The 72,089-nt window shown below is 38.5% G+C and overlaps 2 protein-coding genes across 2 annotated transcripts; one reads left to right on the plus strand and one right to left on the minus strand.

Annotated features, from left to right (window-relative positions):
• Positions 1 to 12,147: 12,147 nt before the first annotated feature.
• RDH10 (retinol dehydrogenase 10) lies at positions 12,148 to 48,724 on the minus strand. Its single transcript, XM_020971020.2, has 6 exons — positions 47,528 to 48,724; positions 45,584 to 45,819; positions 17,542 to 17,640; positions 15,564 to 15,709; positions 13,628 to 13,759; positions 12,148 to 13,509 (listed from the first exon to the last, which is right to left on the minus strand). The coding sequence occupies exons 1-6, from the start codon at positions 47,814 to 47,816 to the stop codon at positions 13,386 to 13,388; spliced, it is 1,026 nt and encodes a 341-aa protein (XP_020826679.1). The 5' UTR covers positions 47,817 to 48,724; the 3' UTR covers positions 12,148 to 13,385.
• Positions 48,725 to 49,678: 954 nt separating this feature from the next.
• On the plus strand, positions 49,679 to 53,909 carry RPL7 (ribosomal protein L7). Its single transcript, XM_020971021.2, has 7 exons — positions 49,679 to 49,783; positions 51,457 to 51,562; positions 51,826 to 51,992; positions 52,230 to 52,367; positions 52,462 to 52,571; positions 52,909 to 53,119; positions 53,850 to 53,909. Exons 1-6 carry the CDS (start codon positions 49,770 to 49,772, stop codon positions 53,115 to 53,117), a joined length of 744 nt encoding a protein of 247 aa, XP_020826680.1. The 5' UTR covers positions 49,679 to 49,769; the 3' UTR covers positions 53,118 to 53,119; positions 53,850 to 53,909.
• Positions 53,910 to 72,089: the final 18,180 nt, after the last annotated feature.

Raw genomic sequence — 72,089 nt, forward strand, 5'->3', positions numbered from 1 at the left:
CTCAATGTATTGTCTCTCTCATTGAAATTTGAACTTCCTGAGAGCAAGGACTTTCTGTTTTTGTATTTGTATCCCCAGGGCATAGCAGAGTACCTGGAATATAGTAAGCCCTTAATAAATGCTTTTTCATTCATTCATTTACTTTATCCATTCATTTGGAACAATTTGTGCAGTAACAATATTGTAAAGAAAAACAACTTTGAAAGTCTTAAGAGTTCTGAACATGACCAATGACCATTAACCAATGACAAAGCATAATTCTAGAGGATTCATGGTGAAACATATTTCCCACTTCCTGATAGAGAAATAATGGACTCTGAATACAGATAGAGACATATATTTTTTAGGCGTGGCTAACGTGGGAATTTGTTGCTTAACTATACATGTTTATGGCAGGAATTTTTGGTTTGCTTTTTTTGGTTTTTTAATGCAGGATAGGAAAGGTGAGAAAGAGAGAGAGAGAGAGAGAGAGAGAGAGAGAGAGAGAGACAGACAGACAGAGACAGAGACAGAGACAGAGACAGAGAAGAATCTATTTAGTTTTCAAGCTTTAACAAGCTTTTAGAAAAGGGTGTTTACTAAGGTGATGTAATAAGAACAATTGGTACAACACCTTTCATCTGCCTATCCTCCAACATTTGTGACACATTCTCTTTCAGATATATACAGAGACCCAGGGATAAGGGAGTCAAGCTGAGAGAACACATATGTCTATGGGGAAACTCACAGTTCCTGATTGCTGGAAGTCCTTTTCTCCTATTCATGAGGTGCTCAAGAAGTTTCTCCTTAGGTCTTGTATATTCTAATTACTAAGCTTCTTGTAGGGCTATGAGTCCAATCTGTTCTTGGCTCTTGTAGACCCTAAAGCCAGGTGGTCTCAAGATGCTATTTAGGACACCAATGGCAGCTGCTGGCTGTGTGGTATGCTAGGACATTAATGGGAAGAGAGGAAAGCCCAATATCCTCTGGACACTTCAAAGCTGGCAAGGTTATAAAAGATGGTGATGGTGGGGAGAGGGTAGAGACCTGGCCAAGGCCTCTCCTTCTTTTTAGGTGGTTCCTTTTTAGGAGTGTCCTGGAAAGCCACATGCTCTGATTTTAGGAGTTTCATCTCTTTTTGACTCCTTTGATGATTTATAAATGATCCCCATGGCATGGCCAAGTTACCTCTGCATACAAGCTTAGCTGAACACAAATACAATTCTTGTGCAATGTCAAAGACCATTTAGCATGTAATCCAAAGTCTATTCTGATTTAATTAAGGCATTTCTCATCTAGCTAAATTATCAAAGCTAAAATGGGTGAGGTGGTTTTGAGGCCACCCTTACATATTATTAAAATCACTGAAAAATAAACCAAACTTTTAAATTATCAAAGAGTCAAACACAGATCACCGGGGCACCAGAATGAAGATTTCCTTTCAGTTGACTTAACACTAACAATTACTTTGTTAGACAAGCCATTCCACTAATTCAGAACCTACTTACATATTATCATATAGCCTACCTATCTCTATCTTACTGACAAAAATAGCATAAGAGACCTGGTCAAATACCTTGTTAAAACCTAGGTGAATTATATCTACAGCAGTCCCCAGAATTACGAGTCTAGTAATCCTTTCAAAAATGCCCAACTAAAGAGCATGCATTTCATTCTAGAGGTGTTAGGGAGACATTGATGGGGAGTCTTAACAGGGTAATAACATGGTCAGATTGGTGCATTAGGAAATCTTTTTTGGTAAATGTGTCAAGAAGGATGAGGCAGCTAGGTGGCGCAGTGGCTAGAGCACCGGCCCTAAAGTCAGGAGGACCTGAATTCAAATGTGACCTCAGACCAAACACTTGACACTTACTAGCTGTGTGACCCTGGGCAAGTCACTTAACCCAATTGCCTGAAAAAAAAATAATAATAATTAAGAAGGATGACTTAGAGAAAAGAGAGACTAAATGGACAGAGACTATTTAAGAGGTTAATCCAATAGTCTGGATAAGAAGTGATGAAAGTGAGAGAGTGGATATTAGAGCCCTTCTCCCCCCCCTTCTTTTTTTTAAAATCCAGATTTGCGATTTCATTGATGTAAGGAACTTTGAGTGTAGATCCTCATACCAATGGAGATTGGTACCTGCTCTGTAATTTATAATCCTAGAGAGTTGCTGGGGCACTTCAGGGTTAAGTGACTTGCTCAGAGTCACACAACTAGTATGTGTCAAGGGGTGGAGTCATCCTGACTCTGAGAACTGCTCTCTTTCCACTGTGCTCTCATAAATGATATTGTTGAGGTAAAATCAATAGGTCCTGGAAATTAAGTGGATTGGGGAAAGGGAAAGGGGAGTGAGAGAAATAGGAAAGAGAGGGGCACAGCTAGTGGTGCAGTGGATAGAGTACCAGCCCTGAAGTCAGGAGGACTTTAGTTCAATTCTGGCCTCAGACCAAACACTTGACACTTAACTGGCTGTGTGACCCTGGGCAAGTCACTTAACCCCAACTGCCTTAAAAAAAAAAAGAAATAGGAAAGAGTTAAAGGTAATTGAGGTTTTGAGTATGGGTTCCAAGAATAATGGTGGTGGCCTCAGAAGACATAAAGAAGATGGGAGAATGGGACAGGGTTGTGGTAGAAGGTAGAAGATGATGAATTCAGTTTGGGGGCATGTTGAGCTTGAGATGCTACTGAAACATCCTGATGGTGATATGGGAGCAGGAAGTTGATACAGGCCTGTAAATCAAGAGGAAGAGTAATGTTGGGTATAGATTTGGGAATCATCTATATAGAAGTGATCATTGAACTCATGGGAATGGATGAGACAACCAAGGTAGTGAGTAGAAAGCTGAGAGTCTAGGGCAGAAGCTTTGGGGATACTTCCTGACTTCTAGTCAAGTCTTGCATGTCCAACAGCCTATTGGACATCTGGAACTGGATGTCTCATAAACATCTTAAACTCAACAGATCCAAAATTGAACTCATCTTTCCTCTCAAACCCTCTCTTCTTCCTAACCTCCCTTTCACCAGTCAACTGTACCACCATCCTCCCAGGCTTGTAACTCAGGTGTCAACTTTACCTCCTCACTTTTTTATCACCCTCCCTACTGGCCCCCCACTTCTGCTCATCCCAATCAGTTGCCAAATTCTATCAACTCTCCCTTCACAACAGCTCTTGTATATGTCCCCTTCTTTTCTTTGACACTGCTGCCGTCCCGGTGCTGGCTCTCATCAATGCACACTTTCTGGTTGCTCTCTGTCTTGTCTCCTCCTATTCTAGTCCACTCTCAACATAGCTGTCAATTCTAAAGTACAGGTCTGACCATGTCACCACCCCTACTTCCACCTAATAAACTCTAGTGGCTCTCTATTACCTCCAGCAAAAATTTAATCCTCTTTTTATATTTGATCCTGAAGGGCTTTTAAAGTCCTTCATAACCTGACTCCTTCCTGTCTTCTTACACTTTATTCCCCTCCACATAGGCTGTGATCCAGTAACACTGGCTTTCTTGATAACCCTTGAACAAGTTACTCCATCTCCCAGCTCTGGGCATTTGTACTGACTCTCTCTGGTACCTAATTTCCCTGGATTCCGTCAAGTTTTAGCTAAAATCCTACCTTCTGCAAGAAGCCTTTTCCAATACTCCTTAATCTTAGTGCCTTTTATCTGTTGAAACTTATCTCCAATTTACCCTCTATGCAGCTGGTTTGTAATAGTTGTTTGCGTGTTGTCTACCCTATCAGACTATGTGTTCCTTGAGAGCAAGGCCTGTTTTTGCCTTTCTTTGTATTCCTACCACTTAGCACAGTACCTGCCACACAAGATGCTTAATAAATGCTTGTTGACTTGACTGAAATTCACATTTATGATATGGGTTCATAGTAAACCAGTGAAGGATTCCAAAATGTAGTAGCTAGAAGAAGAAGCAGGAGTGTCACAGAAACCAAGGAAAGAAAAAATATCCAAGAAGAGTGTTGAATGCTGCAAAAAAGATGAGGTTGTGGAGGATGAGGACTAAAATTAGATTTAGCAATAGAGAGGCCATTGGTAACCTTTGAGAAAGGAGTTTCAGGCCAATGGTGGGTTTGGAGGTTGGGTTGCCAGGGGTGTAGGAAGTAGAGGCATTAAATATAGATTACTTTTTTCCTATCAGTTTAACAGTGAAAAGGAGAGAAATATAGGATGTGATAATTTGAGAAGAAGGCATGATCAAGGGAAGAGAACAGGGGATGGTTATTGAGGGGGAGAATTAGGGAGGTGTTAAGGATGGGGGAGAGCTGAGCATGTTTATAATCAACAGGAGACAAGCTGGTAGGTAGGGATGGATTGTAAGTAGAGAGAATGATTGATGGGACAAATTCTTGAAAGAGATGGGAGGAGACAGGATCGAGGACAAGAGGAGGGGTCCACCCTGGCTACTAGTGAAGAACCATTTTGTCCTCTGAGACTAAACAATGGGTAAGTGTATAGAGAGGCTTTGAGGTTTAGAGGAGAAAAGATAACAGAGGTTGAAATGCCTCAGTCTCAATAGAATAAGAATCCAGGTCATAAGGATTTTTTTGGCGGGGGTGGGGAGAGGGATCTCGTAGGTATCGTTGAGATAGAAAAGTAGGTTTGGAAAATCTGTTGTTATGAGTGTGATTGGGGGTCAATTAGAGATGAACTAAAGAATTTCTGTGTAGCAGTGAGATTAGATAACATAAATTTGTAATGGACCCAACCCCTTCTATACAGACATCCTTCCTTCCAGATGTTTCTCCTAGATAAGTTTCACTAGCATATGGAAAGATACTATTTCATCTTTTAAAAATTTTTTAAATTCCCTTTCTCTTTTCCTCCTCATCAGATCCTCCTGGGACTGGTTTGATAAGAGATGGGATTAAAGAAGGAGTACTGACCATAAAAGCCCAACCAAGACAAGGCACAGTTACAAAATAGTCAAAATAGCCACACATGAAACTCCCTAACCATTCCTCACTCCCCAGCCCCCAAACCCAAAAGAAGAATGTATGCATAACAACCAAGCAGATTTCCTGCTTGCTTTCACACCTTGGGTGGTCAACCTGGCCATCACTTTGGGCCCTTGAAGGAGGAGTGAAATAGCTAGAGCTAAAGGCCATCACCCAAAGTGTTAGAGCTTTGTGTTTTTCCCTAGCCCAGTCTTACTCTCTCTTTTCTCTTTAGTTGACACTCTCCTCACAGGAATTACTAAACAAAGTTATGATTTCGACTCATCTTCTTAGAAGCTTTTGTTCTTCCTAAATAATTAGAAATCCAGTTCCTATCATTTTATTTTTTAAAAAATGATCCTATATTAAATATCACCTTCATTTCTAAATATATCTTTCCTTTCCCCACCTCCCCAGAAAGCCATCGTCTTTAAGAAAGAATAAGAAAAGGGGGAAAGCAAAATGGACACATAAACAGAATGGGTAAGTGTAGTAATGTCCTACATCGCAGTCCCCTACCTCTCAAAAGAAGGGAGGGAGTTGCATTTCTTTTTTGGCACCAAGCTTTGTCATTACAATTACACAGCATTTAGGGGGTATATGTGGATGTGTGTGTATGCACATGTATGCACATTTATGTGTTACATTGGTGTAGTCATAGTGTGCATTGTTCATCATTGGTTCTCCTTGATTTACTTCGTATCAATTCATGGAAGTCTCAATTCTTAAGGCATAGTGACATTTCGTTACATCATGTACCACAATTTGTCTAGTCATTCCTCAATCTGTTGGCATCTACTCTCTTTCCAGGTTCTGTCTTTGATCTCCTAAGGGGATATATGCCAGCAGTGTGATCTCTGAGTCAATGGGCATCTTAAGCCCTTTCTTAACATGGTTTCAGATTTCTTTCCAGTGTGATTGGCCCATGATTTTAAATGTCTCTGGCAGCAAGATGTGGCAGATGGGGCCCTGAATTTGGAGTTAGGAAGACTTGAGTTTAAATTCCATTTCAGACATCTACTGAGTTGTGTGATACCAGACAAGTCAATTAACCTGAGTTCCTAGTCTATAAAATGGGAATAATAATAGTACCTACTTTATAGGGTTGTTATGAGGATCACGTGAGGTAATATATGTAAAGTGCTTTGGAAATCTTAAACTACAATTAGATAGATTCAAGACTGGTTGGATTACTGGACTCAAGGAATAGGTATTAATGGTTCAATGTCAACATGGCAAGAGGATTCCAATGGAGTAGCCCAGGGATCTGTGTTAGGGCCTGTGCTGCTTAACATTTTGATCAATGACTTAGATAAAGACATAGCTGGTATGTTCATCAGATTTGCAGATGACACCAAGCTGGGAGGGATAGCTAATGCAGTGGATGACAGTCAAGATCCCAAAGGATCTTAACAGGCTAGAGCATTGGGCTGAATCTAATAAAATCCACTAGGGAGAAATAAGTCTTCCCCTGGGGAACAACAACAACAACAACAACAACAAGTCAGCATCACAAATAGAGGATGGAGGAGGCGTGGACATACAGCAGTTGTTCTGAAAAAGCTCTGGGGAGTTTTAAGGGACCACAGCAGTGGGAGGTAGTAGCCAAAAAAGTGAATTTGATCTGGGGCTACAGTAAGAAAGGAATAGCTTGCAAGAATAGGTAGGTGATGGGCCCTTTGTACTGAGATCTCCTAGAGTATTGTACTCCAGATGAAGGTAACGAGGATAGTGAAAAGCCCCACGTCCATGTGACATGAGGATTGCTGGAAGGATCTGGACATGCTTAGCATGGAGAAGACTCAGAGGGAACATAGCAGCTGTCTTCAGATATTTGAAGGGTTGTCATGTGGAGAAGACATTAGGCTTTTTCTATTTGACCCAGAGGGAAGAACTAGGAGCCATGGGTAGAAGTTGCCAAGAAGTATATTTAAGCTTGATTTCAGGAAAAGCCTGCAAACCATTCGAGCTGACAAAAAATGTGATGTGTTGCCTCTCCCGGTGGTGGGTTCCGCTTCCTTGTGGATCTTCAAGCAGAGGCTGGACAGCCATTTGCCAGCTATGTTATAGTGAGGATTCCTTTCATGTTTGGGTAACATGAGATTGCCATTGAGATCTCTTCTAACTCAAACACAGCAATTCCATGAAGTGGTATATTGATGTCAGTTATAACGGTAATGGTGATAGTGATATCATAACATGCTACTTAAGCCCATTTAAGCCAAAATCTAGAGGCAGGCACAAGTTTCTAAAACCTAAGCCCAAAAGAAGGAAACTGAGTCTCACAGAACTTTTGCTACCTATGTGACTCTACTCAAGTCACTTCACCACTATGGGCCTGTTTCCTTCTCTGTGAAAAGGAAAGGATGTGGCTTCATGACCTCCAAGATCCCTTGCAACTCTAAATCTATGATTTTATGACTGTGGATACATTAAGCCAAATTGTTCAGCTCTTCTTCAACACATTCATATTCAACATTGCATCTTTAGCAGGTAAGAAGAGGAAATGGTTCTTTAGCCTTTCAGATTGCTGTGAGAATTATCTTCAGGGACAAACCCCAGGCCATGCCTGAGCAGGAAGTTGTAGCAGCTGGAGGAGCTGTGGTTAGGGAATCTCCCCATGGGGCTTAGCTTTTTGCTCCATCTTGTTCCTTCAGTGACAGCAGTATTCATTTCTTTACTTTCCGGCCAGTTTCTTTGCTTCCCGACTCCCTCACTCCTCCGGGCCCTGTACTTTAGGAATGCTGAGGGCAGCAGATTGTGTTAGGGGGTCCCTTGTGAGAGAATCATTTTGGGTCCAGTTCCAAAAATTTCACAGACAGCTCAGTTTCCTGAGGTAGGTCCCAGGAAAACTGACAACACCTCCCTATTGTTGAAGCTAGGAAAAAAGATACCAAAAATAAAATGTAGCATCTGGAAAAAAGAGAACTCGTTTTATAAGAAAGAGAGCTGGGGAAATGGAGATTTTCCTTCTAAAAGGATAAGCTTTTCTGATCAAACCATGTTCTCAGGTACTCCAAATCTCAAATGCTCTCCAAATCAGAGACAAGATTTTTTTTTTCATTTAAAACAACTCCAATACTTGTTTCCTGAACTTGTATAGGTAGGTAGTATGGATGAATTTGGTTTTGTCGACCTAATCAACTCATTGATTGGTTGTTCTGAGGACTGGGAGAAAACTTCTTATTTATGCATTTGCTGGAGCAGCCTATTGGGGAATGCTCTACTCCAAGGTAAAAGGACAGTTGTTTTTGCACTTTAAAAAAAAAAAATTTTGTTTTTGCATTCTAAATTTGCCCCATTTAAGGAGAGAATGTATAAAAAGGAACCTAGGTAGAAAATATCAAAAGGCCTCCAAGAACCCCTTTAATGAAATACAGGAAGAGCCCCAAACCCCAAGTGACATTAGAATACTGGGGATAATAGCTAGCATTTATATAGTGTTTTATAAATATGATATCATTTTATCTTCACAACAACCATAGTGTGTAGGCATTATTAATATTCCTATTTTACATATGAGGAAACCAAAGCAGGGAGAGGTTAAATGGTTTGCCCAGGGTCACACAGCTAATAAGTGTCTGAAGTTGGATTTGAACTGAAGTCTTCCTGACTTTAACACAATACTCTATCCACTGTATCGCCTAGTCCAAAAGACACCTAGCTGGAGATTTAGGAGAGTTTCTTGTCTCAGGTAAAGCAGAGGCAAACCATTTTTTCTACTTATAAAGTGATCTTATTATCAAGTGATATGCAAAAGGCAGTGAGGTGCAGTAGATAGAGCTGGTCTTGAAATCAAGAAGACTTGGTTCAAGTCACATCCTGCCTGCATGACTTTGGGGAAGTTATTTAACCTTTTACTGCTTTAAGTCTCTAAGACCTGCCGAATAGTTGGAGGTCCCTATATCAATGAAATCAAGGATTTAGTTCAAAAAGAAAAAAAAAATGAAAAGGTATCATCATCTGGATGAAAGTCACCAGTGACATTGTGTATTTTCATGTTCAGAACCAAAGACCCTGTTTTCCTAGCTAGCCAGGCCTAGATTCCACAAAAGAAACAAACAAAAAAACCTGCTGGGTTAGTGTGAAGGAAAGGGAGGCAAGGTATGTGTGAATGGTGGTGAAGTGGGTAGGGCTAACTCGGCTCTGATTATTCCTCTCCCTCTTGACCACTGAGAGCTCGAAGTGAACAGTAGGTAGACCAATCTGAATGGCCAGAAAGTAGGAAATGTGCATGAATGTTATGCAAGAACAGTATCATATCAATGTGTTTTTAATTACCCGAGAGTCTGGGCTAAAGAGGCTTTACTGCTCTTGATAGTCAATTTCCTTCTTCATATCTGCCTTACTCACCAGCCAGCTGCCTTTAGCTGAGAATAGGAAGTTTTTACTATGCTCATAACTAAAAGCCTTGGAACTCTTGGAGGGTTACAATGTACTCAAGAACTCACAGTGGAAACTATTATGTTGTGAGCATAATTCTGAAAACGGGCAGCATTTTGTATTTTTCATCTAAGGAGACAGTTCTGAATATTTAAGTGTTTTGAACCAATTAAATCAAACCTAAAGTAGCTATCATAATATACGAAATTCAAGCCCAAGGTTCACAACATGGTCCAGGCTGATGGATACTTCCCACTCTGCCTCAAAGCTACATGCTGTTTGGTGAGGTATCAGGGGAGCAAAATGGATATAAATTTCATCACAGGAAATTTGTCCCTGGGCAGCTCCTGGCAAGTTAATTTTTAGTGATTTAACAAGTAACCAGATAGGAAATTGTATTTTAAAAGACTGATAGTGGCAGGTCCTCTGTCACATCACTTAGAGTACAAAAGTGGTCCATTAAGCTGAACCTATATTCATTTGGTGACATTTGAAAAGCATTTTCCTAAACCCGAGAGTTCTCACAAGTCTTCATGTTTAAACAAGGTATGCTTCAGAGAATCAGCCAACCCCCCTCTCCCAAAACAAACAAACAAAAAGAAACAACAAAGATGTCCAGGTTCTGCTAGTGAAGAAATTGTCCTTGTTATTTTTCAACAATTGAATAGATTCTGTACCTAGAAACCTAACATTGGTGTTGTGGCTCATATGTGTCATCTACCAGCATTACTGACCCTAGTTGCAATCCCCATTCCTTTGGGCCTAGAGGCCAGTTGGGGAAAATACTGCTAGCATTCAATCTGAGAATGGATCAGGCCCAGGAAAAGCAGAAGTAGCTTGTTCCTTAAATTTGGTCTCACTTTGGGGTGTGGAGGTAGGGTTGGGGGCCCAATTCTGAGTTGTGTCACTCATGGGAAAAGAAGTAGAACTGAGTCTGACCCCCAAGTTTTTCCAGTTCACAGCAGACTTGGTCTTACTGACCTCTCTTTCAAAGGCAGGGCCTCCGACATGGGAAAAAACCCCCATGATTGTATTAGTGCCTTTACTGAGATTATTGGATATCCCTATTACCTGGGAATTTTGACTTTCATCATTTCACTTGATCAAAAAAATGATGCAAATTAACTGACTCATTTTAGGAGATAGCTTCACAATTCTAAACTGGTCCAAGAGATGTGATTGACTCAACTATGCACTCATTTATTGTGTAGGGCCAGGAACATGGAATTGATGTAGTGTTTATATTTAACGAGAGAAAAAGGTGACTCAGCAAAGGAAGCATCTTAAGTTTCATTTAAAATATTAGAAAAAAATACTAAGATAATGGAAAAGAAAACACAAAGTCAGTGAATCTAAATTAGAAGTAACTTTAACACAGGGGGACATGATCAGGAACAAGTATGGCTGAGAGATGGAAACCAGAAAAGAATTGTGTGTGATGCAGCATTATCTTTAAAGCCTGCTATTGAGATAACTATGTAGTATAGAACATGAACTGTTATGGATGACAGAGCAGAGAACCAAAGAACCTCAAGCTAGAGAGGGAACTTACAGACTTCCTCATTCAGTCTAGATCTAATATGTTGACAACCATACTTTCTATCAGACTCAACTTTGATTGTTTAGTTCAAAATTCTATAATGGAGTAAAGGGGAAGGGACAGAAAACACCTACTTGCCAGGTACTGCACTAAATGATTTACAAATATTATCTTACTTGATCCTCATAATCATCCTGCCAGATAGGTGCTATTATTATTCCCATCTTACAGTTGAGGAAACTGGCAGAGAGGGGTTATGTGACTTGCCCAGAGTCACATAGCCCACAAGCGTTTGAGGCTAGATTTGAACTCTGGTCTTCCAGACTCCAGGTCCACAGGTCCCTGTGCCACCTAGCTGCCTCTTAACAGCTAGAGGTAACTAAAAGGATACAGAGAAGTGTGGGGTGGTTTGGGGGAGAAAGAGGATGAACTAGAAAAATGATTAAATAGTGTGGCATGTAAGAAAACAAAATCTAAAAGGAAACATTAAGCAAACTGGGATTATTCAAGCTTAGAGAAGGTAAAGCTGAGGTTGATAACCTTGAATAGCAAGGATGGTGACCAGCAAAGAAATAAAGGAAAGCTGGAGAAATACCGCTTAAATCATGGGGAAGGAATTGTGTTGAATATAAAGAACTTCTTTACTTTGAAGCTTGTTACATCTTAGAGTGTGCTGTAGAATGTTTTTCTTTGGATGATTAAAAAAAGGCAGATTTTAATGTCTTGGATGACTTTCAAATGACAATAAATGACTTTTTAAGGTACAACCACTCAACTCTATGATCCCACTTTTTCACTGCTTGTTTAAATCTGTGATTTAAATTTATACCAAGGATGCAAATACCTTTGATGACACTGCTTATGTGTAATCATTTAAATAAAGATATATATAGCACATGTATCTTACAGACATAAATCTATATTGCTAATATAGATCTTAAAGATATACATACAGAGGTTATCTGGTAGGGCCTCTCTGATCCTGGTATTGGGGAAGGCTTCACCACAGCCCTGGGTGAAGGATTAACATATGTTCCATTGAGCTGATCTGTAGCATAAATGAATCTATGGAACAAGAGTGCTGTTTGGTGGAGTTTTACTCTTTTTTTTCCTAACTCCTATTTTTCTACATTCAGTATGAAATATTTAAAAAGACTCAAGTAGAGTGGACATTAACAAATGTATTTAGCAAAATCATCTCACCTAAATATTTTTAAAAGCCTAAGATAGAACTTAGTGTGCAAAACAGACAGTGTTTCCCAACAGCATAGCCAATCACAGACAGGCAGACAGTCAGTTATCTGGAAGTTAGTTCTTTCAATTTAATCAGTCTTTTACAAAACTTCCTGATCATTTAATAAAAGATGGCTTTCTTTAATAGCCATAGACATTGGTCACTATTTAAACGAGACATCCTAAAAAAGTAATCACAGAATAGTTTATAGTAATTTACAAATGAATGGTACACATTTAGATACAGAGGTAGAAGTTCACTTTTACAATGTTTCACTAATACACAGATACCAAATTCAAGGCACAAAATAGTTTGCTTTACAAAAAAATACTGTAAAAATGTCATCTGCTGTTCTACAATTTGAATAAACTTCTGAAAGACTCTTTACACCCTTTCACACTCCATAGAGTAAGTTTTTTTCCTTACTAATCATAGTTGGCACAAAAATGGAAATTTTATATAAACTGTTCTTTGATGAGCTGCTATGTACTTTAGGCATGAATCCAGGTAAAGAAATATAAATACAGCAACTTCCTGGGGGAAGGACACTTTATGCAGCAAAATTCCTAGGTAGAAAAATGTAAAGTTTTCCTAAACATCTAGGTCTCCAGAGTGATGGATAGATAACTAACAAAGCTTTTCAAATATAAAATCTGGAATTAGGCTTAGAAAATTTATTGTAACTTTTAATAGAAGAGACCTGTTCAGCTTTCTACCATAACACTCAAGAACATTATTTTAGCTTTGAATAGGTGGAGATTTAAAAATTGCTTTTTGCAAACAGTTGAAGATACATGCATATATGAAAACAGCCCAACCACCATCTTTGCAAATCGGAGCTAATGTGTACAAGTAAGGAGAATAGCACTGCCATCATTCTTTTAAGTTGCAAAAAGTTGGCTGAAAGGAGTTCTCAACTGCATGAATTTATAAGTCCTGGAGAAATTTTGAAGAAAAACACACCTGAAATACACCAAAGTTACTATCTCTAGACTTCTTCTTCATTTTCAACAACAACGATAGTCTGAAGATAGCTCACAGTGCATTTCTATAAAAAATGTTACTGGTTTTAATGTCCTCATTAAAGGACACTGTTGGCAGTTACTTAAGTTCATCTTCGCCTATCACATTTTCCAAGTACTCTAGTCAGTTAATTTACAAAATCTATTTAAAAAAAGTTTGATTTGTAAAAGTTCGCACAGGCTTAGGATCCAGAAAATGTCAGGATAGATGCTGATGTGCATTGCCTTGAAACATTTTGATCGTCTTCAGCTCCAAATGACAATCTGGACAAAACATTCTTAGATTCCATTTTTAGCTTCATTATTGTTTGTAGCTTGCTTTCTTTGCGCAATGAAGGGGTACATGCACTTGTCTGCTCCTAGGAACCGATACATGCAGACGACTGCTTCAAAAGGTAGGATGCTGAAAAGGAAAGAAGATTCCATCATTTTAAAAACAGAACCTTAGTTTCAGAAAACATCTGGAGTAGACGACATCCAGGTTGACAATGTTGCACACAACGAGATTCTTAAAAGGTTACCTCTTCATGAAAGTTACAATGTACATGAGGCGAGGGGTGCAGATCATGGGCTGGTCTGTGAGGATGGCCTTCATGGCCTGTTTCACACAATAATCTGGCTTTAAAGGTGGCAGAAAAGGCTCAATTTCTTTCCTGGAAATGGAATATTTTAAAAAAAATAAAATCATAACAAAAGCCAAGTGTGTCTGTTTTCTAGTAAAGTACAACATAGTCAAATCTGACAAAAACCATAAAGCTAAAAAACATTCCTTCAAATCATTTTTGTAGCCCCCTCCAGAGGAGGTCAAGGCTAAGGTTGAGGTTGTACTTAGGTGAGGTATAAACACTAAACGAGGAGGTGATTTTTGTTGTTGGAGCAATGGCAGAGCTTGGGTATCGTGAGAAATAAACCTTCCTTTAAATTACCAAAGAACAAATGCTAAAATATTTTCTTAAGTAATCTGAGAACATTTACTCAGTTAATGTTAATTAGTCCATTCCTCTTATTTTAATAAAAAAAAAACAAAACAAAAAAATGGGAAGTGACTTGCCCAAAGGCATACCAATGGCCAGAGGCAGAGCTGGAAGTGGAGCTCAGGCTCCTTGGCTCCTCTTCCAGGGCTCTCCCCACTAGCTTGCTGTACTATTTTTTTTTAAGTTATCATCCATTTCCCTATCAGATCCATGGCTGATGAAATAAAGTTAAAGTTTGGGGTGGTGTGTGCCTACAGATGTTTGAGTCTGTATATCATCTTTGGAGAAACTGTTACTTTGAAGTCACTATTTGTTCCTTTCTCTGTTAATGTGGATAACTGAAAAGTGACTATGCTAATTAAATCCCCACTTGTCACCATGCTCAGTGCTGCAGAGACCTTCTCAAAATCCACCACGTCAGCTGAGTACTTAGACTAAAACAAAAACAAAATTGAAAAAAAGAAAACAAGATTTAATGAGGAGTCAGGCTATTTATATCCTACTCTGTTCTGACTCATTTTTAAGAATGGGACAAATCATTTAATTGTGTCCCATTTGCAAATGTGGCAATAGTCTTCCACCTACCTGCTTTGCTGGAATGTTGGAGTTAAAAAGCAACATGTTAAGAACAAGCTCTGACCAAGCTCGACAAGTTAAGTTGTCTTTCTTTGTTCAAACTCATTTAAACAACATTCTCAAAGCCTCTCATTCATCTTCTTATGGACGGGCTGTAGGATCAGTCCTTAGCTCAAGTTAGAGAGAGCCACTCCAGGCTCTTTCCACGTGGGACATTCTGGATCTGCTCACTTGGGAAGAGGAGCACCTTCTCTCACCTTTCTCTAAGAAAGCAGGTGGCCTACACCCTTGGCTGGGACCTCCTCAGAAGAAATTCGTCTTTTTACCCTGCTGTCGTCAGTTATGTTCTACACGATCAAAACCCACATTAAAGCTGCTGCCCACTGTTGCCCTTACTTGCACTAACATAGAAATGAAGTTATTTCTCAAGGAATGATCTCTAAGAATCTTGCAATTGTTTGTCTTAAGCAAAAATTAGGAGTCATCTTGATACATTCTGTCTTGATGTTATAGGTATGTTTTGTATCATTTGGAAACAGGGAATCTCTAATGGAGAGAGTGAGCCTTCTCTGGCCAATGAAATTTTGAATAAAATACAGGTGAGATTTTAACAAGAGAAACCTTTGATGCTTAGGTTGACTCAATGCTTTTCTAACTATTTTCCTATTTGATAATTTCATATTAACTTTTGTGAATTTATCAATATGATGCTTTAGTCCTATACTTTAATTTTATACATATAAATGAGTTTTCTTATGTATAAAATAGTAATTACTGTCTAATAGTTATGATGACAAGGTAGGCTATAAATGTCTGAAAAACCAATGCCAAGTTTGAGGATGACTTTACTCTCCCCCTCACCTCCTGCCCCCTTTTATAGGAAAAGAGAAAGGTGGGTTTTTCTTACCTGATTCTGCAGCCTCTGAACATGCCAGTATCTACAAGGTAAGGACAAACTAATGTCGTTTTAATTCCATCCTTTTCAGCAGCCTTTAGCTCATGGCTCAGGGATTCATGAAAACCCACAACTCCAAATTTGCTGGCACAATAATCCTGTGTTAGAGGCCAGAACAGAAACACTAAGTAGCGTCCACAAGTCAAAGCAGACTAGATGCACCAGTCCCATTAACTTTGGTTAGATGTCTGATATGTTACAGGTGAATGAACAAAGAAAAGGAAACTATTTTCTAGGCAGATATTTGATTTGGGTCAGTGCAGAAATAAGATTTCCAAAGTGACAGCAGAAATAGATGAACTTTTTTTTTTTGGCCATAGCAACTACATATCACATTACTTTGGGGAAGTTACCACAAAGATTTTATGAAAGCTAACAAGCTAAAGTTAAAGATGGAGAGAGGCTGCCTTTGAAGTGTCTGGAAAGTTGACAAATGGACTCTTGTTCAGTAAATGAGACTGAAAAACCAGTTTGTTTAAATTAAGACTAGAACAAAGCAGACTAGTCTAGCTTAGAGTATAACTTGTTTGAGTCTCTGACTTTTTTTTTTAAAGCTAAAGTTCAAATAAAAAAATATTAAATAGCTTGGCTTCAAGTTAACGCTAATTTAGGAAACTCACACCCCCAACATAGTGAAAAGGATGTCTTTCCTCATTACCTATATCTGAAGACCAGAACCAGGACTTTTACCCCTCTGACCATAGTAGAAAAGATTTATTTTTTCATAAGCCAGGATTTAAAGCTGTCTTTTTTCAGTCTGTTCTCTTAACATGTTCATCTGCACTTATGTTTTCTACTTTATCTACTAGAATTCTGCAGAGGAAGATACAGTGGCCCTTTTACATGCTTAATAACACCCAACACTGTACCATGCTTACCTTTAAAATTAATTTGTGATGTATAATCTATACCAAATTGTTTTCCTTCTCAATGAGGGGGGAGAGGAGAAAAGAAAGGAGGGAAAAAATTTGAAACTCAATTTTTAAAAAAATGAATTTTGTTAAAAATTGTCTTTATATATAATTTTAAAAAATATAAGAAAAATAAAATTAGTATGTGATTAGGAAGGTCATTTTAAATGAAAAGGTAGTCTTGGGAGGTTTATGGGCTACGTCTCCCATGTAACATAGCTTCCTCTTCTGATCCACTGAAACAGGGATGAATTAACCTGAGTAAGCAAGTATTATGTACCTCCACCATCCATTTTAATAAGGGTTTGACTTGGTTTCTGCTTCTTTGCTTTAGTAACTTCCTTCAGGGTTCAGCTTATGGACCATCTCCACTGGGAGGGCTTTCCTGAGTCCCCTGATAGTTAACACTTGTTTCACGTCCTTAAATTACCCTGTATATAGTTATCTCTGTACATGCTGTATCCCCTCCCTGGCACCCCTGGCAGAGTGGAAGTGCTCTGGGAGCAAGGAGGGGGTGGAGGTTCAGGAGAAGGAATGGGGGAGATTGCTTCAGTTTTGTTCTCTGGTGTCACCAATGTGTTGTACGGTGACTGACACTTTGCAGGTGCTGTTTGGATGGGACTGCAAGTGTCCTGCCCGGGATGGCAAACCCTGGCCAAGGTTCAGCATTAGCAGTTACAAATCAGGGCCATTAACCTCCATGACACCCAGGAAGAATCAGTACTTGTCCTTCTATCTGGTCCAGTACTAACACAAACAACGTTCCATCAACTGAGAGGTTTAAGTACTGATAACTGCTGTCAATTGGGATAAAAGTTTAGATTCTTAAGGGAAATTCTGCAAAAAGTCTCATTCTCATTCTAACTAGCAAGACCAGAAATCCTTCGAGATGGGGGTTGGGGGGAGTCCTTAATGGGCTATGAATTATTTAAACAGTAGTTAACCTTATTGCTACAAGTGGGCTTGACACTTAAAGTTATACAGATTTAACAGAAGAAAATGATTTGTAGTTGACAAACCTCAACTCCAGCAGTACTGAACAATCCTAGGGAACTTGCAACTGTCACAATGTGACCATGATTAATCTCCAGCATTGTAGGAAGAAATGCTTTGGTGGTCTGAAAAAGAAAGTTGAGCGTCAACAATTATTCCTAATTTTATCTGAAATCTATCTAGAACATAAAACACTGTTAATAGAAATTCAATTTTAGCTTCAAAATGTTTTATTTTCCCAATTCAATAAAACAAAAACAAAAACTTCTGCATTTATCAGAAAGATGGTGGGTCCTGTAAATGTCTACTTAACACAACAATGGATTACTCCTATGGCAAGGACACATGATCATCTATCCTGAGGTACTGTTAAGGAAAAGGGTAAGAACTGTTAAAAACAGCTCTTTAAATCAGTGGTCTAGATCAGTGATCTTCAAAATGGGGCCAAGCCATGGCCTGATGCAAGGGGTATGTGATCAACCAATCAGAGGGTGGGAAGATGGTTGAATCTCACTCTCCTCAAGATGATCAGTAATAGCTTTATTGACAATACAACTCTAACTACCCTGATACTCCAATATTCCTCCCTGAGGCCTTTACTGTTCAGTTCCCTACTCCTTACTTCTGTACCAGGACCCAGTCCCTCTATCACCTAACTTCAGTAGCTCACAGAGGTTATAACCTAACCACTGGCCAGATGTCCATTTGGAAAATACCTCTTCTTTCCCTTCCCCCCACCATACCCAACTCTGACCAATCCTCATATAACAGAGTTTCCAAAATCCGACCACCACCAGGATATGCTTTACTTTGTCTATGCCATTCCTAACATGTGGCTTTCAGAAGTGAACAGTGTTGTAGGTATGATCTGATCAGAAGAACAATGACCCCTCTCCTTCTGGAAGCTGCCCCTGAATGTACTCTAGTATGGCCACTATTGTTATATATCTTTGAAAAAAAAAGGAGTTGACTCATTGAGTTTCGGGTTTACTAAATAAGAATCATTTTTAGAAGTACTCACACTCAGAATGGCTGAGACTGATTAAGAATACTAAGGACAATAAAGAATCTCCAGATCTTTTTTCTTCTCACATGAACTACTGCCTAGTCACATCTTCCCAGTCACTGACAGTTACTCAATTACACTGCCAATTTAATTGCCTAGTTCTTTCAATACCAGATGACACAGGCCATCTAATTCTGGTGACTTGATTCATTGAAGACAGTTATTACATTATCATCTTACTTTAGTTTTAACTCCCTCTTAAGTTAAAAAAAATTCCATCATTTCCACTCCAAAGAACAATTCTTCTTGGCACAGAAGACATTAAACAAAATAAGAGTTGAATAGTTTGGCCTTCTCACTGCCCAAAATATTTTAATAAGTAGCAATCTTATCCTTTCTTCGATATCTCCTTTGACTTCAACACAACTTTTTTTAAAATCCCAGGAGACCCTTCTTTATTGTCCTTAGTATTCTTAATCAGCCTCAGCCATTCTGAGTGTTAGTGCTTCTAAAAATGATTCTTATGGGAATGTACCAGTCTTTTGTATTCGTCCTCAATCACCTACTCCATTTTCCATCTTTTATATAACTTTTAAAAATCTGGCATGGTCAGTGGGTTCTCTTCATGCAGTTCCTTCTTTTTCACCTCTTTGGAATAACTTCCCTTTTTTATCTTCAGGGTTTCTTTCTTGAGAGTTTTCTATCCCTCTTGGGCCAACTCCTCTTCTATGAGGCCATTGGATCCTGCCTGTCCTCACTGTGAACTCTTTGAAATCTGTTCTGCCAAAATCCAAGGTGATATCGTTCCTCTCCTTGATCACAAACTGTATGAATTCAAAGATTCCTATCCTTTCTACTTCAGCACTTGGTGCCGTCCTTTCAGAAAGATGAAATTACCATAAAGGCAAGCCACAAGTTTCTCAGCCACTCTGCTTTCAGCAGAAAGAGAACTCCAATCGATGTTTAGTGTCAAAATCTCTCATCAATAGGCTATCATTCCTTCATGCTGGATTTGTGATTCTTTCCCCAAATCCCTCATTTAATTCCTCCTTCAATTCTATAGTATACTTAAGTGACAATATCACTTCTTTTTCTCCTATGGTGATGACTTAATCATTCAAAATGTATTTTTTAAGCATGTATAACGTTCCAGTTACTGTTTTATGTGTTGGGGATATAAAACCAAAATAGTCCCTGTTCTCAAGGAGTTAAAATTTTATTTACATTTAACCTTACATGTGTCATCAATGCATTGTCTTGACTCAGCACCAACCAAATGTTCTCCATCATGCCTGCTCCTTGGGCTCTTGAATTTCCTCTTAAATGGGTCTTATTGCTACATATAATGCTTCACCACCACCCCTTTTATCTAGTCTATTCCTTTTGTACAAGCCTTATCTTTCCAGAGCCGTATTCACGCACAAGTTCTAGTTTCAGTGATGCCCAGAAGATAAAACTTGTTTCCTTATGTTAGGATCTCTAGTTTATCCTGTTTATTACCCATACTTTCTGCTTTTTGCATAGAGACATCTGAGTTTATGGGTTTAATTTGCTAGCTTTCAGACACTGTCTCCCATCAATGACTTAATGATCTTCTTTTCAGCTATCCTTTCTATGTGATACCTATTATTCTCTCCCTCTCTTCATTTTGAAGGCTTCTTGATCATATTCGAAAGACAAATTCCTGTTGGGTATTTAAAGCCCTTCAAGCCTTGTTACACATTACTCCACAGTCCAGTCAAATTGTTTGGCCTTGCTGTTCCTCATGTGTGACGGTCCATCTCGGTGGCTTTTGCACTGTCTCCCCATCTCCACCACTCTGAATCTCTAGTTTGCTTCAAAGCTCATCTCAAAAGCCATCTCCTACCTGAGGCGTCTCTTACCTCTTCCCACCTGGTTAACCATCTCCTATTACCCTTTGGTTCTTATATATTTTGTATATACTTATATATGTACATGCCTACCCAGATCAACTATATCTGAGAGCAAGGATGGTTTCATTTTTGTCTTTTTATCCACAGTGAATAGCAGAGTGCGTGACACATTGTAGGTGCAAAGTAAATGCTTTTTTAATCTAATCCAACACCTCTGTTAAAAAAAATATAGGTAACTGAGGCCCAGAGACAGGATATGATTTACCCAAGATCACACATGTCATAATTGGCAGAGTTGAGATTTGAACTCAAATATTTGGCTTCCAAATCCAGTACTTGTTCCACTACATCCTTATTGGTATCTCTTCAAAAGCAGTGTCATTTCCTCCCATTGATTCTGGTGAAATTTGTCCTCATATCCCCTAGTAAATCCTGCATAAGTTGCCAGATTAATTTTACTGGAAAACCATTTCCATAATGTCCTCACCCTACTCAAGAACCTTCAATGGCTTTTTACTGAATACTCTAAAGTCTATATTATGCTTGCCATTCATTTTCCCGTATAATCTGGCCCCAGACTACCTATAAAAATTATGTTAGCAACTGACACATGTAATGTTTTTAAATTTGCAAAGAACTTTATGGACTATTACCAACACCAGCCCCATTTTATGGATAAACAAACAGAAAGTTTAGGTGACTTACCGTTGGTCACACAACTAGTAACTGTCAGGAGTGGTATCTGAACCCAAGCCTAGTGCTGTGTCCATTCTATCCCACTGCCTATAAATGATTAAAAAAAATCCCCACAACCCAACAACTTTAACTTCCACTACTAACCAACTCAAAACTTTTGCTTCTGTCTCCTTATCTGTCTTACCATTTGATATTCATTTGACTCATGCTGATGCCTCTGGGATGCTCTTCTTTTTAATTATCTCTTTTAAAGACCCAGCTCAGTCACAATCCCTCATATACCAAGAAAGGCTGCATGGCGTATAAAGATTATTGGACTTGGAGTCAGAAAGCTTGGGTTTTGAGGTGGGTGTTTGCTGCCTAGCAGGAGACAATTTCCAGAATAACACAATGGTTCCACTGCCAGGAGGACCCTGTAGTGGAAAATCCCAAATGACACCCTGGTGAATTACTGAGGCAATAAAGGTCCAAGATGAATGTGAAATGGAAATATGTGCTTCACACTTTTACAAAGTTATTTTTACCTCCCAGAAGAAGATAATGAGCATATTATTGTTTTATATTTCTGTATCTGTTAATGTAGGCTTGTGAGTCTTTTACATAAAAAATTAAGCATTTTCTGTGGTGGAAAAAAAAACCCTCTATCCTCTCTCTAATATTCATGTGGTATACTGAATGTTTTCAAAAGAGACCTTATTCCCCACATTTTGGGGATACCCTAAATGAGTCATAGCTAAGCTTTGTTTCAGAGACTTCCCTAGTTACTTTCCCCCAAGTCTATGGGAGCCCAGGCTAGAGCCCCTTGGGGGAGAGGGCTTGTTAGCTTGTGTGATACCAGGCAAGTCATACCTCTCAGTCTCAATTTCTTGATCTGTAAGTTGAAAATGTCACCTGCCCTACCTATTTCACAGAGTTGCTATGAGGATCAAAATGAAATAACTGTGTGAAACTATTTTATAAGTTATAAAGAACCATACAAATAAGCTGGTAGCATTATTATTATATTTGTATAGTGCTTTATACTTTTCAAAGTACTTCACAGATGTTCTCTCACTTAATGCCAACAATAATCCTATAGTGTAAACTCTTATCCCAACCTTGTCTATAGTCTTCTCCTTTCCCCAAATTCCTATATGACACTATGTTCTATACAGTTTAGCACTTAATTATACATAGGCTGCCTTGTAATGTTGTTTGTTCTAGTATTAACAGCCTCTCCAACTAGATTTTCACTCAAGGGCATGGACTGTGCCATATAATTTCCCAGTATTCCTCATAAAACTAGCAATACTAAGCCCATGGTGGGCACAGATTAAAGACACATAGTTTGCAGAAGTTCTGACTTTTTTTTTTCCAGTACTGGCAAGTAGGAGTGATTGGGGTAGGTAGTTCATGTCATTACCTTTATTTTGTTCTGCTGAAATGGTTCATGAACCCTAAGTTTTGAGAACCAACTATTTCAGGACATTAAAATCTGTCTTCAGGCTCTAGCATAAAAGTCCAGAATGATAACTCAATTGTATAAATAAAATAAAGTCACATTAACACAGAACACATATGTTCTCAAAATAGGCCAGGAAAAGTATTTGTGTGTTTCCAGATCTATTTAGTTAGGAATCATGCTTTGGCTAATTATCTTTATATACTCTAAAAGTATTGCAAAAGTAGTAATAGGTCAAAAATCACTAATGACAAATTCTAAATCAGTTCTCATTACCTTTTCAAGACTAGATTGAAAAGAAGAAAATTAACCAAAATGGTGGTAGTAATGTCAAAAAAAAATTTCTACATATATCTTTGCTAAATGGTCCAACATTAAGTCCTGAGGAATACACATGATATAAAATCCTAACATTTGCTACTTGGTTAACTGACATTCTGAATCATGTCTGCTGCAAATAAGAACACAAACGCTGTTTACTACAATCCAATTCTGGTTCTTGTGTTTAGAAAAACACAGACAAAATAGTTTTGCTTTAATAATCTTTACATATCCTTATGAGACATTTTTGCCTATAGGTATTAAATGACATATCTATTCCCCTAGGCCTTGAAAGATGATTTCTTCCACCATACATCTGGTAGAAGACAAATTTAACTGGGTTTTGATTTTGCTTCACTGGCTATCAGATTCTGATAGTGATAATGGTAACTTCTTCCCAGTTCTGATGACATTTTTAAGCAGATTTTATTTCTGTCTGAGACTAGTACTTGGTTTGTGCATCTTTCTGTGCAGCGTGACAACTGGGCCAAACATTCTAGGAAATGTCCATCTGTCACAAAAGCCAAACATTTTAGGTCAATTTCATACAGAAAGAAAAACCACCTGCTCCCCTCTCCCTCACCTATCCCCCCCCAAATTAAGAGTAACTTACTTCAAGAAATCTATGAAAAACAACTTTGGTTTGATAGAGATTTTTGCTTTTGAACTGGCATCTTGTGGACACAGTAAAATTAGAGGACAAAACCAGAAATACCTACTTAGTGAGTTGTCCCACTTTTAACAGCTACCAAAAAACTGTACCAAACAGCATTTTAAAAAAGGAAACTTTGTTTTTTGTTAGCAGTCTCCCTTCCCTGTTCCCCATCAAGGAGAAATTTGGCTTTCTGTGAACAAAAGACTAAGTTTTCCATAGCTTTCTCTATAGCTCTAAGATAACCATATTTTGGCTAATCAGTTGAAGGCCTTTCTTTAGAAAGAACGTCATTTTGTAGGCATCACAAAACTGCTCTATGAATGAACACCCAGTAGCAAGGACTAGTATGGACATTCAAATCATTACCACTTAATCAGTCTCCTTTCTAAACCTTGGCTTAGGTTTCATATTGTAGCATAATACAATATGTGACTGAGTGCTGAGTTTCCATTAAACATTTCCTCAGCAGCTTGTATGGAAGGAATCAACTATGTTGTTTATGCTTTCACAAATAAACTCGGGCTTTAAATTCACAAGAACAAGAGTAAATTACTTAATCAACATCAATCTTATCATAAACAAGAAAAAGGATGTTATGTACTTTTTATTTGTACATGTATTTGTATGGAAAGCATCACATTCTGTAATTTCAAAAGCAGCTTGACTTTATGTACTAGTTTCCCTTCCTAATTATTCTTGCGCCCTGCAGTTTGGTAGATGCTATCTGAGATGACTAGTACAAGGTATTCACTGGTTGACATAGTTTGATGGCAGAATGAAATTTGGCACTTCATAATGCATTATTAATGCACACAAATATTACACCAAGAATGAGGTAGGGATCAGCAAAGGGTGAAGTGTCAGTTGCTATGACACCAGTCAGTTCAAACCAAGGTTCTAAGAGCTTCTCACTTGTTCCAGAACAGTCATGAGAAAAAATATAAGGGCAAATATTTGAAATGCATAACCCAATAGCTTATGTACAAATCTAGGGCTATGTTGCCAAAGTGGAAAACAACAGCGTTACACAATTATCAGATGGATTTGTGCCAGTCCACAAAGTTCACCTGAAAGAAGTTTGGCTTTGTTATCCAGATGATAACAAGTGACTATTTAGGTCAGTGGATCCTCAAACAGTAGACAGTAGTCTATCACTGACTCTCAGACTTACCTGGGCAGACCTCTAAGTTGGTTGCTGGCATGATGCCGGCTTTCCCATAGCTGGCAGGGGATACCAGCAGGGAGTTCAGCTGGCAGAGACTTGCACACTCTCTCAGCAACCATCACAGGACTTCAGGGAAATACAAAGTAGGTCTGAACATCAGGAAAAAGGCTAGGGCCCTCATCCTAGGGGGTTTCAAATTCTAGAGAACTGCACAATGCTTTGTCACATTCTAGTCATCTACACTTTCTACATAGTATATAATACACCATTTTGGCTACAGTTATACATAAATTATTGCATTGTATATTTCAACCCTAGCCAAACATGACAAATTGTGGAAGTTGAAATGAGGAGTTTTATCAAGAACCTACAATACCAAATTCTTACTAAATCTTTCAGTCAGAAAGTTTTGTATGAACAGGAAGTCAGATATAAACAGTGAAAGTCAGATGTACAGTGAAATTGTAATAGATGCTACCACATTTTGTGAAATATCCCAAACATTTCCATAATATCTCAACATTTCTCTCAAAAGCATAAACAACTTCTTTTTCCCCATAAGTAACTTTTAATGTTAGTTGTAAACCTCTTATGTTTTCCTGTGTTTGCACAGTCTTAATGACTTCTTAAACACGTGAGTGAAACTAAACGAACAATTATAAGCTATGTCACATCTTTAGTAATCTGTTCTTACAGGTTTACGGCAAATTAACTCTTAACAGTCTAGCAATCCTTCTCTTCCCTTTCCAAAAATCCTCTAGTTCATGCTTGGTGTTCTTAATGAAAGATTTTTACAGCACAAAGAGGACTGCAGCTGCAGTGTCAGGGCAAATTAGTTGAAAACTAAACAAATGAGAATGCAAAGAAATGCTGTATCTGCAAAGTGTGGCTTTTGAAAATTTGAGACTGATGATGTTTTAAAAATGTATTTAAAAGCTTACACAAATTTTAATTTGTAAATAAATTATATTAATGGACACTAAGAAAATTAAAATTCTCACAAGAGAAATACTCTTAATGCATATATATAGTATTCTCTGGATCAAGAAAACACTTCTAAAAAGCATCCTTCCTCAAAGCTTTTCTAACTCCCTATTATCCAGCTGTCTACAAATCAGAGGAAGAATCCCAAGTTTAGGCCCATAATATTCTAAAAAACACAGTGGAGATTATGATAGGAACACGAAAAAATACCTTGATGCCTCAAACTCTTCTTAGAAGCAGGCAAGTTATTAATCATAAATGTGGGGAAAAAAATAAATGTGATGAATGATGATAAAGGATTTCTAGGATAGGAATATGATCATTAGTAGTGCTTTTAAAGGGCAAATAGATGGTGCACTAGCCCTGGAGTCAGGAAGACCTGAGTTCAAACCCGACCTCAAACAATTACTAGCTCTGTAACCTGGGCAAGTCACTTCATGCTGTTTGCCTCAGTTTCCTCATCTGTAAAATGAGCTGGAGAAGGAAATGGCGAACCCCTCCACTATCTTTGCCAAGAAAACCCCCAAAAAGGAGTCATGAAGAGTTAGGCACGACTGACCAACTAAACAAGAAGGTGGAAAAGTGGGGAAATGAACTCAGGTTCTCTGAATCTCCAAACCTAGTGATTATTTCCCACTACATTATTACCCTCTGACACAAAAAAGTACTCTAAAGAGACGAATGACAAAAGAACCATGTGCACAAAAATATTTGTAGTAGCATCATTAAGTGATAAAATGTTCCCATGATTGAACAAACTATGGCATATGAACACAATGGAATATTATTGTACCATACGTAATGGTAAATATGAAGAATTCAGAAAAACATGGGAAAATGTTAATGAAGTGATGTAGGAATGAGGAAAGAAGAGCCAAAAGAAGGATGTACGCAACTAGTAACATAAATAAATCTACTATGATGGTTGTTACCAAAGTCAATGTAGACATTATTCTTTTTTGTTAACATATGGCAAATTATAAAAGTAGAAAGTGAAATGCTCTATTAATCACAATCATGTAATTAGAAGGTTTTGTTTATCTGTTTTAGAGAAATATATTTTATTGGGGAGTTTTCTGAGAAGTACATTTTGTGCCAAAACAGAAACATCCACACACAAACTGTAAAGAAGGAAATTTTACCTTCTTATGTGAAGGTAAGGTGATATTTTGAGGTTGGTTTTTTTGCTTTAGCAAGATCTCTCTCTCATCTCCACTGGAAAAGTTTATATAATTACTGCACTGATAGTGCGAACTATTAAGGCACTAAGACATACAAAACTTTGTAAAACCAAGTAAAAAATTCTGGAAATAGTGGAAAAAACAAGCTAATCAAATACTTAAGAAGGGGGAAGGGAAATCAGAGAGTTGGGAAACTAAAAAAAAAAGATATGGGTTACATGGACTAAGATTCTTAAATTTGCAAGTAAGTGTTAATGTTTTAAGATGCTAACCACCAAAACATTGAAACTTTACTATACTCATAGAAGTATTTAGAAAATCTCTTTTCCCAATTACGAAGTTAACCTTTAAATGTAAACCAAACACAAACCTAACCTTTACTAGTATATAAACTTTACAAAATCATATTTTGGTTCTAATCAACATCTATTTTGAAATTTGTACCACTTAATTATAGCCATCAAGAGTTATCTAAATGGACATATAGAGAGTGACAGAAAGGATGCTTAACCAAATTGTGTAATACATTCCCAAGACTTTTGAGACTGATAACAGTGGGGGTAGCTCTCCAAGGCAGAAGTCCACGAGCATTTTTTAAGAAAATATTTTGAAAACTACATTTCAATATAATTGGCTTCCTTTGTAATCCCACGTCTTGCATTTTGTGCACTTAAAAACATTACTCTGAGAAGAAGTCTGTAGGTTTCACCTGACTGCCAAAGGGATCTATAACACCAAAAAAGGTTAAGCATCCTCTAAGGTACCTAGACATAAGTAGGTCATCTTAACTTATATCTGAATTAAGGCAAGGTATCTTTTCCTTAAAAATATATGGCACACTATTGTTTCTTCTCTATTACTTAAGTAAGGAGATGGGAACAGAAAAAGCCCAAGAGTCAAATTTTCACCATTATCCATCCTATATTTTTTGATTTATTATTTTTGTGGCTACAGAGATTTAAAATTGTATTACAGAAGCAGTTAATATCTAATACATATATGCAAGAACATTTCTATAGTTGCCTTGCAGCCAAAAAGCTAATAAAAGAAGCAGCTAGACTTTTAAAATGGATACAATTAGAATGATGGCAATACTAATAATTCAGCAAAAATAAGTGCTCATTAAACAGTGACTGCTGCTATTAAAGGATGGGATGATGTTACCTCAAATGGTGACTCAGAACTACAAAAATTTCACAATACTATTAGTATATCTACTGCTCCAATTCAAGTCTCATATTTAAAATTCAATCTCTTCCCAATAGATAAGAGACAAAATAATAAACAATTTTAAAAGATTATCAATAATTTCATATGAAAGATTGTTCAAAGACAGTAATAAGAAATTCAAACAACTCTGAAGTTTTACCCTCACAACCCGCAAGCTGGCAAAGGTGGGGAAAGATGGAAATAGTGCTGAAAGGGCTGCAGGAATACAAGCTCATTAATATATTGTGGGTGGTGCTATGAATTGACTCAACTATTCTGGAAAAGTTTGGAATTATGTAAGACAAATCACTCAACTATTCATAGCTTTTGACCATCAGATCACTAGGCATATATTCAAAGGAGGTAAAAAAACAAGAAGGTCTCACAAATACTAAAATATTCATAGCACCACTTTTTGTGGTAGCTATAAATAACCAGAAACAAAGTAACTGTCTGATTGGGGAATGGCTGAAAAAATTGTATAGATTAATACAATGCAAGCAATATTATTCCATAAGAAATGACAAAAGAGGATTTCAGAAAAGCATGAGAAGACTTGTATGAACTGAACCAATGCAAGCTAAGCAGAACCAGGATAATGTATATAATGACTACAATAATGTAAATATAAAGAGAATACAAAGTGAAGCTGAACACTAACTGCAATAAACATTTTCCCCTTAGGAGAAGAGAAGAGGAAATGCCTTTCCTCCTTTCTTTTCTAGTAAAGTTGGTAAGGGGGGGTGAGGGTGGGGAATAGAGGCAGGGATCCCACAGCAAAAAATGTTATATTACATTATTAGATATGGTTGCTATGTTGGCTGATTTTACTTAGTCGTTTTTGTTACAAAGGAAGGTTCATTAGTGAGGGGGAGGTGGTATATCCAGAAATGACCATGTGAAAAAGGGAATCAATAAAATGTTAATTAGAAAAAATTAATCTGCTTATGATTTTTATAGGATGTAGTGTGTTATACTGGAAAGCATGATGAACTTAGATGTAGTCAGGAAACTTGAGTTCTACCACTAACTAACTTACTGTGTGAACTTGCACAAATTACTAACTTTCTCTGGGACTGTTCTCTCATTTATAACATGAGGTAGTTGGACTAAATCAGGGGTTCTTAACCTGGAGTTGATGAACTTATTTTAAAAAATATTTTGATAATTGTATTTCAATATAATTAATTTCCTTTGAAATTCTATGCATTTTATTTTATGCATTTAAAAACATTCTAAAAGGCAGTCCTATGGTTTCACCAGACTGCCCAAGAGGTGCATAATACAAGAAACATCCAGAGCTCCTGCTCAGCTCCAAACACAAGTGTAATGAGTTATAGATAAAAATTAACACCAAATGGAGTTTAGAGCAACACGTGTAATTTTTCAGATGACCTAATAAGGTATCAATTCCATTAAGATAACTGTTAACATTTGGCAATTGATAAGTTGAATATTTAATGGCTTAAAAAGTCATTTCTCTCTTTTCATCATATTGCCAACTAGAATTCAAATTTCCCAGTCGGTCAACAAGTCTTCCTACTAGTGCCATGCTCCGTGTTCAGTGCTGGAGATACAAAGAAAAGGAAAAGACAGCCCTTTCCCTCAGGCTAGAAGCTCAAGGATTCTATGAATATTCTTCCTTCCCTTTTTAGCTAAGTAGCTAATCTTCCTGTGATGCTGAAAGTTTATGTACAGCACATCAGGACCAACTAAAACTCACATAGATAAGTCACTTGTCTAAAGAACTTAGGCCCAAATCTATTTATAATCAGGACACAGGATAGATCAGACCCATAATTCAATCCATAGATTAGAAATCACTAATAATTTGAGAATCATTAATTAGTTTTCTCTACAAAGTTCATAGTAATCATATCAGCTAGAATTATTAACGCTAAACACTATTTCTGAAATCTTATTTCCTCTTCCTTTTCAACCGTGCCATTGTACCTCAAGATCTTTTAACTTTTTATTTATTTTAAGGGCTGGACCTGGATGATCACATGCTTGTTTCCTCCTATATTAAAGCATGTCATATAAGAACTATGAAAATAATTAAATTTGGAGGACATTCAGATCTCTTTTCCTTCTAGCTAACCCTTTCTACACACCTCAGGGCTACTCTTGAACCCTCAGAATAGCTTCCTAGAATAAAGGGCTTAGATTATCATGACTCCTTTTTCTTTAACCCAAAATCAGGACACAACTGTTGAGAACTTTAATCAGGTTTCCAAAAAACAGAAACACTGAACTACTCTAATCATAAATAACCATTTATCTTAGGCATGGATATATGCTTACTTTGTTCAAGCCACAGAAGTTGCTCTCTGTTCCTCTTGCCTCTGGAATCAGTAGCAAATTACTAGGTGTTTCCTTATTATGATTATATATTACTTTTTTTATATGCCTTCTACCTCATTAAGAGTCATCAGTCTACAAGTTCTTTGTGAAGGCTTAAAAAAAGTGTGCCCTTCCTTGGGCATTTAGGGCTTTTTTTTTTCTTTGGTGTAGGTGGGTGTTGGGGAGTAGGCTAATTTCTGGTCTTCAAAGAGTAAAACAACCAGTCTCAATGAAGTGATGAATATAAGAAAAATTTAACTTCCCAAAATTAATTTCTATTTTTTAAGCCAGAAAAAATCATCATTTTAATTTATCCTTGCTATCTGCTAGAAGCATTTGTAATAAGAGCTAGCATTTATGTAGCACTTAAAAGACTGCAAAATACCATATATATTTTATCTCATTTAATCCTAACAACACTGTGAGTAGGTGCTATTAGCCCTATTTTACATTTGAGGAAAATGAGTCTGGGAGAGATTAAGTGACTTGCCCAGAGTCACAGAGCTAGTAAGTATCTAAGGCAGTATTCAAAGTCAGATCTTCCTCTCTCCAAGTCCATTACTATCCACTACTATACCATTTCTCTTTCCCAGAATTCCAATGATGACAAATCCATATCAGCAGAGAAGGAAAGTGAGTCTTTCCTTCATAGCCCAAGTTTTTCACATAATTTTCCCAGAGGTTTAGAATGCTAACAAAAGAATCTCAATTTAAATCTAGACTGAAGTGCACAATTTTTGGTTTATATGACTTGTGTCATATAATCACGATCCTACAACTAAACCAAAAAATATTTGTTTATAAAATCAGTAATACAAATTCAGTCTGTCTGCTAAATAATGAGTATTGCTTTCATATGTTCACTATTGCTCTATTACTTTCATAAAGTATTTAAAAACAAATAGGAAAATCACAGCAAAAAGAAATAAGGTCAATACTAATCAGTTAACAATCAGAATTGTGTCTATATTCCAGTATTTAAGACCACCATAAACTGCTAAAATATTTTTATGTTGTTAATAAAACAAAAAGAAGACAGTTTCTCACCCACAGCAAGTTTCTCCTCTCATCTAAATTACAGACAATTTTCTCATCAAGATTTCCATTAGCTATTTTGTTTCTAAGAGGGAGGCTTTACTTTTTGCATAAGATGCTTCATATTTATATTATAACCAAGTGAAAAGCAGCCAAATGAACACTAATCTGAAGGGCATCCCTATCTCCTAGCCTTAGAAACCTATGCTATCTTTCCGGAGGATCCACGTGAGCCCAAGTAGCTTGGTTTAGAACATCCCTGGTCTGGAAGACCACATGACAATGGGTTGGTTTACGATAAAGTGGAGGAAGATGGGAAGACACTGTTGTATACTTCAAGAGTTGTGTACTTGCTTTCATACTCTCTAGAGCTCAAGCACACACACACACACACAAGTATGCTCTGAATAAAGGCTGCTCTTAGGGAAAAGGTAATAAACACTGTGCGGTCCCTTCAAAATTTTTATATAGGCATAAACAGGTTTTGGGAAGTTATACAATTCTTTTAATGACCCAAGCTTCTATCTGAAGTAAAGGTTCACCTTTTGACTTTGGTATTCTTTTGGTGATATCATATAGTTACAAGTCATGGAAGTACTAAGTATTTTAAGAATTAAAGTGAGGATGGTTCAAATGAAAATATGATACTTGAAGGGTTTGAGCAGGATGTAGCACATTAAAAATTAGGAATTAGTCCAGAAAGGTGGTATAAAAGATGAGGAATCAGAAAAGGTCAGCCAGTCACATGGCAAGACTGTGGAAGACCCAATGGATGGTCCACACGCTTGATTCATATGCACATGTCAAGAGGTATTGACGTATGTTGGAAAAATTTATTCCCTCCCCTTGTAGCAAATATATGGAAAAACATGTATGAACCACACACAGGAAAAGCAGGTATGCTTGTGGTCTGCATTGCTTAGAGGGAATAATCAATCACATTGATGAGACTATATTTCTACTAAAGAAAAATCAGATTAAAATCAATCATCAATAGCTTTAAAGGGGGAAAAAAAGTCACAAAAGGACAACAGGCAACCCTGGGAGTAGAGTATGGAAGGAAGGAGAGACTTTGGAAATGATGAAGATATTTGTACCTTTATACTTCCATTCCTTTTTAGCTGGTAGAATTCTTCTTTATTGTCTTCCCTCTCCTATCTCATCCCAGCACAAGCAGCTTAGCCTCCTGGAGTACTGCCCAATTCATTTCACCCTATCTAGGGCTAGGCCCTTGAGAATGTCTATTTCAATATTAGACAACCTCAACTCTCTGATGCTGTTTCTCACATAGAAAGGGTACACTACTCTCGAAATGACCTTCATTTTAAGGGGAAAAAAATCTTCTTAAAACAGAAGCTAGGATAAGCCTGATTATTGGCACAACTGTCATAATTTTAGATATTCGTGGTCTTGTGACATTTGGTTTTTGCAAAAGAAAATAAAGCTGATTTCATAAGACAAAGTATAAGTAGTTATTAGGAATTAGGACTGAATTATCAATAAGGTACCTTAAGACTTTATTATGTAATAGATTAAAGGCTTAGCTTTTTTCACAAGGATAAACTGAAAATCATACTGCCATACTACAATAAATAAACCCTTAAAAACAAACAAACAAACTTTGGTGCTAAGCACTCATATAACCTAGTTCTTCCAACATAGGACTAATTGCTTATTGAAATTTTTTCTTCCCATTCAACAAGAGCTACTTCAACCATCACTTTTTCTTGCCCAATTTATTGTACTGCAACATGCATACTGAATTTTTGTAAAACCAGAGTTCTTGACTAGCAAAGTAGGATAACAACAGTGACATATTTGACATTTTCTTATAGAAAATCTCAGCATTACCTACTCAGTTGCTTATAGGGGAGGCCTGAGAGGACTTGGGAGTTGGAAGGAGGCAACCAGAATGCCTTCACTGGTAAGAAAGGGAAGAGAGACATTCTAGTGCTTTAAGCAGGAAAAATAAGATCACTGGTAGGGGCAGAATCTACCATCTCTAAAGTAATAGCTATCCCTTGCTATTAGAACTAGAAAATGAAAGAAGATAAATGTGGAAGATAAAAGTAAAAGAGGAAAATTAGATTTTGATAAGTCTCAGCATGTTGCTGGTTTTTTCGGATTCTACTATTACACAATTGCCTAATTTATGGGAAAAATTTTCTGGTGATATTAACTTCAAAGTTGTCATTTAATCAATGCCAAATTAGCCATGCTAATCAAAACTCAAAATTTATTCGACGACACTCAATTTTGTACTCAAAGTCAAAAGAATAAGTGACATTGAAATCAACTAGTAAGTTAAAAGTTAATTTATGCCAGCGTAACAATGTTTGCCTATTTCCAAGGAAGGCCCTCTCAAACATTAGCTGAAGAATTCTTTTTTGTTATAGTGTTCTTTTCAGTTCATGTAATTTCCATTTGTTCTTTTTTTTCAGGGGGTAGGGTAGGTGGGTGTCAGACCTATGATTTGATATAAGGATCTCAAGGACAGAAAGCTTGCTCTACTGAAGCAAATCTGTATCTTCAACAACAAACATTTGTTTTAAGCCCTACTATGTGTCAGGCAGTCTGAGAGAGTTGTCTCAGGCACTCAGAGGTAAAGTAATTTGCATAGGATCATATAACCAGTATATATTAGATGGGGGGATTAAATCAGATATTTCTAAGGACTTTAGTTAGTACTTTATTGAGAAAAGAAACCATTTGCTGACAGCTTTCTCTTCTCCATTTTCTATATCTCATAACTCCTTGCATAATCCTCCATTATTTCCTTTCTCTAGTCTCTAATAATGAGGAAACCTTTCTCCATACAGTCAATCTCTTTACATGTAATCTTGATCCATCCTCACCAATCTTCTCTAGCAAATTGCCTCTACAACTATCCCTTTTCCCTCATTTTTGTTTTCTCCCTATATGCCACTGGTTCCTCCCCTGCTGTCTACAAACATGTTGAAGTTAGCTCTATCCTAAGAAAACAAAAACAAAAACCCTAAATGCTTTCTAGCCCTTTCATTCCCTCAGGTTCTCATCCTTTATCTCTCTTGCCTTTCAGAGCCAAACTCCTAGAAAAAGCTATTTATACCTAACACCTCCATTTAATCTCTTCTCAACCCTGTACAATCTCACCTCTTACTTCATCACAACTATAATTGCTCTCTCCAAAATTACCAATGATCTCTTAAAAAAGAAGTGTGATGATCTTTCGTTCTTCAGCCTTTTTGACCTCTCTGCTGCATTTGACACTGCTGAGCATCATCCCCTCCTGTATACTGTCTCCTCTCTGAGTTTTTGTGATACTGTTCTCATTTTCCTTCTACCTGTTGGATCACTTTCTTTTTCCCCCAGTCTCCTTTTCTAGATCATCATTTGCATCCTGCCTCATAACTAGGGGAAGCACCCCAAACTTTCTTCCTGGGCCCTTGCTTTAATTTTCTCTATATTGAGAATTCTCAGATCCACAAATTGAATCCTAACTCTCTTCTGAGTTCTATTCCTGTATCATCAACTGTCTTTTAGACTTTATGTCCATTAAGACTATTACATGTCTATTAGACTACACTGGATGTTTTATGGATATATCAAACTCATTATGTCTAACACCTAATGTCTTTCCCCTAAAACCTATCCCTCTTTCAAACTTTCCTAAAACTGCAGAGTGCAACACCATTCTTCCAGTTATCCAGATTTCCAAACGTGGGGTCATCACTGGCTCCTCACTATCCTCACATCCAATTAGTTGCCAAATGTACATAGTTATTTTACATCTCTTCCGTTAGAATGTGGCCTCCTTGAGGACAGGGAGAGTGTTTTTGCCTTTCCCTGTACCCTCAGCACTTAGCACAATGTCTGGCAGATAATAATCACTGAATGCTTGTTGACTTGTTAACTGTACTCCACCTTTCCAGACTAATTATGCATTGCTCCCCTCCATAACCTCCACAGTCCAGCCAAACTAGCCTTTTTTGCCATTTCTCACATATGATACTACATCTCCCATTTCCAAGCCCTAGCTCTGGCATTCCTCAATTCCTGAAGTGCACTCCTTCACCTGTTTTTCAGAATTCCTAGCTTTCTTCAAGGCTCAGTTCAAGTACTAGCTTTAACATGAAGCTTTTCCTGATTTCTCCACTGTCAATGCTTCCCACCTACCCCAACCAAACTATCTGGAATATTCTTTTATTTATTATTATTTTCTTTTTGGTGAGGCAATTGGGGTTAAGTGACTTGCCCAGAGTCACACAGCTAGTAAATGTTTTGTGTCTGAGGCCAGATTTGAACTCAGGTCCTTCTGACTCCAGGGCCGGTGCCCTATCCACTGTGCCACTGAGCTGCCCCTGGTATATTCTTTTATACCTACACGTTTTCTTCCCTTGCTAGACTGTAATTTCGTGGAGGGCAGGGACTGTTTCACTTTTATCAGCACCTAGCCCAGGAACTGGCCTAAAGTAAGTGAGTGAAGCATGCTTGTTTAAAGCCATTTTTTACAGGTATTTGGAGGGGGTTGGGGCCATGCATGTTGACTGATTCCTGACAGCAGTTCAATATACTTCTGTAGCCTGCCTAATTTTCATTTCCAACTTCTAGACTGCATTGGTTATGTGACTGGGTAAATTACTTAACCTCTGAGTGTGTGGGACAACTCTCTCAGACTTTTAGCACAGTGCCTGGCACACAGCAGGGCTCAAAACAAATGCTTGCTGATGAAGGTGAAGATCTGTTTGGATAGAACAAGCTTCTCTCCTGTATCAAATCATAGGTCTGGTCTCTACTGCTCCCCAGCTGCCAAAAAAAAGGAAGGAAAAAAAAAGAAATGGAAACCACATGAACTGAAATGAACACTATGATGAAAAAGAATTCTTTAGCTAATGTTTTAACTGAACAATGTATTAGACATTTAGAAATGGGAGGGCCTTCCTTGGAAATAGGCAAATGTAGTTATGCTGGCATGTAGCATGGATGCTTACTATTATAGTGGGAAGCCTAGAAAAAGTTTTCTAGAAGCTGTTAGTATAAAATCTCCCAACTCCTTCTAGCAACAATCTCGATAACTATGAGAGAACAGACATTTCTTCAATGGCAATGCATCTTTTCTTAACTGTTCCTGATGCATCTCATCCAGTCTTTTACTTCTTTATTATAAAAATTGACTCTCTGGGGAGACATATCTGGAAATGAAGGTGATTTAAAAGCCAAAAGGTAGCAACTAAAAATTGCTGGAACAAAAGTTATGTTGTTCATTAAGTATCAAGGAATCCAAAAATCAGTAAAGAAAATTTTCATATGTAAGCTAATATCTCATGCTTCTCTATTCTTCTACATCTAATTCACCTACAGAAAAGATCCCATTCAAAATTTTCAATAAGGGAAGCAGTATGTTAATTGCCAATTCATAGGAAGCAAAATTTGAGGCAATTGTTTTGAATTTAATATCCTTAAAGTACCCACATGCTTATGTAAATTATAATGCAAGTATTTCCCCATTGCATTTATTTGAAGAAAAGTGTTATTTTGGGCTCTGTCATTTAAATTGATACTAAGTTATATAATGTTAATATTCAGAAGAACTCAGTAATTCACTATTTGGAGTCCACTAGTAAATTATTTGCCGCAAAGATAATTTCACATCCTTGTGACAAATGGAAGTGAAACAATATTGCTAACATTGCATTTCTGACAACATACCTAAAATGCTTCTGTGAAAGTTACAACATTTTTACATTCTATTCTCTTGGTAGTCTCAACAATCTAATAATGTTTCGTTTCCAAATATGAATTCCTTATAAGTGACTTGTCAATTGGGCTAACAGTATGTGTCACATTCTGTGACATAACTCCAAGCTTCTCCAGTAATTTTCTTCCTTTGTTAACATATTCTAGCAGCATTTGGTGCAGAGTGTTGAAAGTTTTTATGATAATTATTCAATTATTTCCCTGTATTGTGCTACTTTAAGCTTGGACCATGCAGAAAGGCAGTCCCTAAAAGTTGTGAACTAGATATTTTGGCAGACTATAGACAAAAAAATGAAAAAGAGTTAGACTATATGCCTCTCTAAGAGAACTGTTAGAAAAATGAATCCCTTAGAGCTCCAGCCTTGGAGTCAGGAGGACCTGAGTTCAAATTTGACCTGACACATGATACTTACTAGCTGTGTGACCCTGGGCAAGTCACTTAACCCCAACTGCCTCACCAAAAAGGCAAAAAAAAGAAAGAAAAATGAATCCTTAAGATTAAAATAAAGTTATATAAGACTGAAGGATTTTGTTTCAAAAAGGTAAAAAAATGCTAATAAAAGGGATTTAATTTAAAATGGGCTAGAGGAGTATGTAAAAGTAAGTCTGACTTGATCTCCACAGGACAACACTACAAAATGTTAAGTGAATTGATGACAAAAGGTGACTTTCCAAGGCCACTTGACTGTAGGTAAAATATGTGCCTAATTTCTATCCACACTTAAATAGACTTTCAACAGCTGAACTGAAGACAGTCCTGAGACCCTTTTGGGACATATATATGTGTGTGCGTGTGTGTGTGTGTGTGTGTGTGTGTGTGTGTGTGTGTGTGTGTGTGTGTGTGTAAAGATGCTGTAGAAGCATGGGTTAGACCAAACGATCTCTAAAGTATTCCCTTTTTCTCTCTTTTTTAAAAATTTTTTTATTTTTGGTTACAGTGGCCTAGAGGTTCAACTCACAAAGGGCTGGAACGATTAAGGTCCAGGCAAGAATTAAGGACCAAGGACACCAAGTCTGATACTGTACCTTTTGGCTTAAGGAAATGGGAGATTGTTCTTTTGTTCCCCGTTTTGACTGGGAAGGAGATGTTCCTACATTCCCTATATTAAGGAAAGGTTATCTGGGTTGAACTAGAGAAGGAAAGAGGAAAAAAAAAGAGGATAATTAGGAAAAATTGCCAAAAGGCAAACAGATAAAGGTCACCAGGATCTAAACATGAAGCCTAGAATGAAAAGTATAGCACTCCCCATCCCTTCAACCTAATTTCTACTCAGAGAAAGAGGCAGGGGATACTGATAAATGTTAATGAGTATACTTTCTCTCATACCCCTCTTCCCCATTAGTCATAGTGGAAGTCAGAACACTCTTTGTTCTCCCCATTGCCACTTCCTGACTCCCCTTCTAGCATCATCACTCAGCAACATCTCCTTTGAGGTTCATGCTATTCAAATTTATCCCATGATCCAAGTCCTTGTAACTTTTACCTATCAAATTCCAGAACATTCTCTTTCCTTCCTCAATGAGGTCAGTGCCTTGTTCAGTTTCTTCAGCTAAGTTTTGTCTTCATGTCAGGTGACTTCAACATACACTAATGACCCCTCAGCTACCCTAATTTCCGCTTTCTTGATTTACTCAATTCCAGTGACCTACTCCTCCATTTCACTTCAGCTATATGAAGAAAAGGTTATACAACTGATCTTGCCTTTGCCACCAGGTGCTTCATTTCATAAAGCTTGGAATTCCTTAACTTCAAACCTGAGGGCCTTTTCAACTGACATCTTATGATAATCTATGTTAATGAGGAGCAGTCTTGCACTGTGGACAGGGTAAAAGACTTGGATTCAAGGCAGCTGAATCCCACCTCTGATGCTTACTACTAGCTATTGGAATATGGGTAAGTCATTTCAGCTTTCTAAGCTTGGGGATTATAATTTCACTTGGTTATTGTAAGGATCCAGTGAGATAATATGTGTAAAGTGCTTTGCAAACATTAAAATGATATACAAATGTACTTTAATATTATCATAACAAATAGCCTCCTCCCAGAAGGAACTCCATGAAATTGTGAAGAAGACCAGGGGAGAGAACTCCCTCTGAATAGAACTGAATACTTAACTGGTAGCCTTTACTACCTTTTATAAGAAATCACTAATTAAACCTAGACAGAATAAAATCAAGGTGCATAGTGTTGAATTTTTAAGTTCAAAACACTGAATTAGGCCACTGAAAGGAACTTTACTTTTTCTTTTAAATGCTACTAGAATATTAAACTATTTGGAACCAAAAAGACAAACTGAATGAGTCTCAGAGAGAGACAGCAGGTACATACATGAGTGGAAGGAAATGTATGCAAATGTAAATTCACCCTGACTACACTCCCCCTAGTGGAATTTTATTTGGATGCAAGTTGTGAGCCTAAATTATTATGCGTCTTCTGGGATTATGGGCATTATCCTCCTCCTTTTGAAAAAAACTATCCAAGGTATATTATCATTAGTATAAGTTTAAAATACATTTTTCTATACCTGACTTCTATCGCATAACTGTCAGAACAGATTATCCATGTCCATTAACCATTCCAATTAACTTATTTTTGCTTTCACCCCTATCTGAATTATTCTCAAACATGAAAGTTGCTGACCTATATATTATTTTAATTTTGAATATAAAATTAAAAATTTCAGTGAAACCCAGAGCAAACATTTTCTGATTCTATTACTAACATTCTAAAACCAAGCAAACAACCCCAGACCCTGACAACCCAACAAATATCTTAAAGAGAAAAGGAGATTTAGTACTGGGGGAAAAAAATCAAATCACAAATTGGGTTAGTTTGACAAGGGTTAAAATGCCTAATAGAATACAAATTTAGATTTATTCATAGGACCAAATACTAATTCAAGAGAAAATACAAACATCAGATGCTGTGTCAATTAGAAAGAAAATTTAAGTTAGGGAAAAAAAATGAGAATATTGTCAGAAAGTCCAAAGTGTCAGACTAATGAACTGCTAATGAACTGTTGAGCACTATTTAGGAGTAATCATTTTGAAAAAGCTATTCAACCAATGTAATTTTTAGTATAAGTTCAAGAACACTTCCTCTGACTTTTTCTACAGATTAGCCACCTCTTGGGAACAGAATGGATAATGCCTGCAATGCACACATCAAACTCTAACTACAAACAAAGGGAAATAAAGAAAAATGAGAAATAATGAAAAATTTCTTGTAGGAAGTCAGAAAAGTAGCACATCCCACAAGAGTACAAAACTACTAATTAATAGAAATGTATATTAAAGGGAGAACAACTCCCTGTGTTCAGTTACTTTGTACATATAATGCTGTACTTCACAGGACAAGTCAGTAATATTTATTGGTAAACCACCAAAGTCCTACTCCTCAGCTCAACTCAGTCCAACTTAGACACGCTCTTGTAATTTTGTTTAAATATGCATTTAAAAATGAAAGCCTATGAAGAAAATGGCAGAATGAACCATCATTACCTAATAAGTCTAAAATTTCCAAAGATGCATCTAAATCTCCTTTTGAAGAAGTCATAAATTCAGTCTCCTAGCAGTTATGCTTATAGATAAATAATGCTGTGCAACACACCATGATCTCAGTAAAATTATTTAACCTCCATAGGTCTCAGTTTTCCCACCTGTAAAATGAGGAGGGGTTAAGCTAAATAATTCTTGAGGGCTCTCTCAACAGCAAAATTCTATAACATACCAGGCCTTAAAATCCTTAATATTAACATAAAAAAATGTTCAAAGCACCTAAAATGATTATTCATTTGATTATCTAAAATGATTATTCATTACCTGTACGAATGTGATTTCTATCTTAAGTTTAAAGAAAACTGGGTTCCTTATAACCATGGGATAGTATACTTGTGATTAAAATCAGGTAAATCACACAAGAACTTGGAAAATATTAATGATCAGGGACCATTCATTTAATACTAGGTACAGTAGTAGCACTAATGTCCTTAAGTGCTTCATTACTCAAACCTTGCTTTTACTTTTCTGAATGGATTTTACCTAAATAGGCTTTAGACATTTGGATATAAATGCCTAATTCAGTAATTACTATTTTAAAACTGTGAAACCTTTTAAGTTAAGTGGACTATTAATTAACTACCAATTATCTTGTCTGCCTACCATGTCAATAGAAGTAAATTACTGACTAGCTTTTTGACAGATTTAGTCTTTTACCATGCAAAATTCCTACAGAACATAAAAGGACTAGAGTTAAATGCTTTTGCTTCCCCCTTTTGGTTATTCAAGGATCAATTTGCTCTTGTAGAAAGGCCAGATGTTGTCTTTTGGCCAAAAAGAATCTTCAGATAAACACTGGCTAGCTTGCTCCTAGGAAGAGCAGATTTTCCCACCTCTTACAAAGATATCAATAATAATTTGGAGAATAAGAAAACAGATTTGCAGATCCCATACTCAGAAACCTTTCCATATTCAAAACAGTGAAAGTTTATTTCAAGCATTTGTGTCCCAATGAAGCAAAGAAAAACCCAAAGTGATACATTCCAGTAATACTTGTACCAAAGTTAAAGAATATTAGCTAATGTACAGTGTCCAGGGTCTCATGATAACCTTAAATTGTTTCCCAACAGATTATGCTGGCTAGAATCTACCCAAAATCCATCACTTTTTGAATGCTGACCAAAAGAAGGTTACTGGGAAAGCTGCCAATGGGAATATAACACTGGCAGATGTAAAGTCATATAACAGACTTGTAAGAATCCCAAAGTCTAGCACCATCAATCTTTAAAATGTCCAACATCAGATAAATGGCAAATGACCCAGGAAGGGACAGACCACGGCACTGACTCCTCTGTTTGATATTAGGCAGCTGAGTCAAGTCACAGACAATGTGGTAGTACCACGTTGGCTATTTAAACTGCTAAATTAAATACCAATTGCCATGGTAATCACAGAATATTTGTAACAAAAAATATACTATTATTACTGGTGGGAGCAGTAAGGCAAGGAAATGGCAAAAGGATATAATAACAAAAAGGAAACAAAGCCAAGATTTCTATTTTTTTGCATTGGCTCCATACTCTATAACATTTAATGGTAGACCTTCACTGAACCCTAGTTTTGAAATACTATAAAATTTATACAACTGTTAGTGTCCAGCATACAATAGGAACTTAATAAATGCGTGTTGACTGTTGGTCTAAAGAAATGCTTACCTTTTCAAATTTAAGAATATGGGAGTATATAAGATTTTCTCCTAATAGAAAATTATTTTTCTTTAAAAACCTGAACAATGGTCTAGAGTAGACCATACCAACATAAACTTATTGAGCATCTACTCGGTGGCAAGGAAATGAGGATACAAAGATGCACAGGACCCAGTTTCTGTCTCAAAGTAGTTTGCAAGCTAATTGGGAAAGCAGGAAAGATACAGAAAAAGCTAAGCAGAAATGCTAGCTAGAAGCATTTCTATAGACGCTAGATAGAAGATACCCACCCTTCCCTTTTCCTTCCTTTTTTAATCCAGGTTATACAATTCCTTTAAAGAACCAACTCAAGCTATTTCAGCTAGGAGGAATGGTGTGAGCCATGGTATAGAGGCCAGAAAGTCATGGCTATTTTCTGTGGACTGAATAGACAAGTCTCCATAATGACTTTGTTTTACTGTGTATGACTATATATGTATATGATCTCTGACTCAGGATCCAGACTATGAGTTATCCCTGTAAAGGCAGATACTTGCATTCAGAAGCAGGGTTAAGATCACCTGGTCAAATGGCATATGCAGCTTTTGTCTGGCTGGTTCACTTTTTGAAACAAACTTACTCTTACAATTCCACCCCTTTCCCCATTTCAATTGTATCTACTCCCTTCCCAAGCCCAAATATAGAAGAAAGAAGAGATGCCACTGATCATTCTGGATTGAAACCAGCACCTTTGAGCATACCTTCAGAAGCTACCCACATCTTGGTACTATAAGAGGAATCATGACTTGTATTAAGTTGAGTTCTAGTGGCACTAAGGTTGATAACATTTAAAACTAAATACACTGCAAAGTTTTGTTTCAGAATTTTAAATTGATAGAGCTCAGCTTTCACTTGAAAGATTAAAAGACTACAAGAATTTGGAAAGGGCATCTTTATAATGAGCTGACTCAATATTGAAAAGAATTTATTTAGCTTAGATGCCTAAGGCAAAAACAGCTGGAGAATTCAGGAGCCTCCCATATTTTAATATGAAGTGATGTCATAATTGACAAAGCTTCCAAGAACTCCTAAATTCTGTAGTTAAGCAACATCCAGAACATCAAGAATTCTAGAAAGCCAATATTCTCCTGCTTAATGCATAAATTCAGTCTAAGTGTACTTTTTACAATTAAATATTTGATTCAATTTTTCCACATTGCAGACAAACATCGAATTACAATTTCAATTTAGGTGCATTTTCATAGCCAAGAGTATGAAAGTCCCTAGTCTAGGGGATATTGACTACTGTTAAGCAGGTTTTATGGGGTTCCTTTAGGGTATATATTTCAACAACGTATTTGAAATTTTTAAAGCTTTACAATATAATGACACACTAAAACAGCAAAAAGATAGATTGCATTTCAGTCTTTAGTGATCATTCAAGTTAATGGTTATGAAACATTCTTGCATCACCTCAAAGGTTAAAGAACAATTCTAATCTTAACTATGGCTGGTTACTAACCGATTGAGTATCCCGTCCTATTCTAATTTATTTATTCATTGTATCTTTCCCTGCGGCATAAAAGCACATCTAACTCAATTCAAGTGCAGACCAAAGCAGCTTCATGTGTTATTCTTTAAAGTTTGTGTCTTTTTTGCAGTCTGTGAAATCCTCTTATCCCAAATGGCAGTACTTTGGTTTACTTAAAATTAGATTACAAAATACATTGTTGGAAATCCTGTGTAAATACTGTTAATAGAACTTTTGGTTAGTTGTGTACCACCTCTTCAAATATTCTTTTGCCTCTCCGTATTCCCTCCCCTGCTACTTTCCTTCAAAGTTTACAGCTTGGCCTAGGATCATTTCTCTTTTACCAGCTATGCTGTAGACTAGAGCTATGGTTTAACTGGTAATAATTTTGCCTTGCCTCATTTAAGAAATGTACAAAAAAAGGAATCTCGTTAATTTTTTTTGCAACATTAATATAAAAGTCACCTAAATGTTCATCTCTATAAAACAAACAGAAATTATATATCTAAAAATATATGTATATATGTGTGTGTATGTATGTGTATATATCTTTCCACAGACACAAACACATATCCCTTAACTGACGAATGAATCCAGGATAGTCCATGGCAGGCATTTCCAAAGACATAGTTTTTCAAGTAGTTATTATAAGAAATTAATGATTTTAATGTGCCCTATCAGGAAAGAAAATTCTTTGTCATATTTTATTATAAGCCTTATCCACCTGGAAAAGAGGTACGAAGTCCTACATCCCCTCACCTTCTTCCCTAAATTATAACTGTCAGAAAAGGATGGAAAGAAAAGCAACAGTCAGAAAGAAAGCAGAAATCAAGTCTTTTAGTGTCCTGAACTATGTTGCTCCTAGTTAATCTTCCACCTTGGGTGCTTATGGAAAACAAGGACCACTAAGATATTTCAGGGTTAGCCTAATGGAAGCAGAGGAAGTAGAATTCCTTCTATTACTTCCTCAGATGCTGCAGCAGCCCTCTGTTGGTTAGGAGCTATGACTGCTTTGAAAATGCTTGGCTTGTCCTGTCCCCTACCTTGCAATAGTAACTAACTGCCAGAATACAGATGACCTCTATGCTTACACATGGAACATTTTCAAAGTTGCTGTGACCTCAGATCATCAGGGGTGGAAGAAGAAGTCGATGGGCTACCCCTGGTGCTGTACAGTGCCATGTACCCTGTAGATGCTCAATCAGTGTTAACTGTCTGACAGGATGGCTCTGACAGACAGAATGGTTCCCCACTGAGTCACAAATGCTGATCTCAGAATCTCAGGCAAACTGTAGATATATACATGACCAATCAAGTAGATGTGCATGGTTGAAACAAACTTTAGAAGTGTATAAGAACAAAAATATTACTCTTACACAAATTTAACATGAAGAAAAAACATAGTACCAACATTTCATTTATACCTGCTTGCTTTTATGGCAACCTTGCAAAAATGTACAATGTTAATGAAGACCTCTTTCTTCTCTTTAGGTAATCAGTTTGTAAAACAAACTAAGCCAACATTCTTGTATAAATATTAAATGTTGACACTAATGCAGAAGTATTACAAGCAAGTAATTATTTGTAAGGCTGTTTTATAGTGACAAAGTGTTATTATAGTTGCTAGCTATGTACCAAGATCTTCCCTCCCTCCCAATCATCCCACAAAAGGAAAAAAAAGACATAAATCAAGCATGTTCATATTTACCCAGAAATGCGCATGGCAATTGACCATCATGGTTCTCTCAATAAGCTCATCAGGACATTCCAAGAGATGATGCCCAGACACCACACCAGCATTATTAACCAGGACTGACACCTCTCCAACTTCCTTCCGGACTCTTTCAGCTGTCAGGTAGACATTCTCTCTTTTTCCCACATCACAGGTGTAGGTAAAAACCTGTAAGTTGCAGGGAGGTAGAACTTCCTCCTCACCATTTCCAGCTGTTCTCAGGAATACAGATGAGGGAAAAGAATGGAACAAGGAGGGGGGAAAAGTGACTGGAGTGGTATTACGACAAAAGATCACACAAAGCAAAAATACTACAACAAGCTACAATTTCTATAAACAAAAAGTTTGCCAATTATTAAAGTTACAGCTGCTTTTCTCCCCCCACAGTCTTGAAGAATTACAGCAATTTACTGGATACTCTTACTTAAGAAAAAGCAACATAATTGTGACAAGTACAATACAAGCCAGAATAAACCCCACACCATCTGCAATAAGGTTCAATACCCTGAACTATATGAAAACAGCTTACTGGGATCTAAAAACACCTGGAAACAACTGACTTCATCCCAGAAAGTTTCTCCCCCTCCCCTTTCCTGGGAACTAGTGGTGGTGAGGAACAAAATCTCTTTGCATTCTTCTTTCCTTCTCTTTCACAACCAATACAAAGTTCTTCAAAATAGAAACTCACTTCAAGATCAAGAAGAAAAAAATTAGTTTGTAATCTAAATGTCTCACATGTGCCATTTAGAAACTGATTATCATAAGGGGAATTAATTAGTCTTATTTAAAAGAGAAACCAACCTCTCAAAAAGATGCCCCTGCACATGCCAACGTTTCAGGTGAATATGAAGCTTCCATATGCTAATTTCTGGATAAATGACACTTAACTACATAACTCTCATTTATTAAATAAATCCTCATTTATTCATTAGGCCTTCTCCACAAACAAGGATACAACCTAGATTTTATGCCCTCAAATATTAACAATTTAATGTTTAAAGTTACATTTTGTACTTTACTTTTCTTGGCATAAAAAGCAGCTCAATTCATATTTTTGAAAAATTCAGTATCTAATTTTGATGGCTAAATGTTGTACATTTCCTTGAAGGGGAGGGGAAGTATCTGATTATGCCTTTCTTTGAAATGAACTATCTCTTAAAAAAATTCAATATCAAGTTTTCTAGACCAAGAACTGAGTTTAAGGTGGGCTTTAATTCCTTTTAAAAAATGACCAAATTTAAGAACAGCTATTGTATATAATGCTGCACTTTCCCTGGGGTTACCAAAAGTAGAAGAGATTCCAAAAATGAGGCTCAATCTAAAGTGATTTTCAATCATTTGGTAATATATATTGCGTGTGTATATACACGCATATATGCACGTATGTGCGTTATCTTTAGTGAAACAATTTGAACATTTTTCTGTGCAGTTACAATGCAATTAATCCTGTCCCTAGATCAAGCTTCTAGGATTGCAATATAATAAGGCATGATGCTACACTGTAGCGGACTAGATACCTACAATCAGAACAACTTCCCAACAATAAGTACTCTTCCCATGGCATATGGGTGTGAGAAATTCTCCTTAGACCCTAAGCACTTTGTAGTAAGTCTCTCTTAGTAGTGTGTAGAGAGCTCTGCTAATCCTATTCTTTCCTTAGGAACTAAATGAGATCCAATTAACACACCAGTTTTGTTCTCAGATTGCAGCACATTTTCTCCTTCTTAATACTGTGAGATGATCAAATACGTAGTTGCTTTATCCTCTAGGCAAATTATATTCACTTTTCCGGACGGGGCAATTGGGCAGGACTCTAGTTCAGATCCATTTTCTCTCCCTAGAGGGAGGCATGGACCATACAGTGCTGTCACAGCCTTCAGCAGGGGGTGATGGGGAGGACGGGGTGTCGGTTCGGGTTACCTTGCAGGGCAGCCGCATCAGCTGCCTCCAGGTCCTGGTAGATGTGGCGCACCATGCCCGCCGTCTCTTCGTTGCTCTGGGTGTTAATGTCCCACAGTACCAGCAGAGCCCGGCGCCGGGCGAACTCGAGGGCGAAGAGGCGGCCCAGGCCGCTGCCGGCCCCGGTGATCAGGCACACCTGTCCCGCCACGCTCTTCTCTTTGGGCCGCACCAGCCACTTGGCTGCGGCCAGCACGAAAGCCCACAGCACTTTGAAAGCGACCACGAAGAACTCCACTAGGATATTCATCGCGACGCCCAGCCCAGCCCTGCACCCGCCGCGGCGGCGGCGGCAGCAGCAGCACCCGTAGCACCCGCACCGACCGACCCTGGCCTTTTGGCTTTCCTGCAGCTGAGCCGCTGCGGGACCCTCCTGGCTCCTTGCCCCGGGAGGTGGCCGAGTGCCGCCCTCCTTTGAGCCCGAGGAGTTCCCGGGGGAGGGAAGGAAGGACCCGAGGAAAGACCCCACACCTAACTCCTCCCTCCCCCTAACTTGCCTCCCTGACTTTCGGGGGGACCGGAGCGCGGCTGCTGCTCCAGAGGCTGCTGCACGCCCTCGGCTGTGCCACCCCCTTGCCCAGTTAGGCGCTGCTGCCCCCCCAGGGCGGTGCAGTCGCCCCTGGGCCGCCTCCTGCTGGCTAGTCGCCCGCCTGGGAGCGCTCGGCCAGGCTCCGGTCGCTGCCTGGGCGCCGGGTCTAGCTGCGGTGACAGCCACACGTTAAGCTGCCCTCATGCTTCCAGCTGCTGCTGTGGCTGCTGCTGCGGCTGCGGCGGCAGCGGCCGCACAGCCCTGGCCCCGCAAGAGCTGCGAGCCGGGACCCGCAAGCCGGCCGGAGGAGTTGTCAACTTAACCCAAGTTTAAAGAGCGGGGTACGGAGGAGCGACTGGAGAAAGTGGCCAGTCCTTTCCGGAGGCAGGAGCAGCCCAACGGCTTGAAGCACCCCCAGTACCTGCCAGGCCCCCCAGAGGTCTCGTGTCGCCCACCCCCTCGCTCCCCTCTCAGCTCCGCGGCTGTCACTCGGGCACCGGGAGTCCGGAGCGAAGCGCAGCTTGCAACTCGCAGGCTTGCCCGCGCACACTGAGCGGGCTCCACGCTCTGCGCTATATAAACCGGGACGGGGAAAAGCCGGCGGCGGCGGCAGCGGCGGCGGCGGCAGCCAGCAGCTCTCCTTCCCTCCCCCCCCCCCTCGTTCCCTCCCTCCTTCCCCCTCCCCCCACGGCGCACCCCGCCCCCCACCCTGGCCCAGCCCCCAGTCCGCCCGCCCCGCTGCAGCGGCCACCGCGCCAGGGCAGCCCCTCTCCTGGCCCGGGCCGCAGCAGCTCAGCCAGCTCGCACCTCCCTTCCCCGCTCACGCCCCGCGCCAGGGGGTGCCCCGGCCTTCGCCTGTCCAGCCCGGTAGCCCCCGACATGGAAGTCACCACCGCCATCCCCCTCCGTGGCCCCCTGGCCCCGACCCCTTCCAGCCACACCGGCTTCTCGAGCTGGCCTGGCCCAGGCTCGCTCCTGCCCCCGCCCTGGGTCAGGCTCTTAAGGGGGACACCCCAGCCAGCCGGTGAGGAGGGAAGGAAGGGCCTCGGCAGAGCTCCACCGGAGCCTTCCGAGTCTGTGACTAGTATTGGCAGGGCTAGGGAGGCGGTAACAGACACATCCGCTGCAGCAATGCCTAATCGCCGCCATCCCTAAAATGGAACCTGGGTAGTAGCCTTAATCATCCCAATCATGGATCTGCCTACAGTCCCCAGCATGCTGTGCTTCCTGTCCGGCGGGCAGAAACGCGAGAAAGGCATACTGGGACGTGTAGTTTCCGAGACACTAAGTAGCTCAAAGGAAGGGGAGTGTTTTTTTTCTCCCCAAGTAGTAACTAGGTAGAAAACTCCCTGCCCAAACACGGTTAATGAATGCTAAACGTAGATTTAGGACCTCATGTTGCCAAGTAGGATAACACAAAAATGTTAGCCTTGTAATGGAAAAGTTTAGTTGTATTCTTTTCCCCAGTACCTGTTTCCTTCCGTAATATGGTCAGAAGAGCCCCCAACCAGATACTACTTGAAATTTTGATTTCCGCCTTCAAAAGCAATCTAATCTGTCTCTCCCATACTCAGGCTCTACCTCAGCTACCTATAATTTTAGGACCCCACCTCTTGCCAAGTCTTTAAGTGTTCAGTACGCAGGCGCTTACTTCCTCTTTTCCCGGCTGGAATCATGGCGGGCGTAGAGTAAGTAAACGCTGTTTCTCTTGAGAATCCTTCTCCATCCTCGAGAATGGAGGCCCCCTGCCCTCATTCCGTCGATCTGGCGGTAGCCTGGGCTTTATGTTTCTTATTCATGTAATTTGAATTTCATTTGAACGGGGGATCCTTCGAAACCGGGCCGGGATGCGGGCCGTCTGGGGGTGAATGGGAGGGAAGGTGTCTGGAGGAATTGGAGTAAGCCGGGGAGGGGGCCCGGCCTGCGGGGGCAGAGGTCGGATCCTCAGGGGCTCCCCGGACCCAGCGCCACCGGTTCTTTGCGGCCGCCGCCGCTGCCTGGGGTCGCCAGTATCTTCCCCTTGCTCTTGACTTGTGGTCAGAGGGCCGTGCCGTGGCCCATGTTTGGAAGCGCCTGGGCCCTTTCCTAAAGTTCAGAGCGTTCGTTCCTCGGAGCCACAGTGCTCTTAAGTCCATTAAGTTCCTGCAAAATATTCTCATGAAAGATTAGCGTTCAATGCGTGCATATAGTAGGCACTTACACTTGGGATCCAGTATGTTCCCTGCTTAGATAAGGTCTGTGAGAGACAGAAATTATACGAGCCATATTCTTTTTTGTTTTTGTTTGGAAGGGATCCAGGTAGAAATGAGTTCTGGGTTTTTCGTTTGCTGCTGTTACTTAATTTAGGCCTTTTTGACTTCAGTTTGTAGTAATTTCCAAGCATTCCCTTTTATCCCCTTGCTATATTATTGTATATTCTAAGTCTTGTATGGTTATATGTTTATATATACATATTCCCTTGATGAAATGAGTAAGTAATTGAAGGCAGTGCTTAAACTTTTTGTGCTTGGCACATGAGTAATATAGTGTTTATTGGATACTAGGAAGTTGAAGGAGTAACGTGTCTTTGGTGTGGGATTCCATATCTGTGGTAAAACATACCTGTTACAGGAACTGGACTGGTGATTTAAGTTTGTTGTCTAGAGCAGTGAGAGGTTAAGTGACTTATCCAGGGTGGCATAGCCAGTAATGTTGGAGGGAAGGCGGTGACCTCGGGTCTTCCCGGTTCCAAGGCCTGCCACTTGAGTATTGCAGAAATAATGCTACACTCATGTTTAAGGAAGAGCTGGTTCACATAGCTCAGATGTTGACCAACTCTTCGACCATTTAGCCTCTCGACCTTAGTTTCCTCAACTATAAATGGGGATAATAACACCTACCTTACAGCATTTTGTGAAGATAAGATGAGATACCTGTAAAGTGGTTTGCAAACCTTAAAGGTGCAAGAAAAGTTAGTTATTGTAATGGGGTTTCCTTTTCAAGTGAGGGTTCAACTGGAGGACTTCTGACCTCAACTCTAAAAATTCTGTGATACTAAAGTAGACTTAAGAATTAGTAGTAATAATAATGGCTAATGTTTTTATAGTGTTTGCCATATGCCAAGTTCTTCTCAAATATTCTTATTGGATACTACAGCCCTGGGAGGTGGGTGCTATTATTGATTTGTCCAGGATCACATAGCTAGTTAAGTGTCTTGTTTGGTTTTGAATTCAGGTCTTCCAGACTTCAGACTCTTATACTTTATTATTATACTATCTTCTTGTGTGCCTTAGTATATAATTGTATTTAGTGTTGGGATTATTAGATTTCATTTGTTTGAAAGAGAAATACTAGTCAGGATTATTGTTATTTTTTTATATAGAGAAAAGAAGAAGCTACCATCTGTTCCAGAATCCCTTTTGAAAAAGCGAAAGGCTTTTGCAATATTGAAGGCCAAACGCCTAAAGAAGAAGATGGCTGTAAAAAAGGTAATAGCATAGCACTTTTGATTTTAAGGAAGGCATTTCATTGCTTAACCACCTGGAAGATAGAGCTAATATTCACTTTTTTGGATTGAGACAAAGTTCTTGAGCAACAGTTTGGGATTGGACTGATGAGAGAATCTCCTTGAGATTTACTTAAGCAATGTGATCTAATGTGATTTTTTTTTTTTAGCACCTGGATACTGGGGTGATAGTATTATCAGTCAATATTTTGAAATCATATTTGAATGTGGATGTTTCTTTTTCAGCTTCGTAAAATACGGAGGAAAGTTATCTATGAAAAAGCTAAAGCCTACCATAAAGAGTACAGACAGATGTACAGAAGTGAAATCCGGCTGGCTAGAATGGCACGCAAAGCTGGCAACTACTATGTACCTGCTGAACCCAAGTTAGCTTTTGTGATCAGAATCAGAGGGTAAGTTGAGTTCTGAGTTTGGTTTAAGTTTTTTCATGAAATACATAGCTTTCAATACCAGGTGACTTGATTACCTGGCTCAGTAAACATTCAGAAAAAGCCTTTATAGGACTGAAGCATGTATTCTTGCATCTGAGTCTTTAAGTCTTTAAGACTATGACTGTTTTATTCTTATTATGAGGAACTAAAGGAAGTGAAAGCCTGATCAATTTTTTAATCCTTTTTTTCCCCCTCCAGTATCAATGGTGTTAGCCCAAAGGTCCGAAAAGTTTTGCAGCTTCTTCGTCTTCGCCAAATCTTCAATGGCACTTTTGTTAAGCTTAACAAGGCTTCCATTAACATGCTGAGGATTGTAGAACCATACATTGCATGGGGGTAAGGAGTTCTTCCTGTTTTAATTTCATTCATATTAATAAGATAATTCCTTACTGATAACATACACCCCCCTAATTTTTTTGTTTTATTTTAGTTACCCAAACCTGAAGTCTGTGAATGACCTGATTTACAAACGTGGTTATGGCAAGATCAAGAAACAAAGAATTGCCCTGACGGATAATGCCCTTATTGCAAAATCTCTTGGTAAGTCTGGCCCATTTAGGGGGATTGTTGTATAATTTAGAGCAAGAAGGTTTATTCTTATTGGTTCATTTAACAGAAGACAAAATTAAGTGTGCAAGAGAAGTCACTTGCCCCCAACTGTTACAGGGTGACGGTAGCACAACCAGGATTCTAATCCTAGTCTGATGATCTGGTGCTCTTCCCAATAGACTAAGATTTGGACCTGTTACCTATATGTTACAGTAAGATGATATGTTTTGAGTTGGTTTAGCCAGTGAATTCTACAGCTCTAACAATGAACATATGTTTGAATAAATGGATCATAGCTTATAAAAGTAATAGCCCAAGAAAATTTCAGGTAAATATGGAATTATCTGCATGGAGGACTTGATCCATGAGATCTACACTGTTGGCAAGCACTTCAAAGCTGCCAACAACTTCCTGTGGCCCTTCAAATTATCTTCTCCACGAGGTGGAATGAAGAAAAAGACTACACATTTTGTGGAAGGTGGAGATGCTGGTAACAGGGAAGACCAGATCAACAGGCTTATTAGAAGAATGAACTAAAGGTGAGTTTCAAGCATTTTGAGGATTTTTTTTTCTTTTTGGCTAGGCACTGGGGTTAAATGACTCACCCAGTCACACAGCTAGTAAGTGTCAAGTGTCTGAGGCCAGATTTGAACTCAGGTCCTCCTGACTTCAAGGCTGGAGCTCCATCCACTGTGCCATCTAGCTGCCCCAAGGAAATTTTTTTTTCTTCCAGTTTTATTACATTGATGGTTAGATTTGAGAGCTATGTTTCAGACCTTTGGGGCAGAAACCAGTAAGAATATTTAGTTCAGTTTCTGTGAATAAGTTAACTTGTTTAGTTTTATTTATTTTTTATTTAGTTTAGTTGGGCAGAGATTATTACGTCAGGTGGTCTTATTTGAAAGGGTGGTGGTTGTGACTGCTGTATTATTTTTTATGGATTATGCTTAGTGTCCGGTGCTTAAAGGATAGACATTTCTGTTTTGTTTTTTGTTTTTGCTAGGCAGTGGGGTTAAGTGACTTGCCCAGGGTCACACAGCTAGTAAGTATTATGTGTCTGAGGCCGAATTTGAACTCGGGTCCTCCTGAATCCAGGGCCGGTGCTCTATCCACTGCACCACCTAGCTGCCCCCCCTAGGATAGACATTTCTAACTGATGGGTTATTTCCTTTTAAAAAATTACTTGCATCTGATATATTTAGTCTGTGATATTAATTTCAGCTAATGTGTTTGAGTAAGTTTTAATGTCTTTTTTTTCCCCCTTTTCAGGTCTCTACCATGATTATTTTTCTAATGGTCTGTTAATAAAAATGCCTGTGACAAAATTGATATTTGTTTTATTGGACACATTTCTGATTAATCAGGTTATGCACTTGCCCCTATCCTTAAAGCTGAATGATGTTCAGGGCTAGGGACCTAGAGAGAGAAACCCTGGAGAAGAGAAAGCATGGGGCATATTTGGGGTGCGAGCTGCTAGGACCACATCAGCATGTTGCTTTCAGACATTGCTTGGGGATTGTATCTTACAAAATAACACATTTATTGAGAAGTTGCTGTAATTCTACCTGCACTACATGTAGCTGTTACTAGAGAAAATATAAGTTTTATTTGTAAGGAATGTTTTGACAGTGTCATTATTGACACAAATATCCTCCTTACTTAGAAATTGATTAAAATGGACTTCTAGATCTATGTCTAACTTGTAAAGTTTTCATCAGTTTTCACTTTTTTGCTAAATTTCAGGGCATTACAGCTATTCTTACCTATTGTTTGAATCTTTGTAATTTATAGCCCTTGCCTAGAAAAAGGGTTTTTCATCCTTTTTTTGTGTCAAAGACCTTGAGCAATCTGGTGAAAGCAACTGACCCCCTTCTCAGACTGTTTTTAATAAATGCACAAAGTAAAATACCCGGGATTAGAAGAGAAATCAATTAAATGGCAATAGTAGTTTGTTTTTGTTTTTGTTTTTTTCCATAGACCCCAAGTTAAGAACCCTTGGCTGACATGCTAGAAACTGGAAACTACACCTGTATTTGCCAGAAGTAATCTTGGAATGTCCTCTGGCATTCTGTACCCTTCTTGAACATTTAACACATAATTTTAATCATAATTATTTAGGTCTCTTAGTCCTGTTACTTAGTCTTATTTCACATTTGTATAGGTACTTAGCTTTTCATTCATTTACCTATTATTATTACTTATACAAGGTAATTTGGGAAATGTCAAAAACAACCCAAAAACCCCCAAATAATCAGGAAAAATCATTGAACAATTGGATGCTCCTCAGTGCTTTATGTAGCTTCAATTCCCGGTGCCCCACACACACCCTTAATTCTCTCACCCACCCCCCAATACAGTACCATTACTTGGGCTGCCATTTTGGTCTCTGGTTTACCACTTCCCTGTTTTCATCAATCAATACACCTTCTAAAACAGAGTAGTCCGTTATTGGACTAATATGGTTTATCATCTCAGCTGGATTATAACCTGGCAGAAAGTTCATATACCTCTTATATGCATATTCTTAATACTATAGGTACTCAAAAAATTGGATGAAGGGAACAATGAATGTAGAAGCCAAAGACTAATTGTTTAAAAATGGAGTGGGGAATGTTTAATGAAGAAAGGCTGTAAAACACAAGCACTATGTCAGCATGTGTTGTGAGAAGGAAAGGTAAGTTAAGAGTTAGGTTATAGAGGGCTTTGACTACACTATTAGGAACTGTGCCCAGTTAAAGGGAAGGGATTCAAGGTTTATGCTTTAGCAGGTAACATCTGCTTTGACTACACTATTAGGAACTGTGCCCAGTTAAAGGGAAGGGATTCAAGGTTTATGCTTTAGCAGGTAACATCTGTCATTTTGTAGAGCTTTGTTTACAAAATGTTTTGATCTATCTTAATGTGCCACTTGAGCCCACCCTTATCCAGTAGCCTGGGCTGATAAAATATTTTGTAGCTAAGGAAACTAAGGTGAAATAACATTGCAAGAATTAAAGTGGAAGAATCAAGGCTCATGGCCAGGTTTTCTCACTTAGGAAGCCAGTGTTTTAGCTTTAGGAATACTGATCATGGAAAGAATGGCATATTTGTTAATAAACATCTAAGTGCCTATTACACTCTAGGCACTGCTAAGAGCTAGAGATAATAAAGGCAAAAGACAATTCCTGTTGTCCTGAAGCTTATAATCTGATGTTGGAAGAAACCATACAAAATCATGCAGGAAAAGGGGTGAAGGGTACCTGTGGTAGAACAGTAGAGATGAGTAGGAAATGACAGTAGGCCAGCCTAGGAGGTTTTGGGAAGTTAGGGCTCCAGGCAGCGGCCCTAGGGGCAGAAGGTGTGGGACAGTGTGATATAATGGAAAGTGCTGGGTTTGGAGTTGTCCTAGGATCTCTGCCATTTGGTACCTGTGTGCAAGCAAGTAACCTCTGAGCATTAGTTTTTCAACTGAAAAAATAAGGGTTTGGACTAAATACCCTTTTAAAACCTCCAGTTCTAACTCAAGAGTAACAAACAGGGAGCAGATTTTGGGTATTCATCTCAAAATCTCTAACCTTTCAAAGCTCAGCAAAATTGCCACCTCATGAGAACCTTTATTGCTTTCCCGTCTCTTCAATTGGTAATGCCCGGCACAATGGAAAATAACTTTATATATGTTTTTAATGCCATTTCCTATAGGTCACAAACTTTTTGGTATGTCTGGACAGCTTTGGTTTTGCCTTTTCAGTGCCTGGCATGTAGAAAGTGCTTAGTAAACTGCTTGATTCCATAGTGAGTCATTGAAGTAGATACTTTGATGGCAGAGGAGCATGAGATGATTCTTAAGTCATCTGCAGAGGTGATAGTTGAGGTTAGAGTAAATATGACCTCAGAAGATTAGAAAGAAGCAGAATCATGGGGAAGAGACCACATTTAGGGATCTGGAGAAAACATCCAAGAACCAAGGTCCCACTCAGGCCAAAGAAGGAGTTTGATTTTACAGGAGTCTAGGATGCTAAGAAAAGGGAAAAGACCGTTATCAATAGGTTCATCTATCTTAACCAGTTAAATTTCTGAACGAAGGGGCAGCTAGATGGCGCAGTGGATAGAGCACCGGCCCTGGATTCAGGAGGACCTGAGTTCAAAAACAGAGGCCTGTGTGACCCTGGGCAAGTCACTTAACCCCACTGCCTAGCCAAAAAATAAATAAATTTAGGAACGAGACTGAGAAGGGCTCAATCAGATTGTAAGAACTGGTAGGACGATCATGCCCAACTCTTTAAGAGCACACAATAGGTCCAAAGACTCCAGTACTCTAATGGGGCAAGCACTGGAACATCAGGCTGTGACTACAGATTTTTGTTTCCACTTTGGGTTCTCCGGGAAGATGTTCTCATGGAATAACCACGGAAGGTAGGAGCCGCCCAGACCAGTTTGGGGAGCACTTCTCACCCGGAGGTCGAATTCGAAACCTAATGCCATTCGGTAGGTGACATGGCCCGGGTCCTGCTCCGGCTGCAGGAGCTCATCATCCCCGCACACGAACATCCACAAGTCGCCAGCAGCCGCTCCACGCCCTCTGGTCTATTACCTGCCGCGGAGTGCCCAACCTCCCCCTCCCCGGCTGCCCAGAGGCTGCCTCTCATTGGTCCTTAGTCCAGCGGCCTGAAGCTGCTCCGCGGGCTCCGTCTTCTCGCGCCGGGCACCTAGCAGCGCGCGCGCGTGGCGTGGGGGTGGTGGGGCTGCGCTACGGCCAGGCGCTGCCCTCTGCGCCCCGGCCAGGGTCGGCTCTAGCGCAGTTGTGGGTGAGGGAGGACACGCCGGGCCCCAGGAGGCCTCTCGGCCCTCCCCATGGGGCCCCGGGCCGCCGGCCGAGGGTCACGCCCTCCCTGGGAGCGGCGGCCGTGACCGTGTGCTCGCCGCTGGCTGCGGGGACCCCGCCGCCCGCCCCGGGCCGGCCGGAGACCACGTCGGGATGAGCCGGAGCGACCGCTCCCGGGAGGGTGAGAGCGGGCGGGGGTGAGGCCGAGCCTGAGCCTGGCCGGCGGCGGCGTGGCGGCACGCAGGTGACCTCACGGCCTCCGAGCAGAGCAGCTCTGGTTTATTTCCAGAAGGGGAAACTGAGGTGGGCCAGGCTGCGCAGGTGCGGGTGGTCTAATTCCAAATTCCCTGGTAATGATGGATCGGGGATCGCATCCTTTTGGGTGGGTTGTGAACACGTGTGATCCTGCTCACACCGCCCCCCTTTCACCAGCTTGTACCCTCAACTAAGAGATGCGGGGCGGTGGAAGAAGACCCTGGAGGAGGGGAAGCCCTTAAGCTGAAGCAGCTTTTAGATGCTGTGCTGACATCTGGATGACCTTGGTTTGGTAACGAGTGGATGCAGGAAACAAGAATAGCTAGAACTTAAGTGGAGACCCAGAAATAGTTTAATAGAGATTGTACAACACTGCCTTACATTTATAGGATACTTTTAAGAATCACAAAGGGTTTTCTTCTTAACAACCCTGTGAGGTACAGGTGGATTATCCTTATTTTAGAGACAGGAAACCAGTAAGTGACTTACTTACGGTTACACAGCCACTAAGTGTTGGAAATGCAATTTTAGCACAAGTCTCCTGAGTCCAAATTGAGCACACTTTTCCGGATACATTATCTTTCTAGAAAGGAATATGCACAGAGAAAGGGAAATTCTAGTACTGCTGTCAAGATAAGATAGATGGAAATGCCTGGAGGTAATGGGGAAACACTGATAAGGGTAGCACAATTTAATGGACTTAAATTCAGATACCTATAGGTTTGGGAGGATTGAGATTCATTAATGAGGAGGAAAGAAAACAAGTGCCTCTGCAGGAGAAGTATAGAAATGAGTTCATTGTTTAGAGGAGGAAGCCCAAGTTAAAACTGTGAGAGAAACACAATCTAAAAGGGTTACAGACAAAAATGAATGGCAAGGTGAATTTAGTTAGGAGAAAAATGAGTGCAAATCGAATGAGAGGATTGGTAGTTACGGTAAAATAACATTTAAGGTAATGAGAGCATATCCATAAAGAAATTAGGGGAGGTGCATGAGTATGGCAGGGTAAATCTGTGATGATATACCTAAGGTATAAGTAGTATGGTATGAATGAGTGGCTTCCTAATAGTAGATTTCGGGAGATATTTCTAGGTATACTTAAATTGGGAATGAGAGCTAAGTAGATAAGGTTGTAGTGGTGGAGTGGAAGGTATAAAGGAGAGGAAGCAGGTTAGAAAAGACAAGAGAACAGACATATGCACATGGGGTAAGATAGACAAATCCATCTCAGAGCCAAATAAAGTAAAGGTGGTTTTGGACAGAGGACTGAGGAAAGTTCTGGATAGATTTAAAAGCTAAGAAAATCAGAACTAGTGGGAAGAAGTTAAATATAGCTTGTTTTTATGTGATATATTCCATTCAGGCAGTTTCCTGAACTGCCCAGATCTTGTTTTATATAATTTTTAAGTTGCTAATTTATATTAAGTCATTAAATGTGTGGCTGACTTGTAAATGTAAAGATTTGGGTGGTAAAGGAATGTATATTTTTTTCCTTCAATAGGGGTCACCCTTCCCATTAAATCAATTATATAACTTTGGGGATGTTGCTTTTGGACAGGAGCAGATATAAAAATGTATCTCCTGTTTTGCAACTTTAACAAGGTGGCAAATCCTGTAAAAGCTAAATATTGCCTATTGTCCAGAAGCAAAACTGAGAGATTGAGGCACAAAGAATATAACCATAGAATCTTAGAATGTTTGAACTAGGAGGAATCTTAGATCACCTTGTCCATCTGTCTCATTTGGAAGAGGAAGCTGAGGCCCAGAAAGGTGTGTAATGACTTGCTTAACGTCACATAATGAAGGTAATGGTAGATGTAGGTCCAAACCCCAGGAATCCGTCTTCTTCCACTGACTCTCAAAACTACATCATTATTAGACAGCTAGGTGGCACGGGTGGATAGAGCACTGGCCCTGGGGTCAGGAGGACATGAGTTCAAATTCGGCTTCAGGCACTTGACACTTATTTAGCAGTGTGACCCTGGGCAAGTCACTTAACCCTGATTGCCTCAACCCCACCTTTCCCCTAGTATAGCCTTATTATTATCCTGTTTTACTTTGTGAATGGAAAGTTTTAACATTAGCCTATTTCTAAAACCATGAACACTTATTAGCTTAAAAAAAATTGCAGTTAGATATTTAGACAATAAACAGAAAGCTGAATTTTTCCATATATTTTAGGTAGGCTAAAGATGACTTGCAGCAAGAAGTGCAGTAAATTTGTTATTTTTCTGTGATTAGGCAATAATTAAGTAAGCTCCATTTTTTTTTTAGTAATGAAATTTTCATCAGTTTTTAATCATTTTTAAAAAGTAACAGCTTTCAGTAAAACAGACAGCTGTACTGGAACATGATATTTGTTTGGAATCTGTTCTGTTATTTGGAGACTTCAAAAGATATTTAATGTTTTGAAATTAATCACATCAATTTCAAATGACACATGAATACTTAATAATAAATGTTTGGCATTTTCCATCCCTTTGATCTGAAATTCCCAGAAATTCAGGGAAAATAAAGCCATCTTTTCTTTCTTTTTTTTTTAAGGTAAGAAAACTTAATCTGAAGAATGATTTAATAGTATGGCAGCCAAAAAAGTTAATATGATCCTAAGCTGCATTTTAAAAGAAACATAATGTCTGAACAAAAATTGATAGTAACATTATCCACTGCCCTCTGGTCAGTGTATAAAACTTCACATCAGGAGTTTTTTGTTCAATTTTCGGTACCACATATTAGGAAGGACACTCATAAGGAACTGAGGTGGGCACAGGCAAGATAGTAAGGGGTGTGGAGACCATGCCATCATGTGAAGATTGGTTGCACTAATTAAAGAGATTTAGTCTGAAAAAGAGAAGATTTAAGGAGCACATGACAGTATTTAAGTATTTGAAGGGCCATCAGGTGAAAGAGGGATTAAGTTTATTCTGCTTGTCCTCAGATGGCAGAATGGGGAACAGATTTAGGCAAGGAAGCAGATTTAGGCCTGGTGTAAAGAAAAACAGTTACAATTATCTCAGAGTGGAATATGTTTCCGTGACAGGTGGTGGGATGTCTCCTCATTAGAGATGCAGGGGATTCTTTCTTTCTTCAGATATGTTTTGGATTTGGATGGCCACTGAATTCTGTCCCCATTTTGAAGTTTTGTGATGTCACTAATTTGTTTTGATTGGTTCCAGAGGCCAGGACTAAGAGTAAGGGGTAGAAGTTGAAGAGAGATTTAGGCTTGATTTAAGGAAAAACTTTGTGACAGACATGTTCAAAAGTGTATGAAGTTGGTTCAAGAGGTTCAAGTTGGTTCCCCTGAACTGGAGGTGAGCACTTGTTTGAGATACTGAAATTCCTTTTCAGATGTAGGCTAGATGAGATGACTAGATGAACTTGGAAAACCCGTCCAACTATGATTGTGGACTGAGGCTGAATGAAATTAACCAACGTGAACAGGAGTACCCAACTAATGATTAGTGAAGGCACAGGTGTTGAGCACAGAATTTTTGTCTTTGTCTCTATAGAGAAGTTATAATTTTTGTCTTTTGGAAATTTTAAAAATATTTTTATATTTTAGAATCATGCCCATCAGCATTAAATTACTTGCTGTCCACATGCAGTCTAAGAAGGTGAGCATTGTATGTTGTGATTTATTAAATATTGCATTGTTGAACAAGTTTATCTGCATAAAACTTTTTCTACCTTGTACTTTGAATAAATGCCTACACTGTGTTTATATTCTCAATGTTGTTGAGATTAGAAGGAACTTAAGGTCAGAGGTTTGTCTTTTTCATTGAATTACATAAACGCAGTATGTATGACCATGGTTTTTTTTCCTTCTCAAATGAGAGGAAAGATCTTAATTCTAGGTTCAAACTGTTTGGATTATAAACTGAGACTGTTAGCCAGAGTTCAGATAGTGGTAGATAGATGTGTGATCATGCTGCCAACATTTTAACTGTGTCCTGTAGCTCCCTACAGTGGAAAGGGCAAGAATATGGATACCTGGCTTCTGGTCCCGGCTCTGCAAATGAATGGAGATAAGAGCTAGGACGAAACATTTAACATCCAGTTATTAGGGTTTTTTTTTTAAACTTTCAAATATTATAATAAGTCCTACCATTTATTTTTGCCAGTGGAGCATGGAAAGAAATGTGGTGTAGTGAAAAAAACCTCCTGGATTTGGAGTTAGAAGACATAGCTCACATCTGTATGACCTTGGGCCAGTCACTTGTCCTCTCTGGCTTTTAGTTTCCCCATCTGTAAAATGAGACTTTTTTAACTCCAGGGAATTCTTACTCCCATCTTGGCTGATCTTACCAACAGCAGTCACACACTTAAAAATTGCATGACCTCACCATCTTATAAATTATATGACCTTCAAGATAGAATCTTAGAAATTTCTGCCTTCTGATTGTAACCTCCTACATTTCCATTTTTTCTACCCTTTTATTCATAAAAAGCCATTTTCCACTTGCATAATGATCTCTGGTTTTTTGACTCACCCCCACCCTTCCATTATGCTCTTGTTTTGCCTCCTTCTTTTTGATTTCACTTACCTCTCTGTAGCCACTTTAATGATTGATTAGCTCCCACTCTTGAATCCTCTTTACTTTTGTCGTTCCCAATCTCCTATTTTATCCCCTACAGCAGTGTCATAAACCTTTTCCTCTCTTCAAGCTGTTACTCCCACACTTAAAACAGATGACCTGATCTCTCACTTGTTTAAGAAGATCAAGGTTATCTGAGGTCTTGTAATTCTTGTCTGCCTGTTTCCACAGTCCTCTATGTCTTTGAGATCATAAACGTCCTTGTATTCACACATATTGGTGTTTTCAGAGTCTTCTTTGACTTTTCCCTTTCCATCATCTGATTTATCAAGTCTTGTTGATTCTGCTTTTGCAACATCTCCTACATTTGTCCTCTTTTCCACACACACAGCCATCAGCTTTCACCTGTGCTATTCTAACAGTCTCCTTCTTGGTCTTTGTACTTCCAGGCTCTCTTCAACCCATTCTCTACACATCTACGAAAATAGTCTTTGTAAGGAAACATCTGACCTTGTCATTCTCCCGATTAGAAACCTTTAGGAGTTCCCTATTGCCTCCAAGATCAAATAGGAACTCTTTTGGCCTAGCTTTTAAAAACCGTCACAACTTGGTCCCCATATATCAGTCTGGCTGCATTTTATACCTCTTACTTCACCTCAGTAACTTTCTGTTCCTGCAGTACTAGACTGCTAGCTGAGCTGTATACTTCATCTTTTGTATCCGTGTATTTGCAGAAATCTTTTCTCTTCATACCTTGTTTTCTTTTTTTTTTCTTTGTTTTCTTTCAGGGCTCATTTCAGGTACATCTTCCTCTTTGAAGCCTTTCTTAATTTCCATATTGTTTTCTTTCCCTCTTCGGTTTTTGTTGTGTTACATTTATTTGCAGAGATGTTGTGTCCCAGTGGCAGAGTGAAAGCTCCTGGAGGCCAAGGGCTGTCTTTGTGTCCTTAGTGCTTAGTCTGATCTCTCACCTAATTGTAGGTGCCTAATGTTTGTGAAATTGAATTGCCTTATTCCACTAAAGTTCTTGAAGAATTTTAGTGTTGGATCAGGTTATCTCATCCAGCCTCACTACCTGTAGTGTGAATCCTTGTACAATGTCCCTGACAGGTCAATATCCTACTTCTGTTTGACTTATTGCAGTGGCTGACAATTACAGTCACTATCTCTCAAGGTGGCCTGTTGCCATTTTTAGATTGCTTCATTTTTTAGGAAGTCCTTCCATACATTAAACTGAAATTTATCTCCCTATAACTTTTACTTGCTCCCCATTTAAAAACATTAATCTTAGAGAAGAGATCCATAGGCTTTACCATCCTTCATGAACTATTGACACAAAAAGCGTTAAGAACCCTTGCCCTACAAGAACTCAGTATTTGACAAAACTGCTGGGAAAATTGGACAGTAGCATGTCAGAAACTAGGCAGAGACTAGTATCTCATACCATATACCAAGATAAGCTCAAAATGGGTACATGATTTATACATAAAGCATGATATCGTAAACGAATTAGGGGAGCAAGGAAAAAAAATTATCTGTTGGATGTATGGCTAGGTGAAGAGTTCATGACCAAACAAGAGATAGATGGGTTCACAGGAGATAAAATAGATAATTTTGATTACATAACATTTAAAAGTTTGTGCAAACAAAACCAATGCAACCAAAATTAGAAGGAAAGCAGGAAACTGGGGAAAAAAAGTTTATGGCAAATTTTTCTGATTAAGGTGTCATTTCTCAAACATCTAGGGAACTGAACCAAATTTATAAAAATAAGAGCCATTTCCCAATTGATAAATGGTCAAAGGATATAAACAGGAAGTTTTCACAGGAAGAAATCAAAGCCATCAATGATCATATGAAAAAATACTCCAAACTGTGTATACCGTTTGACTCAGCAATGCTGTTTGGGGTCTGTGCCCCAAGAAGATCAAAAGAAAATGAAAAGGACCTATAGCTACATGATTATTTTTAGCAGCTTTTTTTGTCATAGCAAAGAATTGGAAACTGAGACTCAGGTTGCTCCTCAGTTGAGGAATGGCTAACCAAGTTGTGGTATAGGATTATGATGGAATACTATTGTGCTGTAAGAAATGAGAGGGGATAGTTCTTTCTTAGATGTCTGCTGAATATTTTTAACTGAATGTTCCATAGGCATCAAAATGTTTAAAACAGAACTCGTTATCTTTCCCTGACAAATACATGTCTCTTCTAACTTTCCAACTTCTGTAATGGTACCACCATTCTTCCAGTCATCTAAGTTCACAGCCTCAGAATTATCCTCAGTTCTTCATTCTCCTTCATCTTCTTATCCAGTCAGTTGTCAAATCCTTCTTATTTTTGTTCTAAAACACTTCTTGTATCTATCCCTTTTTTTCTGAGTGCATAGCCACCACCATACTTGAGGCTCTCATCACCTCTGGCCTGGATCATTGTAATAGACTCCAAAGTGGTCCACTTGCTTCCAGTCTCTCCCTTTTTAAGTGAACCCTCCACACAGCTGCCAGTTTGATCTGACCATTTCATCTTTTTGGTCAAGAAGCTTCAATGGTTTCCTATTCTAGGATAAAATTCCTCTGTTTAGTATTTACTAACCTTTACAATGACTCCAATCACTGTCTCTGGGTTGATCACAACACATTTTTTCCCCTTATATACTACTTTCCAGCGAAAGTGAACCACTTTAGATTGTATACAATATTTCATCTCTGCCTCTGTGACTTTGCACAGGCTGGCTACCATGATTATAGTGATTTCACTTCTTACCTGACTCTTGGAATCCTTAGCTCCCTTCAAGGAACAGCTTAAGTACTACTTTCTACATTAGGCCTTTCTTGATCATCTCAGTTATTAGCTCTTTCCCTCTGCCAGCTTGTATTTACTTTGGATATATTTTGTATTTACTTATCTCTGTGTATGTTTATAAATATATGTATCTATATCTAGTGTAATAATATAAGCTCATTGAAGGCTGGGACTATTTTTTTTTTTGCTTTTCTGCCCCTGGTATAGTAGATGCTTAATAAATGCTTATTGAATTGGATTAAATGGAATTTCAGCTCCTACACTGATACATTCATTACTTTTGAGTGCCAGTTCCTTTCCCTGAGGTTTCTTCTGTCACAGCCATTTCTTTCTTTGTTAAAAATTCTCCCATCTTTCCATTCCACTTTTGATTCTCATCTCTGTGGCCTTCTGCCTCATAACAAAGTGGTATTGACAAGCATTTAGCAGATGTATGATTGCTTATATCTACACATAATATGCACACGCATTACAGGGGAATAAAGAGGAGGAGTTATTCATCACACTTTTACTTACTCTTTAGTACTCTTTTAGGGCCTTGCTATAGCAAAGACAGCTTTAGAAAATTCCCAACATACATATCTGTTATTTAATGCATCAATGGTTTAGAGTAGATGAATAATAGAGTACATAGTATATAAAATGATTCAGATAGTAAACTGTAAGCTCTGTACTTGCTATGAGAAAGTCCAAAAGTGAATATTTTAACAAATAGACAATCAATTGGAGTGTGATCCACTTTTAGGAAACAAAACTCCCTTTGGTTTCTTTTCAAAAATGAAAATTTACTTTCTCAGTAAATCAGACAGCTCTCCCGGAGCATTATATTCATTTGGTGATCTGTTGAGTCTGTCATGTGATTGATGTGAAACCATTTAACAGCTGCAGTTTATATTTTATTGTTTAGTGTTCAGTTAACCAGACAAAAGTCTATTTCCCAGATTCCAAGAAAAGAAATTTTGACTTTCTTTGAGCATGATACCCATTGACTCAATTATTTATGTGTTTCTCATAAGATGTTTTTTATATTTAATGCTTAAATGCAGATTTTTCACATTACTTTGGGAAACCAGATTGTCAGAGCACCAAAAAGATGTTACTTTATAGACTAGCTGCCAATTAGTTCTGTGTTCCGTGACGTGCGTAGTCTACTACTCATTTGGCAATGGGATACTACTTTGTAGTATATTTATTCATAGATAAATGTCTCCATCCTCCTCTAAGCTCCAAGGCCTAATCTTGCACTAATTTGTTCCATAAAGCTGAGCGTGATAATAATAATTATAGTAACAGTAATAGTATTATTTGCATCTGTAGAGCATTTTGATGGTTTAAAATGCTATACATATGTTGTCATCTTCATAACGACCCTGCAAGGTAGGTACTATCTTTATCCCCTTTTACAGATGGGAAAACTAAGGCATAGAGAGATTAAATAACTAAGCTCATACAACTAGCAAGTGTCTGGGGAAGGATTTGAACTCAGAACTTTGTGACTCCCAAGTCCTGTGTTCAATCCATAGCTCTACCTAGCTTTCTACGGTCCTTTGCATATAGTAGGTAGTCAGTAAGTATCTATTAATTGATTGATTCATTTATACAGGAAATTGAGATTGAGTTTACTGCAATATAATGTTATAGATCCTCAAAGGTAAGTAAATCTTTCTTCGCTCTACATTTGACATTTGTAAGTAAATTTTTCAGTCTATTGAGGCACCATCTAGAACATTATTACTTCTCTAGTATATAAAAATGACATTTTAGTGTCAGCTGATTCATATCAAAACTACTCATATTTGAAACATCTAGGCACTACAAGTATTATTTCTTCACCTGTGCCTGTTAATCATGAAGACATTAGCTTCAGTATTCCACTTCACTTTGTTTCTGTAGATCTTGCCTAGTCATTATAATTTGACTCGCTTTTTAAAGTACAACCTCAAATGGAGCATGAGAGTCCGTAAACATTTATTAAGCATTATATATGCCAGATATTGTGCTAAGTGCTGGGGTTACAAAAAGAGTGAAAAGACAGTTCTTGTCCTCAGGGAGCTCACAATCTAATGGGAACTCACAGTATAAATGTTGTTCAGTCATTTTCAGTTGCATCCAACTTTTCTTGACCCCATTTGGGGTTTTTGTGGCAGAGATACTGGAGTTGTTTGCCATTTCTTTCTCCAGCTCAGTTTACAAATGAGGAACTGAGGCAAACAGGGTTAATTGACTTGCTGAGGATCACACAGCTAGGAAGTGTCTGAGGCCAGATTTGAACTCAGGAAGATGAGTCTTCCTGACTTCAGGCTCTGCATTCTATCCATTGCACTACCTAGCTGCTCTCAGCTGATATTTTTATAACTCTGTAAGGTTTGCAAAGCAATTTTCATATTAACTTCATAACAACCTTTTCAGGTAGGTGCTGTTATTATCGTCACCATTTTATGGAAGAGGAAAATGAGGTTAAGTATTTTTCCCAAGGCTCACAGTTCATATATCTATAGACGTGTATATTTATATCTGTAGCTGAAATGGAGTTTGAATATATCTATAGCCAGGTGGCACAGTGGATAAAGTGCCAGGCCTGGAGTCGAAAAGAATTGAATTGAAATATGGCTTCAGACATGTAATAGTTATATGACCCTGGGCAAGTCACTTAACCCTGTCTGCCTCAGTTTCCTCACTTATAAAATGAGCTGGAGAAGGAAATAGCTAACACTACAATATCTTTGCCAAGAAAACCCCAAATGGGGTCATGAAGAATCAGATATAAATGAAACAATTTAAGAGTAGCAGTAAGCATGTATATCTCTCTATCTCTGATTCTGAATTGGAATTTGAACTCACATTTTCCTAACTCTGAGTCTAGCACTGTGCACTATAGTACACTGCCTTTTTAAGTCATACTATTTAATTGATAGGTGTAATATTATTGTTTTTAATAAAGAAGGAAAAGAAAACTTATTTGCCATGTTTTAAAATTCTTTTTTTAAAAATTAATTTATTTTTGGGGCAACTATGTGGCTCAATGGATAGAGCTCCGGCCTTGAAGTCAGGAGGACCTGAGTTCAAAATCCAACCTCAGACACTCAGTGCTTACTAGCTGTGTGACCCTGGGCAAGTCATTTAACCCCAATTGCCTCACCAAAAAAAAAAAGCCAAAAAAAAATTATTTTTAGTTTTCAGTATTCACTTCCATAAGCTTTTGAATTTTAAATTTTCTCCCCTTCTCTTCCTTCCTCCCTCCTCAAGATGGCATACAATCTGATATAGGCTCTACATATACATTCCTATTAAGCATTTTTACATTAGTTGCGTTGTAGAGAAGAATTAGAACCAATAGGAGAAACCACAAGAAAGAAGAAGCAAAACAAAACAGAAGGAAAAAGAAAGAGCTAATAGTATACTTTGATCTGCATTCAGACTCCATAGCTCTTTCTGTGGATGTGGATAGCGTTTTCCATCATGAGTCTTTTGGAGAGGTTTTAGGTCCTTGCATTGCTGAGAAGAGCCAAGTCTATCAAAGTTAGTCATCACACAGTGTGGGCTGTTACTGTGTACAGTGTTCTCCTGGTTCTGCTCACTTCACTCAGTATCAGACCATACAAGTCTTTCCAGGTTTTTTTAAAGTCCACTTGCTCATGATTTCTTCTAGCACAATAGTATTCCATTACATTCATATACCACAGCTTGTTCAGTCATTCCCCAATTGATGGGCATCCCCTCAATTTCCAATTTTTTGCCACCACAGAAAGAGCTGCTTTTTGTACATGTGAGTCCTTTTCCCATTTTTATGACCTCTTTAGGCTACAGCCATAGAAATGGTATTGCTGGGTCAAAGGGTATGCACATTTTTATAGCCCTTTGGGAAATTTCCGAATTGCTCTCCACAATGGTTGAATCAGTTCACAACTCCACCAGCAATGCATTAGTGTCCCAATTTTCCCACATCTTGTGCAACATTTATCACTTTCTGTTTTGTCATGTTAGCAAATCTGATAGTTGTGATGTGGTACCTCAGAGTTTTTTTATTTGCATTTCTCTAATCTATAATGATTTAGAGCATTTTTTCATATGACTACAGATAGCTTTAATTTCTTCCTCTGAAAACGGCCTGTTCATGTCCTTTGATCATTTATCAGTTGGGGAATGACTTGTATTTTTATAAATTTGACTTAGTTCTCTATATATTTTAGAAATGAGGCCCTTATCAGAGATACTGGTTGTAAAAATTCTTTCTCAGTTTTATGCTTCCCTCCTAATCTTAGTTGCTTTGGCTTTGTTTGTGCAAAAACTTTTGAATTTAATGTAATAGAATTATCCATTTTTGCATTTGATAATGTTCTCTATCTCTTGTTTGGACATAAATTCTTCTGTTCTCCATAAATCTGACAGGTAAACTATTCCTTGCTCTCCCAGTTTGCTTATAGAATTAGCCTTTATATCTAAATTGTGTACCCATTTTGACTTTATTTTGCTATAGGGTGTAAGATGTTGGTCTGTGCTTAGTTTCTGCTACACCATTTTCTAGTTTTCCCAGCAGTTTTCGTCAAATAGTGAGTTTTTGTTCCAAAACCTTGGATTTTGGGGTTTATCACGTTTTTAAGTTCTTAAGAAATGGTAATGACCTTTTTTTTTAACAGACCAAAATTTTAGGAAAATATTTATAACATAGGTTAAATAAAGACAGTTGATTCATTTGGAAAACACGTATGCAGCTATACCTAAAAATATACTATATTGCTATATATCCATATACATATATGTCTCAAATTAAATGAGTGTATTTAGTAATTGATTCTTTGAACTTTGGAAATAAATTTCAGTGCTTTTGATTTAAGCCAGTTATACCAAACCTTATGTCTACCAACAATAAAACAAAACCAAATAAAAACATATTAGACCAAGTACTAATATAAACCAGGCACTAATATAAGAAAAAATTCAAACCTCCACAGATTTTATATACTGCTTCTAAAGATATATTACGTACACTATAGCAAAGATAATTCCCTATACAGATGTCTCCTTGCAAGCAGGTAGGTATGTCATCTGTACATTAACATGTTTGGAACTAGGAAAGGATTGCCATATGTAAGCTTCTAGGACTGCAAAAGCTGAAACATTTTTTGCAAAGAAAAAAAGAAAACAGTAGTTTCAATATTGTTAAAACAACAAATTGAAAAAAAATGGTTTTCTTCATCTTGGTATTGGTGCTTGAGGAAAAGCAGGTTGAATTAAAAGGCAGGGTAAGGAGATGAGGATTTTTGTGGAGATTTGTAAGGGACTTTGGGGTACTTGCATAGACTAGAAATTTATGGTTTTTACTCTTCAGTAAATCTAATTTCATTTAAAAATGTGTACTTTTTTTTTTTAACAATAAGCATACTCTATCATTATTTTTACATGATTTCTTAAATGCCCTAAAAGCCATAATTTTGTCTGTGCAGGTATTTCTTCCACTGTTCGATCTCAGCTCTCTTAAGTAGGTAGTGTTTGGGAGTTATTATAGCCAAAAATATCTGTCACTATGTGGCCAACCTGATAATGAGGCTTTCTGACCTTAGCTAGAGCTAATTTTCCCACAGTAGACATGAAGGCTCTTTTCAATCTATACTTCAAGCTTTTCCAACTGGCAGGAACGACCTTCCAGAGTTTGGGCTCACTTGAGAACCCAGGATCACCCACATGCTGTAGTGAAGCATTAGAATAGGACTTTAGTGGGAACCACATTTAAGGTTATTTTTGTATCCACAAAATGGATAAGAGGGAGAGGGATGGCTCTGAGGTAACTGGCAAGAAAAGGAAAAGAAAGAAGGGGGATTTTCAGAGTGTTTATGGGGAAAGAGATTAGTTTTGTTAGAATTAATTTAGCTGTGAGTGCTGTAAGAGAAAGGAAAACTCATTATTTACAAAATCCTTCAGGAGGTTATTGGGAAAGGGCTTTAGGCCGAGTAATTGCCCAGGTATCAGGTGTCAGTCTTGTTCTAGGACCTCCACAATTTAGGTTTAACCTACCTATCCAGTCATGTTTTATATCCCTGTCCCTTAAAATCATAGTAGCTGGAATGAACTCTAGGTCAAACCACTCGTCTTAGGGAGGTTAACTAAGTTGCTTAAGGTCTCAAGAAAGTAGTAGATGGCAAAGGGGGACTACACGTCCCTCTTGCCTTTGAAGAGGTGATGGACTATGCATATGAAACACCGCAGATACTACCAGATTCACTTGATGTGTTGGGTAGTTTTACAGAACTTCTCCCCCCCCCCTTGAAAAAATTCTTTTGAGAAATGGCTCAGGCTAGGGGGCAAGGGTATACTGGAAAATGAAGGTAATGTAAAAAACAAATAACAACAATAAACTTGTTTTAAATAAAAAATTTTGCTCAATTATATGCTAACAAAACTGATAATTTAAAGAAATAGATGAATACTTACAAAAATATAAACTACCCAGATTAGCAAAAGAAAATATAAGGTATTTAGATATACCAGTATCAAAAAAAGCAACTGAACAAGCCATAAATGAACTCTCAAAAAACTCTCCAAGACCAAATATATTCACAAGTGAGTTCTATCAAACTTTCAAAGAACAAATCATTCTAGTACTACATAAACTGTTCACAATAACAATATTGATAGTACTAAGACACCCTTCCAGTTTTTTTCTTTGGTACAGATATAGTGTTGATATTTAAACCAGGGAGAGACAAAGCAGAGAATGTTCCCTAAAGAACATTGATGCAAATATTTTTTTTAAAATAATTTATTTATTTTTAGTTTTCAGCATTCACTTCCATAAGATTTTGAATTTTGAATTTTCTCCCCAACTCCTCCCTTCCCCCTCCCCAAGATGGCATGCAATCTGATGTAGGCTCTATTTATACATTCATATTAAACATATTTTCACATTAGTCATGATGTAAAGAAGAATTAGAACTAATGGGAGGAACCATGAGGAAAAAAGAAACAAAATAGCAAAAGAAAAGGAGAGCAAAATAGTATGCTTCCATCTGCATTCAGACTCCAAAGTTCTTTCTCTGGATCTGGATAGCATTTTCCATCGTGAGTCTTTTAGAGTTGTCTTAGATCCGTGCATTGCTGAGAAGAACCAAGTCTATCAAG

The sequence above is a fragment of the Phascolarctos cinereus genome, unplaced genomic scaffold (genome assembly GCF_003287225.1).
Source record: "Phascolarctos cinereus isolate Bilbo 61053 unplaced genomic scaffold, phaCin_HiC Scaffold_4;HRSCAF=312, whole genome shotgun sequence".
In the NCBI taxonomy this organism is placed as follows: domain Eukaryota; kingdom Metazoa; phylum Chordata; class Mammalia; order Diprotodontia; family Phascolarctidae; genus Phascolarctos; species Phascolarctos cinereus.

Bases quoted from the DNA above. Each gene is read 5' to 3' on its own strand.
- RPL7 (XM_020971021.2), top strand. The intron at 51,563-51,825 runs GTAATAGCATAG...TTTCTTTTTCAG, and splicing joins AGAAGATGGCTGTAAAAAAG to CTTCGTAAAATACGGAGGAA. The intron at 52,368-52,461 runs GTAAGGAGTTCT...GTTTTATTTTAG, and splicing joins GAACCATACATTGCATGGGG to TTACCCAAACCTGAAGTCTG.
- RDH10 (XM_020971020.2), bottom strand. From the start codon at position 47,816: ATGAATATCCTAGTGGAGTTCTTCGTGGTCGCTTTCAAAGTGCTGTGG. The intron at 17,641-45,583 runs GTAAATATGAAC...TTTCTTTTTCAG, and splicing joins ATTGCCATGCGCATTTCTGG to ACCACCAAAGCATTTCTTCC. The intron at 15,710-17,541 runs GTTTGTCAACTA...CCTCTAACACAG, and splicing joins TCAGTACTGCTGGAGTTGAG to GATTATTGTGCCAGCAAATT.